Consider the following 72,089-nt stretch of genomic DNA (forward strand, 5'->3'; position numbering starts at 1 on the left):
CCCAGAATTAGTCGAGAGAATGGTGAGACTGCCTGGAGCATGGCATGGTAGATATAAGGATCATTACTGCACGGTGAGTAGAGGTAAGAAAGCCTCCTGTATGATGCCTCCAGACTAAGCTGCAATATTGGATGCTATCCAGCCTGAGTGTCCTAGACTATCAGTAAAGTGCTGTTTTTTGAACTGTTTACTTGTCTGCACTAAAAGGCCAGTTATTTCCATTGCTTGTTGCATAGTTTATAGAGCCCTAATAAACCTGCCTGGATGTTTTACTTAAACCAGTTCCCGCACCTTCCTGAAACACATCCGAATGAGTAGAAACCTACATGTCTAAATAAAAAAATGGTATAGTTGAATTAAAAAGTGTGCTGAGAAATTCCTATCTACATTTGTCTGTACGAAAGGAGTGGTTGTACACCAAATACACCAATTCTGTGTTCTCACCAACTTCAGTTTTCCCCGATAGCCGGGCACCCTATCTGCACCTGCTAAATTACCAGAGTTTTAAACTTCACAAATCACATGTGCAATGGCAGGGGATGAAAGCCTGTGAACATGCAATCTACATGTAAACATTATTTAAAATGTTAAAAAATACTAAAAAAGAAAAAAATTAACATAAACCATTTTTATTATGCCATAAAATAAACATAGAAAGAAATTGGTATGGCCATGTCAGCAATGAAGCAAGTTCTAAAACTATTATGCTATAAGACAGAAAGAAAAAGGAAAATTGCCAGAATTGCTGTTTTTGTTTAAAGAAATATTATGTGTCCATTTTGATAGATTTGGTTGCAAATCAACCAGAGCACAGTTAAAGATGAGAAAAAAATTGCTTTAGAAAATGTAAATGATTAATTGGGCCGTATTATTTAGGGTAAATGAGGGGTTTTATTGTGTCATTAACTAATAAAGACTCGTTCCTCACAAAACAAGGGTATAAAGGTATCTGCTTGGGAAAATGTAATGCTGATGCTTTTCAGAATTATTATTATATCTTGAGGAGTACCTTAAAAGTAGTTGTTTTTAACCTGGGGTCACTTCTTGGTGGTTACTGTTCTGGAAGCTTTAAAATACAACATTGTGCTAAAAAATAAATTCAAGAAAATTTGCACTCCAAAAGTTAAATGGCACTTTTGCCTTATGAATCATGCATGTACCCAAATATTAGTTTATAACTTTATGTTGCAATATTGGTGTATTTTATGGGAAAAAAATTATGTCAAAATATTCATTACACCTTTAGACTAATTCCTTGAAAGTTGTAGTATCCAAAATAGTTGTATTTTTGTGGATTTCTGCTGGACTTGTGCCTCAGAGGCTTTGAAAATGCAACATTCTACCTGAAGAGCTAAGTGACATTTCTTATAGCTTGCGACCATGTACGAGGTACTGACGGAATTGGGAGAATTCACATAACAAATTTTGAGAATCTTATGACCATAAATTATTTTAAGCTAAAATGCAATATTATTCGAAAACAAATTTACTGTTAAAAAAATGAAATGTGTCGTAAAGAAAAACATTTTAAAAATTAGTGGAATGAATAAAGTTAAAAAAATTAATCACATAAAAAGGGTCAAGACTGATTTGAAAACGTGGGCTGCATCAGTGGGGCCAAAGCCGTCTGTGGCATTAACCCAGTGGTGAATGACGTTTTCAAGCCTGCGGGTCACATTGTCATATTGAACTATGTCTAAGGGCCACTATGAAGCTTGAAGGGATATTACCTTTTGAGAGATTTATGGCCAATGTGTATGTTCTAAATGTCACAGAGATGTGGGTTCCGCTACCAGGACCCTCACATATATGGACAGTGGGGTGATTTTTTTCCACCGTTTAGTTTTCGAGAGTGAAGTCCCTGCACACATGTAACTCTCCATTGAAAACTATGGATATTGTAGTCGTTGGCTGCATTTTACAATTCCTTCTTCAAAATAGAAGAGAAAGTTGCATAAATAGGGACCCATTACTCTGTTTTACATTTGCTTTTCTGAAGTGCAAAACGGGTCAAGGAACCCTATTCTCTTGATGTATAGAGGACATGGGGTCCATAGTGCTCGATTCGTGCTTACTAATCCCTGCTTGTGAGCAGTGTGTTACTCTTCTCTCTTCAAAAGGAGATTTGTAGTTTTTTTGCATTATTTTTTTTTCATTGTATATACCTCCCTAATCGTTTGAATTGTTAATTGTGTGTCATCATTGAACTTTGACACTGAGTCATCTGACCTGTTGGTGCCCTTTTTTTGTAACCTAGCAAAACTATTTATACCTGTGATGCCTGTATGTTCTGTGTGGTATTTCCTGATGAAGGGGGCATGAGACCCCTGAAACGCGTTGAATAAAACCACTGTGAATCAACTTTACTCTCCTGAAATTCATCTTAGCGGCAGCGCAGAATTTTAACTACAAATCTCCTTTTGAAGACATTATTTTCTCTGGTCGGTGAAGACCTGTGGATCTGCAGCAGCCGCTATCTATATGCTCTAATCTCATCCTAACCAGGTGAGCATATTTTGGTATATATTCTCTGTGTAACGTGGATAAGACCCTATTGCGCTCTTTGTCTCCCCATTCTTTTACAATAGTTACTCTTCTCTCTGACATAGAAACTACTTTATACAAGATGTTGGGGGCCACAAAAATTGCATTGAAGGCTGCATGTTGTGCCTGCACAAAATAGTAATTTCTAAAATTTGAGGATTAAAACCTATCCGAAGGAAGGGTGATACCTTGTGGATTGGTGGGGCTCATATTTTTGGTTGAAGGTATCAATAGTTTTAGTAATTGAGCTACCATGTTCCTGCCACAGCCAGGTTCAAAGTAATAATTAGTGATAAGTGGGCGTGCTCGGATATTGTGTTATTTGATCATGCTCGGGTGTTAGCCAAGTATCTTGGGCGTGCTCGAGTAATATGTTCAAGTCCCCACAGTTGCATGTTTCACATGTTTTGGCAATGCCCGCATGTGTTGTGGATGTCTAACAGCTGCGAAACATGCAGCCACAGGGACTTGAACACATTACTCGAGCATGCCCAAGATACTCGGATATCACCCGCGCATGCTCAGATAACACAACATCTGAGCGTGCTCACTGATCACTAGTAACAATCATTTAGGTCTTATCAACTATTGAGGTGAACACTTACCTTGATGACTCTGGTGTAAGGATGACTTCTGCTGGGTAGAGACAATGAAAACTGAGATGAATCCTCTATATATAGCAAGAATATTAATGAAATTGCTTCCATAAATGGTCTTTTCTTATTTTATAACACCTTATTTTTTAGCCAAATGGTTAACATTATCAGAATAGCACTTGTTCAAACCCTTCCCAAATGGTCTCCTCCCTAGTATTGTATGACTTGACTTCTTGTTCTTGGTTTGAGTGTTAAGATTCTGAAGAGATGTATCATATGATAAGATTGTTTATTAGAAACCTAGATCTTTTTTAGGAGGAAACAAAATAAAGTTTTTGTTAGATGGTTAAACTGTGAGAATTGCGCTTCTGGAAATCACTCCAGCTCTTCTAGCAACGGTAGTAATAATATGTCTGGACATCATAACATCAACTCTTAAACTCACTGGAGATTGGTCTGAGTCTTAGGACTGAGATAGTGAAAAAAGAATAATGGGGCAAAAAAGAATAAAAAATACACTAAGAAATATGCCTGGCAAATCAAATCTTTGAAATAGTGAGGAGTCTAAACTTTGAAGTATTTCTGATTCTTTTACTGTTTTTAAATAGGGAAACAGAATACCGTATACACTCGAGTGTAAGCTGAGACCCCTAATTTTGCCACAAAAACTGGGAAAACTTAATGACTCGAGTATAAGCCTAGGGTGGGAAATGCAGCAGCTACTGGTAAATTTCAAAAATAAAAATAGATACAATAAAAGTAAAATTAATTGCGACATCAGTAGGTTAAGTGTTTTTGAATATCCATATTGAATCAGGAGCCCCATATAATGCTCCATAAAGTTTATGATGGGCCTCATAAGATGCTCCATACAATATACGCCCCTAAAATGCTGCACAAAGGTTGATTATGGCCCCATAAGATGCTCCATATTAAAATATACCCCATATAATGCTCCATAAAGTAAAGTTTATGATGGGCCCCATAAGATGCTTCATACAAAAATATGCCCCCTATAATGTTGCACAAAGGTGGATTATGGCCCCATAAGATGCTCCATAGAAACATTTGCCTCATACAATCCTGCATAAAGGTTGATTATGGCCCCATAAGATAATCCATAGACAATATGCCCCATATAATGCTGCATAAAGGTTGATTATGGCCCCATAAGATGCTCCATAGAAACATCTGCCCCATATAATGCTGCACAAAGGTTGATTATGGCCCCATAAGATCCTCTATGGAAACATTTGCCCCATATAATGCTGCACAAAGGTTGATTATGGCCCCTTAATATGCTCCATAGAAGATGTCCATATGCTGCTGCGATTAAAAAAAAAAAGGCATACCCAACTCTTGTCTTGAGCAGGCGGGGGACACCGTCACTTGTGATATTCACCTGTCCCCGTTCCACCGCTGCGCGCCACTCCATCTTCTGGGTCCCTGGCAGTTTCTCCGCGATGGTCTCTGATGCCGACAATTTGTTCCTGTGTTCAGCGGTCACTGGTACTGCTCATTAAACTATGGGAGTGGAGTCGCGTCCATATTCATTACTCTAATGAGCGGTACCATGTGACCGCTGAACACAGGAAGAGTTGCGGGCGCAGGAGAAGCAGGGACATGCAGAGATACACCGAGAGCAGGTGAGTATGATGGACAGCTGCCGCTCCCCCTCCCCTGCCACCCCCCTGGGAGAATGACTCGAGTATAAGCCGAGAGAGGCACTTTCAGCCTAAAAAAATGGGCTGAAAATCTTGGCTTATACTCGTGTATATACGGTATGCCTCTTTTCTGAATCACAATCATATATTTTTTAATTAAATACGGTGCTGCTCACCATTATTACCACCCTTCGTTTTTCATAGACTATACAATATTTTCAGAAATACTAAATGGAAATGTACCTAAGTTATATCCTCAGGATTTTTTAATTAGTTGTCCAAAGTAATAAAATAATAAAACATTGTTTTTTAACTTACATGTTGCAATTCCGAAGAAGAAACAGAATAACCAGCATGTGCAGAAATAAAGGCACCTCTATTTAATACTTGGTTGCCTATCCTTTGTCATTAAAGATAGCATCCTTTCTTGTAGCCATCTATAAACTTTTTGCATTTCTCAGCTGGTATTTTCTCCCACTCTTCCTTTGCAGTTTGTTCAAGCTCTTGAATGTTTGCAGAGTTATTTTTCCTTATGGCAGATTTCAGCTCACCCAAAAGATTTTCAATGGGATTGAGATCATGACTCATTGATGGCCATTTTAAAACAGTCCATTTTTTCTTTTCAACTATTGTTGTTTACTTTTGGATGTGTGCTTTGGGTCATTGTCTTGCTGGATGACCCATGATCTTTGACTCAAACCAAGTTTTCTTACACTGAATAGGACATTTCACTCTACAATCTCTTGATATTTTTCTGATTTCATGATTTCTGTGAGATGGCCAAGGCCTCTGGTACCAGATACAGCAAAGCAACCCCACAGCATTATAGATCCTCCACCATGCTTAAATGTTAGTAGGGTGTTTTTTTCCTTCTATGCTTCACTGCACTGTCTGTAAACAAACTGTTCTTTTATATTGCCAAAAAACTTTACTTTTGATTAATCTGTGCACAAGACACTTTAAAAGAAGGATTGTGGTTTGTCAAGGTACTCTTGGGCAAAAATTAGTTGTTCCTTCTTATGTCTTACCTTCAGCAATGGTTTCTTCCTTGGCCTTCGCCCTTAAAGCTCTACTTGGTTTAGTGTGTGGTGTATAATACTTGTTGAAACCATGACCCCAGACTGTTCCAGGTTGGCCTTCAGGTCTTTGGATGCTTAACATGGTATTTTTTCCTCTATGCGCACCAACTTTCAAAGTCATCTCTTGTCAATTTTCCTCTTACCCCACATCCAGGAAGGTTCTTGATGGTTACATGCTTGGCAAACTTTTTAATAACTGTGTGCACCAAGGTTTTTGGAGATGGCCTTATACCCTTTGGAAGTCTTCTGTTTGCTAATAATAGCAGTTCTGATGTCGTCAGACAGCTCCTTTGTCTTCACCATTGTGAAAAAGGGTCTATAATTCGGCTTTTTAAAACACTGAAGTCATCATTCCTTGGCTAATTCCTGTCACATGGGCACCGACAATTAATTACAGGTAATTCTCATTGGTGATTTCTCACAGGTGAGTCACAATGTGTTTCCATACTAATTTAGTGTAAAGAGGTCAATACCAGTGTCACAGCAGCTTTAGGTTTTTCTATTTTTCCCTCCCATTGTTTTTTGTTTTAAATTATTGTTTATAATTTGTTCTTTTATATTTAACACGAGTGCGCGATACAAAAAACTGTTTCGCTTGATTCATTTTTTTCAAGAGATACAGTTGTGCTGAGAAAATAAAGAACCTCATCCACAACTACCACAAAAGACTTCAAGCTGTCATTGATGTTAGAGGGGGCAATACACGGTATTAAGAAATGGAGCATGTGAACTTTTGATCAGGGTCATTTGGATGTTTTAGGTTGTCACTATGATTTAAAAAGAGAAAACAGAGTAGTCTGACAATAAATGGCTTCACCCAACCACTAACCATGAGTGGAGAAAAAAAGTTTTGGTTTTATCATTCATATTCTCTGAAAAAAAGGACAAGAAAGCAAAAATTCTGCCGGGGTATGTAAACTTTGAGCACAAATGTATTCCAAATCATGTACTTATACATCATGGGTGCCAATAGCGATGAGCAGGACTGTAAATACAAAGACATAATGATCGGGAATTTAGATTAAAGCTGCTTTTGAAGAAAGATTTCATGTTCTTATGCCATTCCACTCGAGAAAAAATAGTTTTCTTACATAGTTTTCAATTGGTTCATTTCTCCATTTTCACTTCCTCAAATGTTGACTAAGGCTGTCACAGCCTGATGAGCCCATAACGCTGTTATTATTTTCATCTCAAATTATCGTCTGCTTTTAAGTCATTTATATAGCCTGCTGAGAGAGAATACATAAAATCATGGGTTGAGGGCCATGGAAGGGTAAAGTTAAGTGAATCTTTGAAAAAGCTAGCTGCAAATCTAATTTTTTTATATTGCAAAACTAAATTTTCCCTTCTTGATCTAAATGTTTGACCCCGATAAAATAAAAAAAGCCTATGCTTTCACTAATAATTAAACATGAGGAGGAAGTCAGAGATCATCTGCAGCCTGGACTTCCTCTTCATGTTCAATTCATACGAAGGTGGGGCCAGTGATGCAAGTGCTGATTGGGAGTCGGGCTCACGTGTCATAAACGCACGAGATTCCTGGAGACTGCGAGTGCAGACACCACTGGAAAGGCACCGGCACAGAAGGAGAATATAAGCTTTTTTATTTTATCTAGGCCAAACATTTAGATCAAAAAGGAGTTGTCCTAGAAGTGGACAATCCCTTTAAGACAATACACTTGAAAGTATTGATTAACGTTTTACACTCCAAAGTTGTATATAAAGGAAATCTCACAAACCTCTGTTTGAATTTAATGTATTAGTGTTTTATTTCAGTTGTACTAAGTATATAAATCTGCAGATATAAAGTGGCTTGTAAAGGCATTCACCCAATTGGCATTTTAAATCTGTTCCAGCTCCTTCATGTTAGATGTTTTCTCTAGTGATCAGCAATTTTCAAGTTTGACTGCAGATTCTCAGTTGGATTAAGGTCTGGGCTTTGACTCTGCCACTCCAGAACATTTACACATTTCCCCTTACACCTCTTGAGTGTTGCTTTAGCAGTATACTTTGCCTCATTGTCTTACTGGAAGATGAACCTCCATCCTAGTCTTAAATCACTGACAGACTGAAACAGGTATTCCTCAAAAATATCTCTATATTTCGCACCATCCATCTTCCCCCTCGACTTGAACCATTTTCCCTGTCCTTGCGGCCAAAAAACCTCCCCACAGCATGATGCTACCATGTTTCACTGTGTGGATTGTCCTGTTGGGGTGATGAGCTGTGTTGGTTTGACACCAGACATAGCATTTACCTTAGTGGCAAAAAGTTCAATTTTGGTCTCATTTGACCACCGCACCTTCCTCCTTACATTTGGGTTATCTCCCACATGTCTTTTGGCAAACTTAAAATGAGCCTTACTCTTTTTGGGTGTAAGCAAAGGCTTTTTTCTGCCCACTCTTCCATAAAGGCCACCTCTATGGATTGTACAGCTTATTATTATTATTATTATTATTATTATTGTGGTAGTATTGATAGATACTTCAGTCTCTGCTTGGTAACTCTGCTGCTCCATCAGGGTTTACTTTGGTCTCTGTGTTGCCTCTCTGATTAATGCATTCCTTGCCAGGGTTGACAGTTTTGATGGACTGCCCTCTCTTGACAAGTTTCTTGTGGTACCATGCTCTTTCCATTGGATGATAATTGATTTGATAGTGTTGCGAGGGATTATCAGAGATTGGGATATTTTTTCATAACCCAATCCTGACTTCTACTTGTCAACAACTTCATCCCTGGCTTGCTTGTTCTTCATGGTGGTGTTTGGAGATCTCCTTGGTCTTCATGGTGTTGTGTGGAGATCTAGGTCTTCATGATGTTGTTTGGAGATCTCCTTGGTGTTCATGGTGGTGTTTGGAGATCTCCTTGGTCTTCATGGTGTTGTGTGGAGATCTCCTTGGTCTTCATGGTGTTGTGTGGAGATCTAGGTCTTCATGATGTTGTTTAGAGATCTCCTTGGTTTTCATGGTGGTGTTTGGAGATCTTCTTGGTCTCCATGGTGTTGTTTGGTTAGTGGTGCCCCTTTCTTAATGGTGTTACAGCCTCTGTGACCTTTCAGAGAAGGTAAAGTGTGTATCCTGAGAGACATGTGACACTTAGATTGCACACAGGGGGACGTCCAGTCACTAAGCATGGGACATATGAAGACAATTGCTTGCACCAGAAATTGTTAGGGGCTTCATCGTAAAAGGGGTGAATACATATGCACATGCTAATTTATTTAGTTATTTGATCCTATAAATTTAATTTATGCCTATATTTTTCTCAAAATTGGTAAAAAAGCCGAGGGGGTGAATACTTTGACAAGCCACTGTATGGTTCTGTCCTCAGAAATCTTTTGGTTGAGGATTCAAACAGGAAAAGGCTTGCTATTTTGTAGTATCCTGAAATACTACTTTGTCTTGTTGTTTCTAATCAACTTGTCTTATTTTTGAATAAAGATTGTTTAGAACCACGTGTAATGAGTCTGTGACTGGAATTGGTGATTGTAATAATTTTTTATTTTTGTGGTTAGCTTTAAAAATACAAGAAATCAATTTTTATTAAATGTTAATCATTTATTTATTACAACATGTATTGATCAAATACGTCTCAATGTCCTCAGTGACCCTGATCAATGTCTATTACTTGTATAGTCTGGGTATCTTTTGTACTATAGCCAGGGTTTCCCAATCTCCAGTACTCACAGCCCTCACCAAGTCGTATTTTCAGGATTTCCTTAATGTTGCACAGGTGGTAGAAGTATAATCAAGACATCAGGAATTTTCTAACCTGTACAATACTATGGAAATCCTGGGAACATGGCCTGTGGGGCTGTGAGAACTGGACTTTGGGAAACACTATACTGTACTATAATAAAATAGCATGTATTTTACTAGAGCCAATAAAAGTGTCTTTTTTTAGTCAACTAGACTTTCATGTATGACAAACATGTTACATTCTTCAATTTTTAATACATTTTGAAATGTATGAACATTTAACGAGCATTTTTAAAAACCAATTTGGTACCTGAAACTTCCCATCACAAAGCTACACCATATTCTGTCTTAATTTGAGCTAAATATTGTAAGCTTCTCTCAAACTGCGGAGAGCCTGATCTTGAGTAATTGTCTTCCACTCATCTGGGATTTCAGCTGGCTCGGCAGAATAGAGATCAGCAAATTTAGCATTGAACTCCCTGAGAACAAATTTCCAGTAGTCTGAAGCTCGAATACTTGTGTCAGGTTGAATTCTCCATTCTGGATAGATTCTTCGATATTCTTTGTAATAGCACCCGTCTCCTCCTGTGTCTGGATTTATGAACATGTCATTGGACAGGACATCGGTGGTGCAGATGGAGTTACAGAGAGCGTTGCAGTCTGACCAGGTATATTGAGCCAGTCCCTTTGGTCGATGAGCTGATGCAAAATGTTCCCTGTGATTAAAGCCTCCAGACTCGCAGGGAGCTCTGCAAAATGGACATTTCTTGCCACATCCGATCACAATCTTGAACAATTCTTCTTGAGGAGTGAATTTTAAATCAAAAAGTGATTCAATGTTCACCGATTTCATATCTGACATGAATTCTTCTTCCAACTCTTTGAGATACAATTCCACATCACTGGAAAACTGAGAGATGTTCACAGTATTTTGGAAAGACACTAGTTTTATATCATTTTGTGTTATCACCAAATAATTTCTCAAAATTTGACAAAATCTGTCAAAAAATGTTAATATATCAGGACTTTTTTTTACATATGGATCTCTTAAAGCAAATTGAATTTTTTTGCAAATTGAAGAGATGAGATCCTGAATCAGTATGTGCAATTTAGAAGAATCTTCATACCTCTTTACAACATATTCTGAAATCCAGTTTCTTATGTACATTTCATGTTCATTAATGTATCTGGCATAGTTGTGGAAGTTTTTCATTTCCAGTAGCTCCTTTAGAACATTAAACTGGAAATACTTTGGGTTCTTGAACTGGACTCCATCCGTGCTGCTCAAAATAGAGTCTACAACTATTCTCCCAAGGTTCTTGTAGATGTGCACTTTCATTGCACGCTTAAGAGTTTGCTGGCAGAAGCTTTTAGCTCTTGGTTTTGATTCATCCTTGGGTTGGAACTTGCTTTTAAATATTGAAAAATACCGCTTTTTCAAATTATTTAGAAAGTGGTTTGGATCATTTTTTGAGCAATAGTTTTCATTCATCTTCTGAAAGTGAGGGACGGCTCTTCCCAAAACATGTAACATTAGGTACACCTCAAACTGAATGTTGGGATGGAGCTTTTTCACCTCTTTCTCATTCAAGCTGTGATTTATCATGGTCATTAATTCTTGGCTGTAAATTTCATTATAATCATCATTTAAAGTTAATATACTCATGACATAATCTTGGCATTTGTTTGTGACTGACATGGCTACGTCCTTTAACTTTATTAAGCAATCTTTTGTGAAGATCTCTTTAAGTTTACTCCATACATTGTGATCAATGTAAGACTTTTCCACTTTAAATGATCCCTGTCCATATCCTGCTAGAGACCTTACGTTCTGCAGTATTTGGTTTGCTGCAGCACCTCTTTTTCTCATCTCTCTTTTGAGTTGTTCTAGCATTTCACTCTCTATGTTTCGTTTCTCCACTTGACGTACATGTAAACTGGACAATATATTTCCCCAAATAATTTCATATTCTTCCTTCAGCTGATCATCAGTCAGATTTTTCGGCTTTCTCTCAGTTGTTTTCAAATATCGGCAGATTCTGTCTTCGATGATCTCATGGATGCCACTTTGCATTTTTCGAACTTCACGTGTCCTGTTGTGTATTTGAACAGTTTCCCAAAATTTGGTTAAAATAAGAACACTGAGGTCCCGTTTAAGAAATTTGGAATAACCAATGAACTCTTCCTTGTGTCTTTCTACAAGGTTAACATTATTGTGGCCACTGCTAAATATATTTTCCAACTCCTGGGTGATTTGTGCTTGTTCCTTGTCTAACATTTCTTCTCCTGAAGTCTTAACAGATTTCTCTATTTCTTCTATCACAGTGTTATTTTGTAATTGATTCTTAATTAGATTTTCTTGCTCCACCAACCACAGCTGAACATGTTTTTTGAAGTTCCATTCTAGTTCTGAATATCTTGTTAACAGTTTATCATATGCTTCTGCTACTAGAATATTCCTGAAATTGAAAATGAAAGTTTCATATTTCACAGCCATCCATAAACTCCTAATCCATTCATGAAATGTGTTTAGCTTCTGAGGAGCAGGAGATCCCGGCTGTTGCAGAGATTCAAGCAGTTTTGTTTTCAAATCAAAAATGTTTTCACTGTATCCAGAACTAATTGATGCCATTGGCGGTGCACCGAGGAAAAGGTTAGGAATGTAGCAGGTGTTGGTTTCTGGACTGTAGTCAATAATATCTGTAAATTTCAGCAGTTTTGACCTTTTTTCCATTTCTGCTGCTTTAATTGTCATTTCATTCAAATCTTTTAGAAGTTTTGTTCTTGCAGTCATATTATTATAATCAGCAGAAACATCCGGCACATTCTGATGTATAAAGTGACATTTGGGTCTTTTTCCAACTTCATTCATTCTAAGAAATGCATGGACAACAACCTGTAAGGTGTCTTTCATATCTGATACATTTTCCATAGATATGTTAATGAGGGTGACATCACTCAACCCAACCACAAGTGTGGCCAACTCATTGTCATGCTCATAATTGTCAGCTAAAGATTCTTGTTCAGGGGTTTTTAACCCCTCAGTGTCAATCACCAAAATAAATTCACAGCCGTATACCTTAGGGAATTTATCCTTCACTTTAATGAGAGTCATGAAGGCTCCTCGTGTGCATCGTCCACTGGCCACAGGGAACTGTAGACCAAACATGGTGTTCAGGAGGGTGGACTTCCCTGAACTTTGCACCCCCAGCACAGTTATCACTCTCATCCTGCATTGACCTCCGGTTTTCTTATCCAGCTCAGTCAGGACATCAGTTATCCACTGTAACGGAATGTTGGAGGCATCTCCATCTATCAGTTCCAATGGGAACCCATCCAACAACAGTTCTGCTGCTATTCCTGGGAGATTATTGAATTGCTTTTTATTTGATGATACTTTTCCTTCTTTGACCACAGAACACTCAGCCTCATAAAACTGACTCATCTCTCGTAGAAAATGTTCCAACCCTAAAGAACTCTCAGAAATTTTCTGACCTATGTTTTTTAGTTCAGTTTCATTTGATGTTTGGTTGGTGATTTCCTTTTTGAAGTCCTCGCGTAAAATTGATAGATTCTTTCTAGCAATGCCATCAAGGAAGAGTTTCATCCATTTAAAAAAATAACGTCTTTCTACTACATTAGATTTTGTCAGCACCTCGATGAATGTGTGGACATCACTGGAGACTTTACTGTTATATTGTTTTTCTTGTATCTCTTTGCATTGCATCAACAATTTGTTCTTGTATTCCGTACTCTTCATTTTACCCTGGTCTTTCATTCGGCAGATTTCTTTTTCAGTTTTTGACAATTTCTTCCACAGCTCCCCCTGTAGTTTTAATCTTCTGCTTTTATAGTCTGCCACATTCTTTATTTCCTGAGTGATTGACTGAGCGTGTTTTTTAGCTTCTTGGCATTTTGTATTGAATTCATCTACTTGTATGCCAAGTTGATGAGCTGTGTGTGACATGTCAATCAGGCTCAAATGATGAGACTGTCTTTTTGTAAAGTCTTCAATGTACCTCTGCAGTTTCTTGATCAAATCTGCTGTGTTCCTTCCATTTAGAGTTTTACAATTCTGGAATGTATTGATCATGTCCTCGGTGTGTTTGGCAACTTGCCTCTCGGTGATTAGGTAAAAAGTGACATCTTTACTCTGATATTCTGACAGAAACTTGACATTTTTATCTGTAAGTTCTCTGCAAAAAATAAAAACAGCTGATGACACTTCTGTTAAAAAGGTGAATTGTTTTCTGCTGTAAGTAATGTCTCCATGTAAATTGCTAACAGCAAAAGGTTCTGGAAAAGAGTTTGATGCACCAGGAAAAAAGTAAAATATTTCAACTAAGCCACATGAGAGTGTTTTATGAACATTCCCACTTTCCATGTCTGGATTCACAAAATGGTCATGGTTTTGTCCCTGATTCAGAATGCTGTTAAGAAATTTAGATTTTGATACACTCCAATCCCCCAGCCTCACAAAAGAGAAAACTGGCGCACTAATGTTCACCAAATTGTCTTCTCTAAAACCTCTGTTTTCTGCTAATGCTTGTGGTCTCCATCGTTTTACAATGTCTCTCATGGCCCAAAGCAAGAAGGTAAATGTCTTCCCATCACCACAAGGGAGCAGCAGGGGAACAGCAAACTGACACATGGACATCTTTAACATTATCTCTTGTTGTAAAAAGCTGTCGGAACAATGCAAGATGGCACACACAACATCCAATGGGTGGATAGGGACTTGTGCTGTGTCATCATCAAGCAGAAAGTCACTATTATTTCTACACAACTTTTCAGGGTCTTCTGCTTCCTCTAAAGTTGTGCTTCTTGCTAATGGATTAAGGGCCATGATCTTTTGTAAAAAATACCATGGAATATCTTCAACAGTATTACATCTTATATCCTTCATGGTATTTAGCCCAATATCCAAAATGTCACTGCTAGTAAACTTAGATGTTGCATATTTTCTGATTCCTAGATGTTCCAGAGTTGCTGAAAGTGTAGATGAGCCTCCTGTAATAAAAGAATGTAAAGTTCTGTTAAACTTGTATGCTTGAAAGTAGAACATTGGCTATATGGGCTGCACAGGTGTATAGGCCTAATATACATCTTCCTGAGGAAATGTTGGGCTGGTACAATACGAGCACCTTCAGTTCAAGAAGTACTGGGGCCTGCTCCTTCCTGATCTCCAAACATTAGGGCCTTGATTATTACTTCTTGGATCTGAAGGTACATAGCTGTCTGGCCTGCACATTGTGATAGCAGGAAAGCGTTGTATATTTCATCTGTGCGATGTGCACAGACAGCTTCTTGTACCACACCTTGGTTTTTCTCATGGCACTGTACGGTTGGAGGACTTGATCAGAGAAATCAACTCCCACCACGTTCTTTTTTCCCCAGTACACAGTCTGGTTTGTGAACCTGTGTAGAGCTATGGTGCTGCCATCACCATGTATGGTCATCAAGAAAAGGATATCTGTTATGACCTGGTGGTCAGGACAATAATGGACCTGGTGGTTAAGAGCACACGGAATGACCTGATAGTTACTGATAATATAGGACGAGCTCTGAGACGTGGGACCTCTGCTGACCGCAATCCCTAATCCTATCACACACACTAGAAATAGCCGTGGATTGCTCCTAACGCTCCCTATGCAACTCGACACAGCCTAAGGAACTAGCTAGCCCTAAAGATAGAAAAATAAAGCCTACCTTGCCTCAGAGAAATTCCCCAAAGGAAAAGGCAGCCCCCCACATATAATGACTGTGAGTAAAGATGAAAATTACAAACACAGAGATGAAATAGATTTAGCAAAGTGAGATAGAGGATAGGAAAGGTAGCTTTGCGGTCAGCACAAAAAACTACAAAAAGACCATGCAGAGGGCGCAAAAAGACCCTCCGCACCGACTCTCGGTGCGGAGGCGCTCCCTCTGCGTCCCAGAGCTTCCAGCAAGCAAGACAACAATCAAAATAGCAAGCTGGACAGAAAAATAGCAAACCAGAGAAAAACAAGCAGGAACTTAGCTTCTGCTGGGAAGACAGGTCACAAGAACGATCCAGGAGTGAACTAGACCAATACTGGAACATTGACAGGTGGCATGGAGCAATGATCTAGGTGGAGTTAAATAGAGCAGCCAGCTAACGAATTAACCTCGTCACCTGTGGAAGGAACCTCAGAAACCGCAGCCCCACTCACCACCACCAGAGGAAGCCCATGGACAGAACCAGCCGAAGTACCATTCATGACCACAGGAGGGAGCTTGACAACAGATTTCACAACAGATATCCCTCTTGTCCTTGTTTTTTACCACCAGCATGCAGTCGCTACAATGGTCTCTGCTCTCACCCTTTGTGAGCAGCTACCCACTTAGTGTCTTAGGAAGGCCTCTCTGATTTTTGTGGACAGTACAGCAGGTTGCGGTAGCTTGCACAGAGAGGGACTTGAAGAGTGGGATGCTGGTTTAAAATGATGTACATAAAGGTGATAACTAGTGTTGAGCGATACCGTCCGATACTTGAAAGTATCGGTATCGGATAGTATCGGCCGATACCCGAAAAATATCGGATATCGCCGATACCGATATCCGATACCAATACAAGTCAATGGGACATCAAGTATCGGAAGGTATTCTCATGGTTCCCAGGGTCTGAAGGAGAGGAAACTCTCCTTCAAGCCCTGGGATCCATAGGGAGGTGTAAAATAAAGAATAAAAATAAAAAATATTGATATATTTACCTCTCCGGCGGCCCCTGAACTCAGCGCGGGTAACCGGCAGGCTTCGTTGTTCAAAATCAGCGCTTTTAGGACCTGAGAATCACGTCCCGGCTTCTGATTGGTCGCGGGCCGCCCATGTGACCGCCACGCGACCAATCACAAGCCGCGACGTCACCGCAAGCTATTGACGCGCTCATTTTTAAAAATGAGCGCGTTAATGGCTTTGAAAGACATAGCGGCTTGTGATTGGTCGCGGCCACGCGACCAATCACAAGCCGCGACGTCACCGCAAGCTATTGACGCGCTCATTTTTAAAAATGAGCGCGTTAATGGCTTTGAAAGACATAGCGGCTTGTGATTGGTCGCGTGGCCGCGACCAATCACAAGCCGCGACGTCACCGCAAGCTATTGACGCGCTCATTTTTAAAATGAGCGCGTCAATAGCTTGCGGTGACGTCGCGGCTTGTGATTGGTCGCGGCCACGCGACCAATCACAAGCCGCTATGTCTTTCAAAACCATTAACGCGCTCATTTTTAAAAATGAGCGCGTCAATAGCTTGCGGTGACGTCGCGGCTTGTGATTGGTCGCGTGGCGGTCACATGGGCGGCCCGCGACCAATCAGAAGCCGGGACGTAATTCTCAGGTCCTAAAAGCGCTGATTTTGAACAACGAAGCCTGCCGGTTACCCGCGCTGAGTCCAGGGGCCGCCGGAGAGGTAAATATATCAATATTTTTTATTTTAATTCTTTATTTTACAGATCCCTATGTATCCGATACTGATACCCGATACCACAAAAGTATCGGATCTCGGTATCGGAATTCCGATACCGCAAGTATCGGCCGATACCCGATACTTGCGGTATCGGAATGCTCAACACTAGTGATAACCTTGATCCAGCAGTGTGTGCACCATAGCCTACACAATTGTTCCACTCAATCCTATGACGGAAGAATTCATAGGGTTAAATCCCAGTGTTGTTCCCTTCATAAACTCAAAAATTGTGGGTGTACTCTGAAGTACTCTCACACAGTTTGTAGGGCTTAATTCCATACCTGGCCCTTTTACTGGGCAGACATTGCCAGAATTTGAGCCTCGCCTTGAAATGAATTAGGGACTCATCCACGCAAATGTCCCTTTCGGGCATGTGCACCTCAACAAACTTGTTACTAAGTGATTAATGACCGGCCAAACTTGGAAAAGGTTGTCAAAGTTGGGGTCGTCTCAGGGAGCACATTCTGCATTATCATTGTAATGCAAACATATGGATTGCCTCAAGTCATTTACGGGTCATGGTCATGCGGAACACTGGAGTATATACAAAACGTCAACACTCCAATCTTGCCGAAACTCTGGCTTCTTCACTCTCCCCATATGAAGAATCATGATCCAAAACGTCATCATTTCTACTGCATCTACAGAGGTTCAGTAAGAAAATCATGAAGGGTGGTTTTTTGCCAAAAATTGCAAGGCATACAAATTTGTTTGAGCCACCTTGTGATTTAAAAAAGCCTCAGTCACAGAAAAAGACTTTGAAAAAGTCAATTTCTGTGAGGTCAGTGGTGTCAAATAGGATTCCTGATTTCTCCACAAAATCAGGAACCTGTGGCTCATAATCTTTGGGAAGTGAGGTCCATACAGGGTCAGTAATAGTGTGCGCTGGTTCAGTTTCTGCTATCAGTTGTCTGCGTAAAGTATAAAAATATACTTTAGTAACCTGTGCCTACTACAGTCATTTTTACTCAATTTAGTTTGGGTTAGTGTCAGATAACATGGAAGAAAAGAATCACATCCGTGCGTCCTACAGCTGTCGAGCGCTGATCACTGATCATCAGTGATCGGCCTCCGGTTGTTGCTTTATTTTTTTGGCGTGATATAGGTGACTACTACAGTATTTTCTACTGAATATAGTCAGTGTTCATTTCAGATAGTTGCGGAACTCAGTAATTTAATTTTTACTGACATCCATTTAGTAAGTTTGTTGTTTCTTTTACCAAATTTTTATATTCTTTATTTTATTTTTATCTTTTTATCTTTCTAGACTATTTTTTTGTCTCCTATAAATAAAAAAAAGGTTACACTAAACACTTGTACACACACAAACTCCACATACATGAAAAAATGTTGTCCCGTTCATCCAAAACCCGGTCTTCAGTGGAGGAGGCATACGCTATTCCTTGCTTCTGACACTGATAATGAGGGAAAAGATCCCACCTTCTTACTTTTTTCCCACTCTTCCTCAAGTGATACCAAACCACCACACAGATGCCTCAGGACTGAAAATGAGCCAGCGCCCACCGTTAGTGACCCTCTGTGGACCTCATCTCCTGAATATTATGAGCCACAGATTCCTGATTTTGTTGCGCAATTAAGAATCCAGTTTGACACTACCAGCCTCACAAAAATGTACTTTTTCAGTCTTTTTCCATGAGGATTGTGTAAATTTCATGGTGACTGAGACAAATTTGTACACTTAGCATTTTTTCATCCCAAAATCCTACTTCATCATTTGAAAACTAGACCTCTGTAGACGCCGTAGAAATGATTATGTTTTGGGGCTTTGTTCTTCACATGGGAAGAGAGAAGAAGCCAGAAATTCTGCAATATTAGAGTGTGGATGTTTTGCATAACGCTCCTTTTCCACATGGCTATGCCCCAGACATTCTTTGAGGCCATCCACAAATTTTTGCATTACAGTGGTAATGCACAATGTCCTTCCCAAGATGACTCCAACTTTGACTTTTCAGAGTTCTGCCGGTCATTGACCAATTCAGCAAGAAGTTTGCTGAGGTGTACATTCCCCAAAGGGACATCTGCATGATTGAGTCCCTAAAATAGTTCAAGGGGAGGCTCAAATTCTGGCAATACCTGCCCAGTAAGAGGGCGAGGTATGGAATTACAAGCTATACCAACTGTGAGAGTACCTCAAAGAGCACTCAAATATTTAGGGTTTATGAAGGGGAGGACACGCAGATTCAGCCCCCTGAATGCCCCTTTTGTCCTCTGAGTGAGTTGGAAAATTGTGTGAGATTTGGTGCACCCACTGCTGGATTAAGATTATCACCTCTATGTAGATAACTTTTATACCAGCATGCCATTGTTCAAGTCCCTCTCTGCGAAAACTACCGCAGTGTGTGGTACTGTCTGCAAAATTCAGAGAAGACTCCTTGGCACACTAATTGGGCAGCTGCTCTGAAAGGATGAGAGCAGAGCACAATGTAGCGACAACATTCTGGTGGTCAAGTACAATGGCAGGCAAGAGGGAGGTCTTTTTCTTGAAAATCATACATGGTGATGGCAACATCCCAGCACTGTATGAGGTACCTCAACACAGGTCCACAAACCATGCTGTGTACTGGGGTGCAACAAGAACATGGGGGGAGTTGATCTATATGTTCAAGTCCTCCATCTGTACACTGCCATGAGAAAAGCAAAGGTGTGGTGCAAGAAGCTGGCCGTGCACATAGTATAGATGGCAATGTATATGGTAACTCTTTCACGATGTCCAGGCCAGACCAGGACCTTCCTTCAGTTTCAAGAAGTAGTGATCCAGACCGTAATATTTGGCAGTCGGGAAGGATTGTGCCCAGCGTCGGACTGGGGCACCGGGACACCGGAGAATCCTCCAGTGGGCCCCGCCCCCTGGCCCTGCCTGCCTCCTTCATTTGTCCCTGCAGTGCCCAGGCTGCCTCATTCACGCTCGCATAGTGTGTGATCATCTCATGTCCTGTGTGAGAAGTGCAGCCGCGCTGCAGCTCCTTCTCCACATCACATGACATCACCACACTAGTGGACCATTCATTACCGCGCGCCGCGCTCAGTGCTGGGCTGGCTGCAGACAGTGCAGTGACTAGTACTGTCTGCAGCCGCTGCAGTGCCGACTGTGCGCTACTGGCTGCCTGGCTGCTGTCATGCTATTGAGAGCAGGCAGCCCGTGCGCAGCGATTCGCCGCTCAGCAGACCCGGCCACGGCACTACCCCTCCTCACCCCACCAGCAGCACCAGTCAAGAGTCACTCAGTCTCAGTCACATACCATTGCATACATTTGATTTGCATGAGCATCATTCATGATCTTCTCAACTCCGCCTCCTCTTCTAGTTCTGTGGTCTGGTTGGACTACGGTATTTTAATGCTGGTCGACTGTCCTCCTGCCCAAGCAGCACAGAGCCTGCACAGGCGCACTGAGTCCTGCACGATCATTCATAGTCGGAGTCGGAGAGGCTGCAGTGCTGCGCTGCCTGTAGCTGATGGTTCACAGACAGTCCAGGAATTTCCTGTCTTAGTGAGTCACTACTATTGTAATAAATCAATGTACTAATGTATGTAAGACAGTATGTGAGTAAAATATGCCTGCAGGCTGCAGCAGTAGACAGCCACTGAGACAGTTATGGGAGGCCCCCCCCCGGCCCCTGCAATCTAAAGCGGTGACACAAGGTGTGGGTCTGGGGGGCCCCCATATAAAATTTCTAATTTCCTGTGGTCCCCCTTCCCCACTGTCTCCTAATTTGCTGTGGGGCCCGGTCACCTCTCCCACCATTTCACCTCTGGGGAAGGGGCACACAGGGGGCCCTCAAGAAATTAGGTGACACAGTGGGGAAGGGGTCCTCAGGAAATCAGGTGACGTGACACAGTGAGGAAGGCAATATACTACTTGGCTGGGCAATATACTACGTGGCTCTGTGCTGTATATACTACGTGGCTGGGCAATATACTATGTCGCTGTGCAATATACTATGTGGCTCTGTGCAATATACAACGTGGCTCTGCTGTATATACTACGTGGCTCTGTGCTGTATACTACATCACTGGGCAATATACTACGTGGCTCTGTGCTGTATATACTACGTGGCTGGGCAATATACTATGTGGCTCTGTGCTGTATACTACATCACTGGGCAATATACTACGTGGCTCTGTGCTGTATATACTACGTGGCTGGGCAATATACTATGTCGCTGTGCAATATACTATGTGGCTCTGCAATATACAACGTGGCTCTGTGCTGTATATACTACGTGGCTGGGCAATATACTATGTCGCTGTGCAATATACTATGTGGCTCTGTGCAATATACAACGTGGCTCTGCTGTATATACTACGTGGCTCTGTGCTGTATACTACGTGGCTGGGCAATATACTACGTCGCTGTGCAATATACTATGTGGCTCTGTGCTGTATATACTACGTGGCTCTGTGCTGTATACAACGTGGCTGGGCAATATACTACGTCACTGGGCAATATACTACGTCACTGGGCAATATACTACGTGACTGGGCAATATACTACGTGGCTCTGTGCTGTATATACTACGTGGCTCTGTGCTGTATACAACGTGGCTGGGCAATATACTACGTCACTGGGAAATATACTACGTAGCTGGGCAATATACTACGTAGCTGAGCAATATACTACGTGATTGGGCAATATACTACGTGACTGGGCAATATACTACGTGGCTGGGCAATATACTACGTGGCTGGGCAATATACTACGTGATTGGGCAATATACTACGTAGCTGGGCAATATACTACGTCGCTGTGCAATATACTACATCACTGGGCAATATACTACGTAGCTGGGCAACATAGTACGTCACTGGGCAATATACTACGTAACTGGGCAATATTCTACATGGCTCTGCTATATACTATGTGGCTGGGCAATATACTACGTGACTGAGCAATTTACCGTACTACGTGCCTCTGCTATATACTACATGGCTGGGCAATATACTACGTGACTGAGCAATTTACCGTACTACGTGCCTCTGCTATATACTACGTGGCTGGGCAATATACTACGTGACTGGGCAATATACTACGTGACTGGGCAATATACTATGTTGCTGGGCAATATACTACGTTGCTGGGCAATATACTACGTTGCTGGGCAATATACTACGTTGCTGGGCAATATACTACGTGGCTGGGCAATATACTACGTGGCTGGGCAATATACTACGTGGCTGGGCAATATACTACGTGGCTGGGCAATATACTATATGGCTGGGCAATATACTATATGGCTGGGCAATATACTACGTGGCTGGGCAATATGCTATATGGCTGGGCAATATACTACATGGCTGAGCAATATACTACGTGGCTGGGCAATATACTACGTGCCTGGGCAATATACTACGTGGCTGGGCAATATACTACGTGACTGGGCAATATACTACGTGACTGGGCAATATACTACGTGGCTGGGCAATATACTACGTGACTGGGCAATATACTACGTGCCTGGGCAATATACTACGTGCCTGGGCAATATACTACATGGCTGGGCAATATACTACGTGACTGGGCAATATACTACGTGCCTGGGCAATATACTACGTGGCTGGGCAATATACTACGTGCCTGGGCAATATACTACGTGCCTGGGCAATATACTACGTGGCTGGGCAATATACTACGTGCCTGGGCAATATACTACGTGGCTGGGCAATATACTATGAGACTGGGCAATATACTACGTGGACATGCATATTCTAGAATACCCGATGCGTTAGAATCGGGCCACCATCTAGTAAATATATATTCACCTCCCGCTTTGGCAGCGTTCCAGTGATGTTGGGGCTGGATCTCATTGTTATGAGCACTGATGGGCGGCTTTGGTCTTGGGCAATCCCTTTCAACTGAGCGATACATAATTGTGATTATACAGCGTTTTACATATTTGGAAAGGTTGTACTGTCAGAAGCTGTGTGTCTCAATGACTCCCCTTGTAATGTCACTCACCCGAAATATTACAGCATCTCCCCTGACCACAATGGGCTGTGATATCACAACAGCTCCATAACTGATGCCAACCTCATAAAACGACATATGTGATGAGTTATCTGCCGTGATGACCAGGTAGTGCCAGTCATAGATCCCTATGACATTTCTTGTATCTGTAACCATATAGGTATTTGGATATAGCTGTAGAATGGGCCCCTAGGGTCAATTCCTCCTGTGGGCCCCAGACACCCCAGTCCGACGCTGATTGTGCCCCAGTGCTTCTGGAACTGAAGGTGCCCGTGTTGTATCAGGCCAACATTTTCCCGGTGAGGTCCCATCCCTCAAACTACAAAGAGAGAAAAGTCACAAAAAAGTGCAAAGAGTGTTACAGGAGTGGGATGCAAAAGGACATCATTTATCAGTGTAACATCTGCCCTGACAAACCTGGTCTGTTTATTAAAGACTTTTTCAGAGTCTACCACTCATCCATGGACTAATAAATTTATGACTTACTCAACTCGCATATGCCAACCTGATGCACTCTACACTACTCACGTATGCCACCACATAAAAAATAAATATCCCAGGAATGCATTAGATTAAATTCCATCTAGGATCACTAGTGGAGGGTTTCCACTGTTTATGCGTTTCAGAGGCTCTCCAAATGCGACACGACACCTGCAGACCATTCCATCAAAGTCTGCATTCAAAAACGTCACTCCCTGTCCGAGCCATGCCATGTAATGTGCCCAAACAGTAGTTTTCCCCCATAATTGTGTTTTTTTTTTCACAACTCAACATTATAAATTTCTGTGGTTTTCCCCCACATATGGGGTATCTGCATATTCATGAGTAATTGCACAACAACTTTTGTGGTCCTTGTTCTCCGGTTACCCTTGTGAAAATGAAAAAAAAAATCAGGGCTAAAAGATCATTTTTGGGAGAAAAATGTGATTTTGTTTTTTTCCCAAAGCTCAACGTTATAAATTTCTGTGTAACACTTGGGGGTTCAATATGCTCACCAGTGTCACCACGCATCTAGATAAGTTCCTTGGGGTTTCTAGTTTAAAAAATGGGGTCATTTGTTGATGGTTTCCACTGTTTACGTACATCAGGGGCTCTACAAACGGGACATGGCATCAGCTATCGATTCCAGCATATTTTACGTTCAAAAAGTCAAATGGTGCTCCTTCCCCTCCAAGCCCTGCCGTGAGCCCAAACAGTAATTTTCCCCAAGCATATCAGCGTACTCATAAGAAATTGAAAAAACAATTTTGGGATCCATTTTATAATGTTACCCTTGTGAAAATAAAACAAATTTGGGTCTAAATAAACATTTTGTGAAAAAAAAGTTAATGTTCATTTTTTTCCTTTCACATTATATCGGTGTCTATGAAGCACCTGAAGGGTTAATAAACCAAAACGCCAGAACTGGCCCATCTAATGGACGTTCCAATTCTGTAATGGCTACAGGCTGTTATTTTTAGGCTGGGAAGGGGACAATATCAATGGACCTTCCCAGCCTGATAATATCAGTCCCCAGCTGTCTGCTTTATCTTGGCTGGTTATCAAAAAATAGGGAGGACCCCACGTCATGTTTTTATAAAATGATTTATTTAGTTCTCAGTAGCGACCTGGGTGTCAGAGATGCGTCTTCCCCATGATGTTTCCATCCATTTCAGCTATTTTCCTGCCCCCTCCCTAAAACTTCTGTAAGGGTTTGCCAGAAAAATGCTTGAATTTCCCCTTGACTTCCATTATACTTTTTACTCTAATAACAATCTCCCTGCTCGTGAGAATAGATGATTTTTATTAAGAAATTTAAAAGTTGCTTGTTTTTATAAGGACATCACAAGTTAATGCATTTAAGAGGGTGAGACAAGACCTTTTAATCATTTACTGCCCAATGATAGATATGTCTGTTACGTGCTTGTACTAACACACAAATGATTACTATCGCTCTCATGATGATTTTGCATTTATTGCATTATGTCCCACAATATTGCATCACAATCTATAATATAAAGCCAGGCTTTGGCCTTAAAGCATGGAATACATGCTGTTAGCAGCAGGTATATCATCTAAGTGGAAGACAGATCTGTCTTGTTGATGGCATCTCATGATGTGAGCTCGGGAATCGGGGTGGTAATGTAGTGAGATATTAGTGTCTGACCATCACTTTGCTCATACCTGGAATATTCACGGTTTTTTCTGGTGCTGGAGGAGATTTTTCTTTTCTATACATCTCCATGGAAGGTTTTCTATCAGCTGTAAGAGACAATAGGAAAATGACAAAAATAAAGTCGTTCATACTGACAAATGAGGAAAGAAACCTTTAGCTGAATTGGCTTCATATGAATTATAGGAACGCTCTGGGCAGAATGTAATGAACGCCAACTACAGGTATGGCAGTGCCGTATGCAATCAGATTACATCGCCCCAAATCCATGTTTCATGGATTTTAGCTCCTCTGAGCCACGAACTAAGTGTAGGAACTCAGTTTATTCTGCAATGATCGTTTAACCCCTTCACCTCGAAGCCTGAGATGACCGGGCCAATTTTTTCAATTCTGACCTCTGTCACTTTATGAGGTAATAACTCTACAGCTTAAATAGATCCTAGTTATTCTGAGACTGTGTTTTTTTCATGACATATTGTACTTTATGCTAGTGGTAAAATTTATAAGATATGAATTGTGCTTATCTGTGAAAAAAAAAAAACGGAAATTTGGTGAAAATTTTGAAAATGTAGCAATTTTCGAACTTTGAATTCTTACGCCCTTAAACTAGAGGGTCTTATCGCACAAAATAGTTAATAAATAACATTTCAGATATGTCTATTTTACATTGGTATAATTTTGGAAACATAATTTTTTTTTGTTTGGAAGTTATAAGGGTTAAAAGTTGATCAGCATTTTCTCATTTTTACAACAAAATTTACAAAGACATTTTTTTAGGGACCTCATCACACCCTCAAGGTGTGGAAAACCACATTCAAAGTGTTTATTAACCCTTCAGGTGGTCACAGGAAAGCTAAAGGTTTGATAAAGATCTGGTTTCAGATCGAAACGCGTCACTTTAAACCTCTCCCCCTTTTTGTCCACACTGCTGGAGGAGTTTTTTCATCCTTATCAATTTTACTATGGATTAATAAAAACTGAAGATTTTTCGGAGCTGAAACGCCTACCTTTCAGCCTTGCCAAATTTCATATAGGCGATAAAGTTTAGGATCGTCTCAGGGAGGACACTGCGCATTATCACTATAATGAAAAAATTTGTGTCTCCCTTGAAGTCGAGTCCTTGTCATACGGAATACTGGTGTGCTGTAGATTATATAGTGTGCTGTAGAGTATATCAGTATAAATCTGAACTTTGCCACCTTCAAAAATTTTCGGATGACTCTGTGGTTGTGGGATGCATTAGGGGAGATCAGGGGGATGAGGAATATAGAAGGGTGGTGTCGAATTTCGTGGATTGGTGCAATGGTAACTATCTACAACGAAATGTTAAGAAAACTAAGGAGTTGGTGGCCAACTATAGCAGGATAAAGATGGAATGCTTACCGATCACTATTGCTGGTCAGGAGGTAGAGCATTTGGAGAGTTACAAATATTTGGGGGTCCATTTGGATAGCAAACTGGACTGGAGATGCCACTCAGAGTTTGTCTACAAGAAGGGGATGAGCAGACTGTATTTCCTAAGGAAACTGAGGTCTTTTAATGTGTGTAGCAAAATGTTAGAAATGTTCTACCAGTCGGTGGTGGCAAGTGCCATCTTTTTTGCAATCACGTGCTGGGGTAGTAGTGTGCGGGCCTCTGATGCTAATAAGCTGAATAAGATTATTAAGAAGGCAAGTTCTGCTGTGGGCTGCAATCTGGACTCTTTTGGGGAGGTAGTGGAGAAAAGATCTCTGAGAAAGTGTATGGCAATTATGAACAATAATGCACATCCACTATATGAGCTATTCATGAGACAGAAGAGCACCTTCAGCAAAGAGGTGTAAGAAGTAAAAATATAGGAAATCGTTTGTGCCAACTGCCATGGGAATGTACAACAATAACATTAGGGTTAAACCACCAAGGTGAATGTCTACTTATTTCTCTACATTTCAGTTCACTTGTGTATGTCCTATTCTAATGTATAATGTTCTTCTGTCAACAAACTGTCATGTCAACTATGTAATTCCTTTATGATTTTTATGATTTAAGTCGTGCTGCTGTGATACCATAATTTCCCACGGGATCAATAAAGTGTATCGTATCGTATCGTATCCAGTATTGCCGAAGCTCTAGTTTTCGGATTATGCCCATATGTAGCACAAATCCCCAAAATTTCATCATCTCTGCTGCATTTACAGGGGTCCATCTGGAGTATGATGATGATGGATTTTGGGTGAAAAATTGATGAGCATACAAGTTTGTCTGGAACACTACAAGATTTATTATTTCCTCTCTGAAAAATAATTTTAAGAAGTCAATGTTGGTGAGGCCTGTAATGTCAAACTGGATTCCTGAGCTGCCATTCAAATCTGGAACAACGGGCTGATAATTTTTGGGGGTGCAATCCATATGGAATTGATTGCTGCAAGAGTTGCAGAGTCCTAGGGAGACTTGCTGGGGGTCCCTCCTTACTATATGAGGAGGATGAGGAATAGAGGAATGTGGGATCTCCCTCACTGGCTGAATCCGTGTCGGAGGCAAGGAAAGCGTATGCCTCCTCTGGTGAATAGCGTCTTCATGACAAATAGGCCATTTTTATTAAACTTTTCAAAAACCCTCGGGGTGTGTGTGTATGTGTGTAAGTGGTGCTTTGCAAATGCAATGTGTGGGGCTTGTGTATAGGGTACTATTTATTATAAAAGTAGAGAAAAAATAGAGAAGGAGGACCACAGAAAAAAAATGAAAAGAAAAATCAGATGTAAAAACAAAAATTTTGTATTAAAAAAATTACACTATTGCCCTCCCTATAAATTTACCACGTGCTAACTATTCTTTTTCTTTTGCAAAAAAACGAACAGAGGTCACCAACAATGTGACATACGCTACCCTCTGCAGTAGAAATTACGCTGCGATAACAATTTTTTTTAATGAAAAAGAAAGCCGCTACCTCCCTACCTATACAGAGACTCTGTACAATTTTTTCTCTAAAGCCAAATCTGACATCACCAAACACTGTGACGCCCGCTACTCTAACACCCTACCTCGCTCCCTATGAAACTACACTGTACTAACAACTATTATTTTTTTTACATCCGCTAAGCTATCTAGCTAACAAAGAAAAAGTCCCTTGACGCAGTCTCTGATCAGCAGCGATTCTGATCAGAGTGCTGTGGACACGGGAAGAGCAGGAGTGCTTAGTGCAGGACGCCGCACACACAAAAAAGTGCGCTAAAAATTCAATTGGTAGGAAATGAGAGGGGAGAAGAGGGCAGCCATCTTAATCTGGTTACCGAGTGATGCAGCGCGGTGACCGGAAATAGTGGCGCCGTATATACACTTCGCTTTGCATGTACACAGCTCCCATGTGATATCTGTGTGACACGTCCCGGAAAGAAATGGTCTGGGAAAAAAAGCAATGAAATTATCTCTATTCCCAGGTCTGGGTGCTGACTACAACTGTCATCATCCCTGCCTGGTCTCCCTGCGATCATTGAGACCAGGCAACCAGTTATAATCAGCACCAGTCAACTAGGAATAGCGTGCATTAAATAAATAATTACATTAAAAAAACAGCGTGGAATCTCCCTATTTTTTAAAACCAGCGCAGATAAAGCAGAAAGCAGCTGGATTCTATTATCGGGCTGAGATAGTCCATGGTTATTGGCCAATCCCGAGCCTAAAAAAATAAGTCCACAGCCACCCCAGAATTGGCACATCACATCAAATCTGCCAATTATGGTGTTTTACCCAGTTCATCTTCATGCCCTGATGCATTGGGAATTGGGGTAATATATGGGTTTGATGACCACTGTGATTTGTCAAAAATGGCAGCTGCCATCAAGACCTGGGATTAGTAATGGAGAGGTGCAGTCAGACCCCCCCATTACTGACACGTTAGTGAAAAAAAAACCCACACACAAAAACAAGTCCTTTAATTGCAAAAAGCACTCCCTGACAATTATCTTCTTCTCATTTATTAACAAAAATTAAAGTAATCCACAAGGGTCAGCCATAAATTCATAATTAGGAGGTTCCATGAAGATTCCTCACTCTGCTACATCCGGAGGTTGTGATGAGCTGTGAACTGCTTTAACTGCTCACAGCGTGAGAAAGCGGTGACGTCTGTAAGGTTAAAGCAGTTCGTAGCTGGCGAATCACACGATGGTTACCATGGGAACCGCCGGCTGTGACCTGTGGTGACCTTAATGACATCACCGCTCATCATTGCAGTCGGGTTCTTAAGCTGCTCTTCTTGTGTTTCGACTGCAGTGGTGATTGTGTTACTCATTTAACCACTCGTCACTGCATCCCGATGTAGCAGAGTTGGGGATTGTCGTGGGACCTACGTATTATGGTTTTTATGGCGGATCCCTGTGGATTACTTTTAATTTTGATAATATATGGGTAATAGAGGGTATCTGTTGGGGTGTGCTTTTTACAATTAAAGGACTTTTCAGTGTGTATGACGTTACACAGCTGACAGCAACCGCAAACCCCGAATGCCACTGCACCAGGGCAATTGGAAAGAGCCAAGGCTAAATGCCAGAATTGACCCAGCTAATGGATGCGCCATTTCTGGGGCGGCTGAGGGCTGGTGTTATTACTCTGAGAAGGGACCAATATCCATTGCCCCTTACCAGCCTTTTAATATCAGTCCGCAGCTGTCTACTTAGTCTTTGCTGGTTATTACAAATTGGGGGTGACCCCACGTCATTTAATTTCAGAGTCTCCCTTTTTAAAAAGCAGTAAAAGATAAAGAGATGGCTGTGAGCTGATATTAATAGTATGGGAAGTTCAATGGCTATTGGCCCTTTGCCAGTCTATTAATATCAGCCCACAGCTGTCTATTTAGCCATCGCTGGTTGTTAAAAATATGAGGGACCTAACATAATTTTTTTAGTGTTCCCGCTTTTTAATAACCTGTGAAGGCTAAGCAGACAGCTGTGAGCTGTTATTAATAGACTGGGAAGCTCCATGGATATTGGCCCCTTCCCTGAATAATCTATCCATATATCTAACATCTATCTATCTTTTTATTTCTATATTTGTACATCTAACACCTAAACATCTGTCATTTGTAGTCTTCATTTTATTCCAGTGCTTTTCACACTGGTGGTGCACATGAACGGCACACGGATGATACATACAGACACGTACATAACGTATGCCACACAGATGGTGTCACACTGATACAATGATGGCATCCGGACACAGACCACGGATCTCACAGTACTGTTTTTTCAAGTACTGGAATCACCAGGAAGTGTGAAGAGGGCCTAAAGGAAAGGGCTTGCCAGTGCTGCACTTCTTGCGTATTAGCCCAGCCTCTATTGCAGAAGTGGCCAATAAGCTAAGCAGTAAACTTTAAACTACAAAATAAAAAAAATCAATTTTCCAGAGCGGAGAGGATTTTACAAGCACTTTGTAATTTTATCAATTTAAGAAGATGAGACAACCTCCTTAATCATTAAATAACCAATGTTGGGAATATATCCATTATATTAATCTTGTTGCTACTGCCCAATACCCCACAATATAGTAGCAGGAGTTGGTATTCTCAGCCATGATCCTGCCTTAAATGTAACCCTTTACATGCCTAGCCACGGCAGGCGCTGTGTCTTGCTGACGGCACATCATCATGTGATCTCGGGATTGTAATATAAAGGGTCTCATTAATTGTGAATCATTTAGTCCATACCTGGAATATTCCGTGGTCTTGGCACTGGGGGAGGTTTTCCTTTTCCACACATCCACAATGGTGATTTGTAAGAGATAAAATGAACATTATAAATATAAGAAAACTTTGATATTTGCAGATGATGAACAATAGCCTCAAATTATTTGGCTTCATTTAATTAAGGGATCCCTCTGGGTGGAGCTTATCTGTCAGTCGGCCCGACATGGAGGGTAATGACACATGCATTCAGAGTACAACATAAAATTAGTAGACAACCACCGAAATTTACTTATATATTTGGTAAGTTATTTTTACTCCTATTTTTTTGGTTTAAAATAAAATTAGATTTGTGCTTTCCTCACAGTGGACTGTTTGCTTAAAAAGTAACTGTTGATTTAATTTTTTACTTAATAAATGAATCGTTCACCTGAAAATAAGCAACTTTGTAAGCCATGCACTCTGAAGTAATTGGCTTAGGCTAGGTTCACATTGCGTTAGCGGGTGTCCGCTAACGGAATCCATTACATAGCGGCACTAACGCAATGTAACGGATCCGTTAGCGCACCCATTGACCGCAATGTATGTAGCGCATCCCTAACGCATGCCATTATTGGCATGCGTTAGCGATGTGCCGTTATTTTGTGACAGACCTCGAATGCTGTCTGCAGCGATTTTGGGTCCGTTCCCGCTAGCGCAGATTGGGCATCTTTGCTAGCGCGATCGCATAACGTGATCCTTTTTGGCAATTGCGTTAACGCAGTTCGTTAGCGTATGCACTAAACGGACTGCACTAACGCAATGTGAACTTAGCCTTATGTGCTAGAAGGTCTGCCCTCTCCTGTGGCTCACTCTGCACAATCCAGTGGTAGACTGGCAGACTCAGGAGGTGGTAAAGTGGATGTGAGTATCGTCAAGGACACTGCATGGGTAACTGGCTAGCTAGGGTGGATACCCAGTTTTTGCCAAAATACCTGACTGATTTTAGGGATGTGTTCTCTGAGCAGGGGTGCCAATAACTTCCTCCCTATCAACCTTATGACTGCGCCATTTATCTTTTTCCTGGGGTTAAGCTGCCTAAGAGCAGACTGTATAATATCTCTGGTCTAGAGAGGCAAGCCATGAAGGACTATATCGCGGAAAATTTGGCAAAGGGTCATATCAGACCATCCTCATCCCCCATTGCTGTGGGGTTTTTCTTTGTAAAGAAAGTATACGGGATTACGCCTATGCCTAGATTTCTGTGAACTCAATCTGATCACGGTCCGGGATCCATTTACGCTCCCTCTCATCCCAGACCTCTTTAAACAGATTGTAGGAGCAAACTGGTTTTCAAAAGTGGACCTCAGAGGGGCATATAATCTCATTCGCATTAAAGAGGGGAATGAGTGGAAGACAGCTTTCAATACACCTGAGGATCATTATGAGAACCTGGAGATGCCATTTGGGTTGGCGAACGCACCCGCCGTCTTTCAACACTTTGTAAATGACATCTTTAGTCACCTGGAAGGCAGATTTGTGGTAATCTATCTTAATGACATGTTAATTTATTCACCTGACCTTGAGTAAAGTAAGGTACATGTCAGGCAGGTCTTACAAATACTCAGAGACAATAAATTATTTGTCAAACAGGAGAAATGTATGTTCTCAGTTGAGCAGATCCCTTTTCCATGATATGTGCTATCGTAAACCAGTTGTAGCATGGATCTGGCAAAAAGATTGGGATTATCCTGAGGATTTGAAAACGTTACAATGGTTTTTAGGTTTTGTCAAATACTACCGTAAGTTCATCAAAAACTTTTCGATGGTAGCCAAACCACTGACGGATATGACTAGAAAGGGGACAGACTTTTCCAAGTGGTACAATCTGGACAGGAAGGCATTTGACACCTTGAAGAGGTGTTTTGTATCTGTGCTGATCTTCATATAGCCTGATGTCACTCAACCTTTCATCGTCTAGGTTGACGCGTCTGAGTTGGGAGTGGGGGCTGTGCTGTTTCAGGGTGCATTTCCTGGTAAATGGCGTCCATGTGCATATTTTTCGAAAAAACTCATCTGCTAAGAAAAATGATGACATCAGTAACGGAACTCTTGGCAATAAAATGGGTTTTTGAAGAGTGGCGTCATTTCTTGGAGGGAGCAGTTCATCTGGTTATGGTGATCATGGATCATAAGAATCTTGTATATTTAGAATCTGCAAAATGTCTAACGCCTTAACAAGACAGGCATTGTTCTTCACCAGGTTTAACTTTTTTGTCACATATAGACCAGGGAACAAAATATTAAGGCAGATGACTTATCTTGTTGTTTTCCTTGGAGTGGAAATAATTGTGAACTGGTTCTTATTCTACAAAAAGGGGTGGTTATAGCGTCTATATGCTCCAATCTTGAAATGAAGTTGTTGTCACTCAGAGGTATGTCCCTGCTGCCTACCCGCAATTCGGTCTTGGCTGGACATCCTGGTAATAGAGCCACCACTGATCTTCTTACTCAGAGTTTTTGGTGGCCAGAGGGTCATCAGGGTGTCCGGGAGTATGTAGCCTCCTGCAGTGTCTGTGCATCTTCTAAGACCTCTCATACTCACCCGTCGGGGTCTCTCCAACCATGGAAGATTCCTTGTAAATCCTGGACTCACTTGTTGGTCAATTTTACCACGAATCTACCTGTGTCGGCTTGGAATACTGCAATTTTGGTGGTGGTGGATAGATTCAGTAAGATGTCTCATTTTATTGCAATACCAGCTTTACCGAACGCCAAGTCCTTGGCGCAAATTTTTTTTGTCAAAGAAATTATATAGTGACATGGGATCCCGACTGATCTTGTTTCTGACTGGTTTATTTCCAAGTTTTGGAGGGCGTTTTGCACCCGTTTGGGGATCCATCTGTCGCTCTCTTCTGCATTTCACCTGTAGTCTAATGGGTAAACTGAACAGGTTAACCAGAATCTTGAAACTTATCTTGGGTGTTTTCTGTCTCAGAATCAGGATTGGGTTACCTACTTACATCTAGCTGAATTTGGGCTAAATAATAGTAGTGATAAGTCTACTGGTAAGTCCCCATTATTCAGGGCATACGGGTTTCATCCTCAGTTCAGCTCATTTACTAAGAATCGATTACCTGAAAAAGAGCAGTTTTCATCTATTACATCTATATGGCAAAGGAATATTGATAATTTGAAGAAGATGGTATCCAAATATAAGAGTGTGGCTGATCGGAGAAGTTTGGTGGGTTCAGACCATTGCGTTGGTGACTTGGTGTTTCTGTCCTCTAGGAACATTAAGTTGAAGGTTTCATCTTAGAAACTGGGTCCCAGGTTTATCAGTCCTTACAAGATCGTAGCTGTCATCAATCCCGTAGCATTCCGACTTGCTCTGCCACCTACCTTTAGGATCCATAATGTGTTTCATCAATCTCTATTCAAAATATATATTGTGTCTTCTGTACCATCACCGCTACCGCCATCCCCTGTCATTGTGGATGGAAACTTAGAATTTCAGATAGCAAAAATCATGGATTCTCGCTTATTTCATTGGTCGCTTCAGCATCAGTATGGGTACCAGCATCTGACGTCCATGCGGCTAGACTGATCCAGTCTTTTCATGTGGCACACCTTGATAAACCTGGTCCTGAGGTTCTGGAAGTCCCTCGTAGAAGGGGGGTACTGTCACGGGGTGACAGAGGAGCCAGAAGACCACAGCGTCTGATTGCTCCTACTCCTGCCCTGAAAAGAAGCACTTCACTTTCTTTTTAAACGGTGTTAATTTATTTTGGTGGTACAGGGGTAGGGGTTAATCAGCCATGTTGGGAGCTCTGGGAGTCTGAGCTCTCAGCTGAGCTCAGTTAGCCACGCCTATCCCCTATATAATTTGGGTCCTGACTGAAACACATGTCAGAGTTATCTTATGCTGTATAGCTTGGAGGAGAGGTGTCTATATGAGAAGACATTTGGTGGGTTTATCAGTGACTGTTGCTTGGTTTAGTAAGTGTGATAATTCCCTTTCCTTCTACTTTGGTTTTTCCCCATCCTCCACTCCCCGGAGTGAATATGCCTGGTATTCTCATTGCCCTTGTTCATGTTGCCTTGTTCGTATGGTTGGTGTACTGCGGTGCACGGCAGCTCCCCTCTTCCCTGGGTGGGGGAAAGGAACAGACGGAGGCCGAACACATGAGATATGGCAAGGTACCTGGCCCCAGCATCTTCACCTCAAGAAGTAACACGGGGAATAGGAAGAGCTAGGGCACCCCCTAAAGTTAGGGACAGGGAAGCTCATACCTGGAATATTCCGTGGTCTTGGCACTGTGGGAGGTTTTCCTTTTCCACACATCCACAATGGAAATTTGCAAGAGACAAAATGAACATTATAAATATAAGAAAACTTTGATATTTGCAGATGATGAACAATAGTCTCAGCTTAATTGGCTTCTTTTAATTAAGTGAACCCTCTGGGTGGAGCTTATCCCTGTCACACGGCCCGACATGGATGGTAATGACACATGCATTCAGAGTACAAATAAACATTAGTGTTGTGCTTTTCTCACAGTGGACTGTTTGCTTAAAGAGTAAGGGTACCGTCACACCATACCATTTCGATCGCTACGACGGTACGATTCGTGACGTTCCAGCGATATCGTTACGATATCGCTGTGTCTGACACGCAGCAGCGATCAGGGATCCTGCTGAGAATCGTACGTCGTAGCAGATCGTATGGAACTTTCTTTCATCGCTGGATCTCCCGCTGTCATCGCTAGATCGGTGTGTGTGACACCGATCTAGCGATGCGATCCAGCGATGCGTTCGCTTGTAACCAGGGTAAAAATCGGGTAACTAAGCGCAGGGCCGCGCTTAGTAACCCGATGTTTACCCTGGTTACAAGCGTAAAACTAAAAAAAAACAGCACATACTTACATTCTGGTGTCCGTCAGGTCCCTTGCCGTCTGCTTCCCGCACTGTGACTGCCGGCCGTAAAGTGAAAGCAGAGCACAGCGGTGACGTGCTTTCACTTTCACTTTACGGCCGGCAGTCACAGTGCGGGAAGCAGACGGCAAGGGACGTGACGGACACCAGAATGTAAGTATGTGCTGTTTTTTTTTAGTTTTACGCTTGTAACCAGGGTAAACATCGGGTTACTAAGCGCGGTCCTGCGCTTAGTTACCCGATGTTTACCCTGGTTACCCAGGGACCTCGGCATCGTTGGTCGCTGGAGAGCTGTCTGTGTGACAGCTCCCCAGCGACCACACTACGATTTACCTACGATCATGGCCAGGTCATATCGCTGGTCGTGATCGTAGGTAAATCGTATAGTGTGACGGTACCCTAACTGTTGATTTAATTTTCACTTAATAAATGAATCGTTCACCTGAAAATAAGCAACTTAGTAATATATTTTATTAGAGAAATCCATTTCTTTCTCCTCCTGGACCGATCATTCATTCTCAAAATTCTCAATTCACAGGTAAAATGTGTCTTCAGTGAATACAGGTTTTCCCATTATGGTGTTCTTGAAGTTCAGTGTAGATGTGTAACTGTCATTGCAGGAGAACTTGCAGCAGAATGTGTCGGCCTCCAGAGCCTCATTATCCCTCTCCTTCCCTCTCCATAGAATCTTATAAGCACCAACTGCCATCTTCTATTTCAGTAATATGAATATTTGTCTTCAGTGAATATAGATTTTACCCATGAATTTACACTGAAGGATCAGTCCAGGAGGAGCAAGATGCAGATGTCTATGATAAGGGATAGTTGTATTATAAAGTTCCTTATTTTCATGTGTGCTGTTGATTTATGAAGCAAAAATTAAAGCAGTTATTCTTTAACTCTTAACTGACCAGCAAAGTAATATATCTAGGTGAATATATAATATCGCAGAATAATGCACTATGATCTGTAACACACAGCCAGGCTCCTGCCTGAAATCATGAAAGTTTAACCTTAGATGTCGCCGATTGTACAACTATGGAATAAGGAGCGATGGAGCACCCCCTGTCTCGTCAATGGCCCCTACTGATGTAAACTTGGGATTGTAATTAAATAAAAGATGTAATATGGTGATTGTCAATCCGTTAGGACACACCTGAAATATTGGGTGGTCTTTTTGGCACTGGTGGACGTTGTCCGTCTCTAGACATCCTTATTGAAGATTTGGTAGCTATCAAAAGAGACAAGATGAAAATGACAAACATGAAAATAACAATGTTTTCATACTGGGAAATGAAGGGCAAAATATTCAGATTAATTTGCTTCACATGGATTGAAATGGTCTCTAACCCCCGTGGCTGATGTGTTGGTCTCTTCAATGTTTTGCGACAGGATGGGAAGAGATGTTCTTGGTCATGGTCTTTGCTCACTTGACTGCCGGGCTTGTGATTCGCTTCAGTGATAGAGTGACTGTAATGATCCAAGACTCATCTCATGGCATCTGTTCCAGCCAAATGGCTGCAGGGTTTAATCATACATTGGGGAAAATAAGTATTTGATATTCTGCTGATTTTGCAAGTTTTCTCACCTGCAAAGAATGGAGAGGTCAGTAATTTTTATCGTAGCTACACTGTGCCTGTGAGAAACAGAATCTAAAAATAAAAAGCGCTCCTACTCTGCACTCATTACCTGTATAAAAGACACCTTTCCACACACTCAATCACACTCCAACCTCTCCATCATGGCCAAGACCAAAGAGTTGTCTAAGGACACTGGAGACAAAATTGTAGACGTGCACAAGGTTGGGATGGGCTTGCCTTCTCACCAAGAAAATGAATGAAACACAAGATGACTGTCAATCTTCCTTGGTCTGGGGTTCCATGCAATATCTCGCCTCGTGTGGTAGGGATGTTTCAAGGAAAGGTCTGGAATCAGCACAGAACTACACGAGAGGACCTGGTCAAAGACCAGAAGAGAGATTGGACCACAGGCTCAAACATTACCATTAGTAACACACTAGGCCATCATGTATTAATATACTGCAGGGCACGAAAGGTCCCCCTGCTCACGCCATCACATGTCCAGGCCTGTTTAAAGTTCATAAATGACCATCTAGATGATCTTTAGGAGGCATGTGAGTTGTGGTCAGATGGGACCAAAATAATAGAACTTTTAGGTATCAACTTCACTCTCTGTGTTTGGAGGAATAAGAAGGATGAGTACAACTCCAAGATCACCGTCCCAACTGTGAAGCATGGTGGGGGAAGCATCATACTTTGTGGGTGCCTTTCTGCAAAGGGGACAGGATGACTATGCCGTATTGAAGCGAGGATGGATGGGATCATGTATCACGAGAATTTGGCCAACAACCTCCTTCCCTCAGTAAGAGCATTGATGATGGGTCATGGCTGGGTCTTCTAGCATGACAATGACCCAAAACACACAGCCAGTGCAACTAAGGTGCGGCTCCGTAAGAAGCATTTCACTGTCCTGGAGTGGCCTAGCCAATCTCCAGACCTGAACCCAATAGAAAATCTTTGGAGGAAGCTGAAACTGTTACCCAGAGAAAGTCCAGAAAACATAAGGATCTGTATGGAGGAGGGGGCCAAAATCCCTGCTGCAGTGTGTGCAAACCTGCTCAAGAACTACAAGAAACGTCTGACCTCTGTGATTGCAAACAAAAGTTTCTTGACCAAATATTTAATTCTTTTTTCTATTCTATCAAATACTTATTTCATGCAATAAAATGCAAATTAATTATGTAATAATCCAACAATGTGATTTTCAGGATTTTATCTTTAGATTTTGTCTCTCACAGGTGAAGTGTACATAGGATAAAAATTACAGACCTCTCCGTTCTTTGTAGGAGGGAAAATCTGTAGAGTATCAAATACTTATTTTCCCCACTGTCGGTCTCAGCAGATGGATGACTATAGAGCAGGAACTCCTTGCAGTTGCTTATTATGTCCTTGCATAGATTCAATCCCCAGAGGAGCTCAGAGCTGCAGAGGAGCAGTGCTGACCACTGAGCTAAGAGCTGCCCTCCAGGAGAAACTTGAGGGCAAAGATGAAATTGTGCTTACGTTGATGATGCAGATGCTCCTCCACGCTGTTGTCTGAATTCTACAAGACAAAATTCTTATTTTATCAAAAGGACATTTTTTTCTGTAATGATCTGTATTTAAACTTGTTTTACTAATTTGTTGTGGCAGTAATTAAAAATAATGATCAGCTGTTACACGTACTCCCGAAGTGCACGCATCCTCTGCCGCTGCTCTGGTGCTTGTGCTGTAGCAGTACCGGCTGATTTTATTATTTTTACTATAGCCAATACAATGAAGTAAAAAAGAAGCTGAATGCATAAAACCCCTTTAAACTTTGCAATGTTTCTAGTATTTAACATCAATAATAGTTTATTCGGAGTCTGCTGTCCCAAGCACAGGACGTTTCAAGTCTGATACACTTCTAATGTGATATAACAGCAGATTCCCCCCAAAGTAACCCAATTAGGCTGGAAGCACACGAGCGTTTGACATTCGATGCGATACGCTATTGACCCTTGGCTCAAACTCTGCTGCGTGCTGGAGCCGCGTGTCCACGCTCTGTGCTCAGATCTCTCACATGAGACAACGGTAAAAGTAATTTCGCCATCTCCTCCATTGCCTGTCTCCGCGTTTATCGGACTGCACTGGGATGACTTCTGAGTGCAGTCTGATGTTTCACATGAATCCATAGACTTCTATGGGTGTGAGCGGAGTCTCGCTGCCAGTCAGCATGAGACAATAATCGCTGATCTGCACTGCCCCTTAGTATAACACTAATAAAACATCAGACAGCACTCAGCCGTGTTATACGCTTGCGTGATCCCGGCCTTATACAAGCTATAGCCCCATGGATTTATACAGGAATGCAGTCAGAATGTTGATAGACACAGGCGTTTCACAAAACTGTATACATCAGGCTGTGAAGAGTGAAAAAAAAATAAGTTTTTCACTAACATGACTTTTTAACATGAGTACGCCAAAAACTCATCATAAACCCCACCCATCGGCGGCCCGTCACATGATCGTGGGGCGCCGATGTGTTGGCATGACAACCAGGGGTCTGCAGGAGAGCCCTGTGGTTATCATTCCAGATCTGCTATGAGTGTCGCCCCGTGCCCGACATTCATAGCTGAAGCCCTATGTGTAGCAGAGGCGATCGGATGATCGCAGCTTCTAGTCTCCCAAGAAGACTATTGAAAACAGTGAAAATTAAATAAAAAAGTTTTAAAAAATATTAAAAATTTTGGATTCTTTTTACCACTTTTTTTTTGCAATTTCACCCCACTTAGATTGTGTTTCCCGTTTTCCCGTACACTATATGGTAAAATCAATGGTGTTGTTCAAAAGTACCAATTGTCCTGCAGAAAATAAGCCCTCACACGGCCTTATTGACGGAAAAATAAAGTTGTGGCTCTTTGAAGAAGCGGAGCAAAAAACAAAAAAGCAAAAATGGAAAATGGCAAGATAATGAAGGGGATAATGCTTCTATATGAATGTGGCCCATCTTCGGGTATGTGTCCACTGTCCGGATTACATCCAGAATAGCTGCGGATTGAACGCTGCGTACAGCCGCAGCGTTCAATCCGCAGCGTCCAGATGTTACAGCATAGTGGAGGGGATTTCATGAAATCGAGTCTCCACTATGCGTGGTAACACACATCCGGCTGCCCTGCGTTTCCGGACATGCGGCACGTCTTTTTAGATCGCAGCATGTCTGTTTACATTGCGACGACGCTCTGTCTCCGCCAGGTAAATAGCAGGGTCCTATGAATGGGGTGCAGAAATTCCGGATGTGTGCAATGACACATCCGGAATCACTGCGCGTATAGAAGGGGGTGGAGTGAGTTTTCCGCTCCAGAGAGTGGAAACATACCCTTAGGCCATGTGCACACGCTGCGGATTCCATTGCGGAATTTTCCGCAGCGGTTTTGATAAATCCGCAGTGCAATACCGCTGCGGTTTTTACTGCGGATTTATTGCGGTTTTTATTGTGGTTTCCGCTGCGGTTTTTCACCTGCAGTTTCCTAATGGAGCAGGTGAAAAACTGCTGCGGATTCCGCACAAAGTATTGACATGCTGCAGAAAATAAACCGCTGCGTTTCCGCATGTTTTTTTCTGCAGCATGTGCACTGCGGATTTCATTTCCCATAGCTTTACATGGTACTGTAAATGCATGGGAAACCGCTGTGGATCCGCAGCAAAATCCGCAGCGTGTGCACATACCCTTACTGCTGCACTCCCTTCATCAAGACTGGCACCTGTACTGACGCACAAAAGCCTGGTTCGATGAAGCCTGAGAGTATGTGCACACGTCTGGATTTTATGCAGAAATTTCCTGAACAAAACCGGAAATTTTCTGCAGAAAATCTGCGCGCGTTTTTCTCGCGTTTTACTAGTGGTTTTTGCGTGTTTTTTGCATGATTTTTGTGCGGATTTCTCGCATTTTTTACCAGAGCTTCCCAATGCAATAAATAGCAGGAAATCCGCGAAAATTCCACAAAATTAATGAACATGCTGCATATTTTTCCGCAATGCGTTTTTATCACGGAAAAATACGCAGCATGTGCTCAAAAATAGCGGAATGCATATAAAATGATGGGATGCTTAATGTATGCGTTTTTTAAGTGTTTTTGTCGCGGAAAACGGCCGAAAAAAACGCTTAAAAAACATGAAAAATCCGGAACGTGTGCACAAACCCTAAAACTTTTTCAACAAATTTTCTAAGAACTGTACATTGGACAAGGAAAAATCAACATCTGTCTACAACAGGTAGTAATGACTGATATAATGGCAGAACTCATCCCTACATAGTACGGCTGAAAAAATGCATATGTCAACCGCAGTTAGAAAAGCTGAAAACTTTTATGTGATGACTAGTAATGACAATTAGTTATAAATAATATTTTACATATACAAGGGATTGAGAGATTGTAAAGAATGAGTTACTCATTTGGTATAATTAGAAGGAGGCTTATAATCCAGCTCAGGTGAGACCCCGCTCAGGTGAAACCCAGGCCAGCTGGATGGGGTCTTGAATATGGATTCTGTTTCTCCTGGGGTCTTCACCTGATGTTTTACCTAGACCTAAAGAAGTCTTAATGATGTAGACAGCACCAGGACTTACGTAAAAGTGGGGGTCATGGCATAAAAATTCCGTATTACCCTCTAAAGCGTCCTGAACAAAAATGAAATGATGTAGAAATTCCCCAACAAACTTAGAATGAGGTCTAATATCTAGTAATGAATAACTTTAATGGTTTTACTCTGAACTAGTAAAATGTGGAGCAGACACATCACTAATAACCAAAAGTGCAAAATATAAAAGATCAAAAACACCATTGTTTTATATTATTCCTACAATCCTAATGACAATTCAACGCTCATTAGACAGACTTACCTGGAATGCAATGGTTCGTCCAAGTACTGAGGCTTATTGGGTCCAGCAACAAGTCATTGAATGTTCCTGCCTTGGGAACAAACCACAGGGTTTACCTTCTCCAATAATATGTGGCATTGTAAAGAAGAGACATCTGGATACAGCTTCAGGAGTGACAGAAGAACATTTGTGGACATGAATGATAACATTTTGTCTGTGTTGCACTACAGAGAGATACCATGAGGAATTTTGAACTCTATCCTCCCGATGTTCCTCAAGGAAGAAGCTGGAGAAAAATCCCTTCTCATTAGCTGTGATTGTAATGCAAATTAGATATCATAAAATGTCAGCTGCATGTGTCGCGGCCATGTGACAGTCACAACACATGCATGGAGAGCCCCACAAACAGGCCCTCCATGCATGTCACATGGCTACGACACATGCAGCTGCTACACCAAACAGCTGATCAGCCGGAGCAATCCAGGTATCCGGGTTCCCTCTGTAGCTTATTCGGTAAGTGCTATAGATTGCTGAATAAGGAGGGATCCATGATCTGAGATAGCCCTAACCACCGACTAGACCATAGCAACTTGGACCTATGCTGCCCTAAAAGCCATTGAGTACTTCACATTCCTGCTGAAGAACCTGCCAATCCATGCCCCTAGGGTGGGGATATGTGAGCAGTCATTCCCACCCATCTCTTTTGACTGCTCGTAAAACCTGGCTTGACCTGTGCTGATTTATAGCACAACTTCACAGGTTAGTCAATTTTCTGACTATAGCAGGAGGATTACTTTTCATAGCATTATTGTTGTACGGAGTACATTTTTCCTTTCTTCTCATTGTAAATAATGTTATTGTGATGCTCCTAGGTGGTACACATGGTTTGTGGACCCACTGTGCCACAGACCAGACTTACTCTGGATGGGTGTGTCTAAGCAGCTACCTTGGTGTTTGCTGGAGCCTCTAGTGGTGAGGCCAGACTTGTGCGGCAGATAGCTACCTGGTGCCACTGCAGGGCGATGTCCGGAAGTAGCTGCTGACCCCAAAGGGCAGAGATGTTACTACAGATTCTAACACAATGCAGGATGGCCTCTTGAGACAATTTCTGACAGGACGGCCACTTGGGACAAGTTCACACTTTGTGGGCAGGACGGCCACTGGGACAGTTTCCGCAGATGCGGTTTAAGAATTTGGACACTATGGTGGACAAACAGGAACACAGGATACGGGAAATGGAACACTAACAGACTAGGAAAGGAGGACCTGGCAACATACAGTTGCACCCAAACCACCTAACCGAACTATATGGGTTGCTCAGGCATCTCCCAATAGGGGAAGGTGCCTTATATACAAGGTGTCTCCCAGCAATTATATATATTGATGGTATTTTCCATACCAAAACCCACTTTAGGCCCACTGATAACAAATCATACATTGATGCCATAAGTTGCCAGAAGCCATCATGGCTTAAAAAATATACCAAAATTGCATTTCTTTATGTTTAAATCGAAATTGTAATAAAAAAAAAATCCAATTTTCCTTCATTACTAATAAAAGTAAAAATTCTTCACAGATGGAAACTGTTTAGCAATAACTGGGACAAATTAAAATATGATCCAGTTAGCTTGATTCCAGATAAGGCAGTTTATTTTTATTTTTTTAAAGAACACCTAAAATTAAATAAGGGATAGTAAGAATCTGTTGATCTGACAACCAAAAAGATTGTGAGATTGTTAAAGCTGTATTCATAAGGTGTGTTTTTTTGCTTTGGCCGTAAAATTTTGCCCAGAGAAGAAAAGAGCAAAAAAATACATTCTTTTTCAATGTAACACTAATAATGTGGATCACAGACTACGATCCCAGTAATCTTATGAAACCTCTAACAATTGTTTTCTGGAGTTCCCGTTTGGCCTCCAGTATGTGGGCAGACCTATGTACAAATTATAGGCCAGGCTTAGGGAACATGTTTACAGCATTACATGTACACATTTGTACACCTACTATAGTGCCGAATGTAAGAATATAAATATTGTTTGCAATAGTTAATATAGTTCAAAATTAAGAGAGATAGTCCAGAATAGAAATGCAAATAATGCAGAATGACAGATCACATCCTGATATCTTCATTGAGACGGATCATAACAAGAGTTAGTGCTGATTAAGGCTACTTTCACACTAGCGTCGTGCACTGCACGTCACAATGCGTTGTTTTGCAGAAAAAAACGCATCCTGCAAAGTTGTCTGCAGGATGCGTTTTTTTCTCCATAGGCGTGTATTAGCGATGCATTGCAACGCATTGCCACACATTGCAACCGTCGTGCGATGGTTGCGTCGTGTTGTGGCGGACCGTCGGCACCAAAAAACGTTGCTTGTAACATTTTTTGGTGCGTTGTGTCCGCCATTTCCGACTGCGCATGCGCGGCCGGAACTCCGCCCCTCCTCCCCGCAGCTCAGAATGGGGCAGCGGATGTGTTGTAAAAATGCATCCGCTGCCCCCGTTGTGCGGCGCTTCCACAGTATGCATCAGTACGTCGGCCCGACGCACTGCGACGGACCGAGTATGATGCTGGTGTGAAAGTAGCCTTAATGAGGGAGTGAAAAGGGGGAAGCAAGTCAGAAGCCTCAAGATCGAATCCCTTACAAAGGGGTTTAGTCCTCTTTATACATCTAAACAACAAAAAAGAACAGTTTAATCTCGGTTATCATCTTTCCTTTAATTCAGATTAGGGAGGAGGATAGAGGTTTAGGTGGGTCAGGAAACATCATGGAGATGGGGGGCTTTTTTCAGTGGAGCTTACTGCAAAGTTCTTCAAAGCTCATACTGAAAAAGCATGGGCAACTAACTGGTGCCCCTGTCTACATCAGCAGGGGCTTTACTACAAGAAAATCACTTCTCAAACTTTCACTAGCGGTCGGGTGCAGCACATCTATAACAGGTGAGGGTAAAGACCAGCAGATGTATCTACTACATGCCACCCTCCTCTATGACCAGGATCTTCTCACCTCTGTATCCATTTCCATATTGTCCGTTCTGTGTGTAGGATGATTCCTCCGGGGAGGAAGTATCTGTCCTAGGACAAATTTCAGAGAATCCTTTGGGCTTTGTAGACACTGGATAAGGCAGCTGAAAAATCAACGGGGGCCTCAAAACTTTACAGGAGGACAATGGAATCCTTACTAGAGGCAGGAAGGCGTTTAGTGCAGTATGTCACGTCATATGAGTGTGGTGAATTGGGTTGGGGAAGGCTGCTATATGGGGATTGAGTTCTGTTATTAAGTAAAAAAGAAAAAAAGTGCCATTTTTAAGATAGGAAAACTATACGATCATTTAGATTTTAATCTGTTGATGGATATGGTAGAATGGGCCAAAATCACACCTAAGTAATGCCTGCGACTAGTTTCTCCATACAGAACGTGTCTTGAAGCTTCATGAACAACAAAGGCTTTTGTATCAAGTATTAATTACCTTTCACTAACTTGTTCAATACTTTTTTCCCTGTGTCATTTTCATTATTACATATAATTTATGGACATCTGTGGTGATTTCTTTCTGGTGTGCATCGGACGGGATGTTACCGACATCTGGGGAGAATTTCACGTCAATAGCGGCTTTGCCAATAGATTTACTTAGAAACGTGATATTCAATAGTTATTTCACCCACTGTAAATGCGGATGGCACGCAGATGTAAAAAATGAACACACAGATGACAATATGGATGAAAATCGTCAGATTTGACAGGATTGGATGATTTTTATATGCTTGTCTGAATATGGCCTAAGAGAAAGATAAATGAATAATCATTTCACAGCGATGTTTTGCTACCTATAGTTATCAATATGAAGTTCAAACATCAGACCAAAGTGAAGCAAGAGAGGAGGTTGGATAAAATTTATCCGAGAATCCAGACTATATATATTAGCAGTGCACAGTGTAATGCTCTAGAAAGGCAAATCATTGGGAAACGAGCATATTGGGCTCTCTGAACAGGACACCAAACGCCCTCAGAATGAGCAAAATGATAATACTTTGGGGGTAATAGATTTTATGTTGACTCATTAATTAACGATTTTATCCCCTGCAGATCGTCCCAGTAACAAGATATTCTATGTGCACAGAACGATCGCATCTCATGACTAGATATTTTTATATATTCTGCATTTCTCAGATAAAATCTCCAAAACCTTCTGCCTCGCTTCCCATTAATGATGGTTCTGCGCACAGAGATTTGCGCTCTTCTGGCCTAAACAGGTTATTAACCATCGATCAGCACCATGTAGGTGATCAGCTGACACATGTAAATCCATTAGAAGGATGATTTGTTCTCTTCCCAGGGATTGCTCTGATATCGGCCACTGCTGACTTTTCACTGAGGGTTATACATTAACGTGGGGTATTTTTTATTGCCATTTCCTGTTTTCCTTATTGCTTTGTGCCTTTGATGACCTGATTTGTAGTGAAGGTCCATATCTGTATTCAGAAGGTAACACTAAAGATGAAGTGAAGAACGTCAGCGCAGATCTAGAGAAGCGAAGGTAAGAGGCTAAATCGCTCATTACAACAAAGACATGAAATATCCCCAGGAGAGTCCAGAAATGCTTGATGGCTGCCGGTCTCTCTTCTGTCTTGAGAATGCGACCACGGTACATCATTCGCTTCTTTTGGAGTCCCAAGGATATGGACAGGCTGTAATCTGTGTGTTTTATGATGGTGTCTGGCCTTCAGAGATGTTACAGTGAATGTTTAGCAAGGAGCCGCATCATCACTGTATAAACGCTGAGCCTACAGAAAGAATTGCCCACCAAGAACCTTACTATACTTAAAAGGTAACGTTTTATTCAAGGCAGAATAGAATAAACATATAACACTTAAAATAACTTTAAATGTATTTTAGTTTGATAAAGTTTGATCTATTAACAGTCGGGCCACGACTCCGAAATAATTTTTCATTATCCGTGTTTGTGTCTATTAGCCATTTTTCCTTCCTACTTCCTTTTTGTTTTTGCTTTTTTGCATATCATCTATATATATAATTGTCTACGGGTTTTTCTGTCTGTCTGTCTGTCTGTCCTGGAAATCCCGCGTCTCTGATTGGTCGAGGCGCCAGGCCTCGACCAATCAGCGACGGGCACAGCATGGCGACGATGATGTCATAAAAGTTGCCTCGACCAATCAGCGGCGGGCACAGTCTGCCGCGAATTCACCTCGACCAATCAGCGATGGGCACAGTATCGACGTAGATGTCATAATGGTTGCCATGGCGACGATGTCATAAAGGTTGCCTCGACCAATCAGCGACGGGCACAACATTGCGACGATGATGTCATAAAGGTTGCCTCGACCAATCAGCGACGGGCACAGTCTGCCGCGAATTCTGGAATCATCATTGTCCATATACTACGGGGACATGCATATTCTAGAATACCCGATGCGTTAGAATCGGGCCACAATCTAGTTTTTGTTATAAATAGAGATCTGGTCTCACTTATGTGTGAACTGATTTAGTAAAAAAAAAAAATCCCACCATTTCGTTACTTGGTACACATTATTAGCTGTAGTATCTCATGACATCCAGTGTAATCTTAGGTTGATGTGGTCATTAATTTTGGGTATTTCAAATATCTTAGTTTTTTCACTACAATTATTTTAAAATTTGTGTGTGTGTGTGTGTATGTGTGTATATATATATATATATATATATATATATATATATATATATATATATATATATATACACACACATGTAGTGAGGAAAATTAGCATTTGATACACTGTCGATTTTGCAAGTTTTCCCACCTGCAAAGAATGGAGAGGTCCCCTGCTCACACCAGCACATATACAGGCCCATTTGAAGTTCACCAATGACCATCTGGATGATCCAGAGGAGGGATGGGAGAAGTTCCTGTGGTCAGATGAGACCAAAATAGAACTTTTTGGTATTAACTCCACACGCCGTGTTTGGAGAAAGAAGAAGAATGAGTCCAAGTCCAAGAACACTGTCCCAACTGTGAAGCATGGTGGGAGAAACATCATACTTTGGGGCTGCTTTTCTGCAAAAGGAACAGGACGACTGCACCATCTGGAAGGGAGGATGGATGGGGTCATGTATCGCAAGATCTTGGCCAACATCCTCCTTCCCTCAGTAACAGCATTGAAGATGGGTCGTGGCCGGGTCTTCCAGCATGACAATGACCCAAAACACACAGCCAGTGCAACTAAGGAGCAGCACAGTAAGAAGTATTTTACAGTCCTGGAGTGGCCAAGCCAGTCTCCAGGCCTGAAGCAAATAGAAAATGTTTGGAGGGTGCTGAATCTCCATGCTACCCAGCGACAGCCCCAAAACCTGAAAGAACTGGAGAAGATCTGTATGGAGGAGGGGGCCAAAATCCCTGCTGTAGTGTGTGCAAACCTGGTCAAGAACTACAGGAAACATCTGACTTCTGTAACGGCAAACAAAAGTTTCTGCGCCAAATATTAAGTTCTGTTTTCTATTGTATCAAATACTTATTTCATGCAATAAAATGCAAATTATGTAACAATGTGATTTTTTTAATTTTTTTTTTTAAGATTCTGTCTTTCACAGTTGAAGTGTACCTACGATAAAAATTACAGACCTCTCCATTCTTTGTAAGTGGGAAAACTTGGAAAATTGGTAGAGTATCAAATACTTATTTTTCCCACTTCCTCCAAACACGACGAGTGGAGTTGATACCAGAAAGTTATATTTTGGTCTCATCTGACCACATGACCTTCTCCTGTGCCTCCTCTGGATCATCCAGATGGTCACTGATGATCTTCAAACAGGCCTGGACATGCTGGTGTGAGCAGGGGGACCATGTGTGCCCTGCAGGATTGTAATCCATGATAGCGCAGTGTGTTACTAACGGTAATGTTTGACACTGTGGTGCCAGCTCTCTTCAGGTCATTGGCCAGGTCCTCCTGTGTAGTTCTGGGCCGATTCCTGACCTTTCTCAGAATCATCCTTACCCCACGAGGCGAGATCTTGCATGGAGTCTTAGACCGAGGAAGATTGACAGTCATACTGTGTTTCTTCCATTTTCCATAACTTTAATTTTCCGTCAATATGGCCATGTGAGGACTTCATTCTTGCCTGCCAAGTTGTACTTTTGAAGAACTCCATTGGTTTTAACATATCGTGTACGGTAAATAAAATGCAAAAAAGTGCAATTCCACAGTTGTTGTGTTTTTTTTTACCATGTTCACTAAATGCTAAAACTGACCAGCCATTATTTTTTGAACAGTGTTTCACGTTAGACATTGCTCCTTTTAGATAAGATGGGCCCATTTTCAGAGTCCACGCACCTTCAGGAGGAAAGGTGAAAAATATTCCTTCCTGACCCTCCCTTACACAACCACTTATGTTTTTATTGGGAAGAGGGGAGTATGTCGCTGCTGTGGACACTTCTGTCTCCTCTGGACCCCTCTCTCACCTTCAGATACTTGTATCCCTCTCCAGTAGGTAGTGAGGAGGCATTAAATAAATACAGAAAATTAAATAAATTCTGTAAAAAGCAAATCAAGGCAGCAAAGATTGAGACAGAGGGACTCATTGCCAGAGAGAGTAAAAATAATCCTAAAATATTCTTTAACTACATAAATAGTAAGAAACTAAAAAATGATAGTGTTGGCCCCCTTAAAAATAGTCTGGGTGAGATGGTGGATGAGGAAAAAGCCAATATGCTAAATGACTTTTTTTCATCAGTATTTACACAAGAAAATCCCATGGCAGACAAAATGTCTAGTGATAAAAATTCCCAATTAAATGTCACCTGCTTAACCCAGCAGGAAGTGCGGCGGCGTCTAAAAATCACTAAAATTGACAAATCTCCGAGCCCGGATGGGATACACCCCCGAGTACTGCAGGAATTAAGTACAGTCATTGATAGACCATTATTTTTAATCTTTAAAGACTCCATAATAACAGGGTCTGTACCACAGGACTGGCGTATAGCAAATGTGGTGCCAATATTCAAAAAGGGAACAAAAACTGAACTGGGAAATTATAGGCCAGTAATCCTGGAGGGCATTCTAAGGGACGCAATACTGGAGTATCTGAAGAGGAATAACCTCATGACCCAGTATCAGCACGGGTTTACTAGGGACCGTTCATGTCAGAATAATTTGATCAGTTTCTATGAAGAGGTAAGTTCCGGATTGGACCAAGGGAACCCAGTGGATGTAGTCTATATGGACTTTTCAAAAGCTTTTGATACGGTGCCACACAAAAGGTTGATATATAAAATGAGAATAATGGGGATAGGGGAAAATATGTGCAAGTGGGTTGAGAGCTGGCTCAGGGATAGGAAACAAAGGGTGGTTATTAATGGAGCACACTCGGACTGGGTAGCGGTTAGCAGTGGGGTACCACAGGGGTCAGTATTGGGCCCTCTTCTTTTTAACATATTTATTAATGACCTTGTAGGGGGCATTCAGAGGAGAATTTCAATATTTTCAGATGACACTAAACTCTGCAGGGTAATCAATACAGAGGAGGACAATTTTATATTACAGGATGATTTATGTAAACTAGAAGCTTGGGCTGATAAATGGCAAATGAGCTTTAATGGGGATAAATGTAAGGTCATGCACTTGGGTAGAAGTAATAAGATGTATAATTATGTGCTTAATTCTAAAACTCTGGGCAAAACCGTCAATGAAAAAGACCTGGGTGTATGGGTGGATGACAAACTCATATTCAGTGGCCAGTGTCAGGCAGCTGCTACAAAGGCAAATAAAATAATGGGATGCAGTAAAAGAGGCATAGATGCTCATGAGGAGAACATAATTTTACCTCTATACAAGTCACTAGTTCGACCACACTTAGAATACTGTGCACAGTTCTGGTCTCCGGTGTATAAGAAAGACAGAGCTGAACTGGAGCGGGTGCAGAGAAGAGCGACCAAGGTTATTAGAGGACTGGGGGGTCTGCAATACCAAGATAGGTTATTACACTGGGGGCTATTTAGTTTGGACAAACGAAGACTAAGGGGTGATCTTATTTTAATGTATAAATATATGAGGGGACAGTACAAAGACCTTTCTGATGATCTTTTTAATCATAGACCTGAAACAGGGACAAGGGGGCATCCTCTGCATTTGGAGGAAAAAAGGTTTAAGCATAATAAGAGACGCGGATTCTTTACTGTAAGAGCAGTGAGACTATGGAACTCTCTGCCGTATGATGTTGTAATGAGTGATTCATTACTTAAATTTAAGAGGGGACTGGATACCTTTCTGGAAAAGTATAATGTTACAGGGTATATACACTAGATTCCTTGATAGGGCGTTGATCCAGGGAACTAGTCTGATTGCCGTATGTGGAGTCGGGAAGGAATTTTTTTCCCCAGTGTGGAGGTTACTCTTTGCCACATGGTTTTTTTTTGCCTTCCTCTGGATCAACATGTTAGGGCATGTTAGGTTAGGCTATGGGTTGAACTAGATGGACTTATAGTCTTCCTTCAACCTTAATTACTATGTAACTATGTAACTATATAAAGAGGATGTTGTAGTATACGCCATCCCTTATTGGACACATGGTGTTGTAGTATACACCATCCTTTATTATAAAGAGGATGTTGTAGTATACGCCATCCCTTATTGGACACATGGTGTTGTAGTATACGCCATCCTTTATAATAAAGAGGATATTGTAGTATACCCCATCCTTTAAATGTCAGTTTTGTATGCAACAATCAATACTAGGACACTTTTGTAGAAAGGACTGCAATCAATCAGATTGAGGTGGTACTGGACCACTCCACTCCATTCAGCTGCCTCTTCCTGGTAGGTGAGAACTTTAAGGTGTTACTTTATGTAAAAAAGGAAAAAACAAAATCCAGCTCACCATACCGACATTCCCAAGAGCTCGGAGCACGGAACCGCTGTGTCAGGGCGTGGACGAACAGGAAAGAGAAGGAGATCCAGCTCAACGAAATAGTGAAAAATCCATAATTTATTTCACTTAAAATATAGTGAAAGGACAAAACATCAGCATACAAAAAAAAAATTAAAACCTTAAGGGTGCTTAGTCACCGGAAACGCGTTGACCTTGGTTTTAATTTTTTTTTTGTATGCTGATGTTTTGTCCTTTCACTATATTTTAAGTGAAATAAATTATGGATTTTTCACTATTTCGTTGAGCTGGATCTCCTTCTCTTTCCTGTTACTTTATGTAGACCGCAATAACCCTTTAAGGAAATAAAAGTAAAATTTAAAAAACAAATATTATAAGCTTGAGCTTAATGAATGACAGACTGGCATAATCTCAGTGACCTGTGTGGAGTTCTGCTCTTAGTACAATAGATCTAGTTTTTTTATGAGTGTCGGTCAGAAGATGATGTGGTGAAATGTAATCTGTAGATAAGCCGAAGTCTACTCTGACCTCACACCCCAATCTGTACAATCTGCTTCTAGGTTCTAGGGCTTCAAAATGGACAGTCGGGAGAAAACGAACCAAAATCAATCTGCAGGTGCGAGGTAACTCATGTAATTAATGCTTTGTCACATTCTGTATATTTCATTCTATGCAGTCAAAGTAAAAGACACAACAGAAAGGAAAGAAAAAAATAATTCACATGGTCATAAAACTCAGATCAGAGCTTAACTTGATGCCTAAATCTTACAGTCCGATAAAGGGGAAAAATGAGTGAGAACAATATTTCTCAGCTCATACGGTTAGGTCCAGAAATATTTGACCACTGACAGAATCTCCGTGATTTCAGCTCTGCAGGTCGCTATATTGCTATTTTGGATGTAAAATAAAACACCTGAGATGTGACTCAAGTGGAGACTTTTAGGTTTACTTAAAAGTGATGAACAAAATTATCCTGTAAAACATTTAGGAATTGTAACAATTTTTCTACAAACCCTCATCATTTCAGGGGCTCAAAAGTAATTGGAAAAATGTAATTAATCATAAATAAAATGTTCATTTTTAATACTTTGCAGAGAATCCTTCGCAACAATGACAGCCTGAAGTCTGGAGGCCATGGGTGTCACCATTGATCGGTTCCCTCCTTTGTGAGGCTTTGCCGCCTTTACTGCAGTTGACTTCAGATCTTTCTTGTTTGCGGCTCTTTCTACCTTAAGTTTTGACTTCAGCCTGTGAAATGCTCCTTGATGGGGTGAGAACTGATGATGACGCGGTCATAGCAGAATATTCAACTTCTTTGCTTCTGCAATATGTTTTGGGTCATTGTCCATCTGTCCTGTGAAGCGCTATCCTATCAACCTTGCTGCATTTGGTAGAAATGTAAGAAGTATTGTCCCAAACACACAGAATTCATCCGGCTGCTTCTATCTTCAGTCACATCATCAATAACCACCTATGACTCGGTGCCATTGGCAGTCATGCATGCCCGCACCATCACGTGGCCTCCACCATGTGTTACTGAGGATGTGCAGTTCTTTAGGTCATGAACCATTCCAAGCCTTCTCCATACTTTCTTCTTCCCATCATTCTGGCACAGGTTGACCTTCGTTTTGCTTTCCCAAAACTGGGTGTCTTTTAGATGTTTTTTTGTCAAGTATAATCTGGCCTCTGTATTTGCTCTCATGACGTCTTCTTGTTATGGTAGACATTGATAATGAGACACTGATTTCCTGGAGAGTGGTTTTCACATGGGAGGATGTTGTGAAGGGGATTTTCTTCACCATTGTTTGGATTCTGCGATCATCCAACAATGTTGTCTTCTGTGGATGTCCAGGCCTTTTTGAGTTCCCGAGTTCACCTGGGTTCTGTTTATTTATTCATTTTCAGAATGTAACAAACTGTTGATTTGGCTGCTTTTAACATTTCTGCTACTTCTCTGATGGATTTCTTCTTTTTTATTCAGCCTAATGATGGTCTGTTTTTTTCCTTTGAAAGCTTCTTTGACTTCATGTTGTGGGCTCACAGCAACGGCTTCCAAATGCACATGCCACACCTGGAATAAGCTCCAGACCTTTTACCTGCTTAATTGATGATGGAATAACAAGGCAAAAGCTCATGCAGCCCATTAAAGAACTTTTTACATAATTGTCCGATTTTTCTTTTGGTCCCTTGAAAAGCTACATATAAAAGAGCTGTAATTCCTAAACCCGTACTAAAATTAGGATGTGACTACCATCAAATTAAAGCTGAGAGTCGGCACTTTAAGCCCAGATTGATTATAGAACTATATCTTGAATATTATTTGTAAACAGCTAAAATGTCAAAACTTGTGTCACTGACCAAATATTTCTGGACCTAACTATATATGCCTGGCATTGACATGAGGCTTCAGAATGATTTCTTGCACCAGATTTCCAGAATGAAAGTGAGGTATATGTATTGTTCTAAAATAAGTGCAAAATGATTTCTTATTTAGACCTAACAATGCTTTCATTCATAAATGGTTAAAATAAAAGATTTGCTAAATAAAATCATAATGAGTAGATATCGGAGGCAGACAATCATTCCAACTTGGTATAATTATTACATTTATGTATAAGGCCTTTTTTCTCTGATTATGATTACATTTGATTAATCTGCAATCAGTCGTGCAGTCTAAGTTACTATCCTAAATCCAATAATCACATTAGTCGTCATTAATCTTTTTGAGTCTTTTTTATCATTTGCCCTAAACTTTAGCAGACATGATTTTGCTTAATTTACATTTACAGACCATGGCAAGGAAAAGGAATATACCGAAGAGTTTCTGCCCCTCGGGCAAAAAAAGGAACCGAGGATCTTCCGAGAGGTAATAAATGTGTTATCTCTATGTTCACTAGACTCTATTCACATGTTGAATTTGTCAAAATTGGATGCAAAATGCAAACCAACTGTTATCATCTGTTTTCCATAGACTTAAATGTTTAAGAAATCAAAACTGATCTGGTTGCTTTATCCTTTTTTTGGACAGAAAAATAGTTGTATAGACTTTTTTTTTTCAATCCATCTAAAAACAGAAAGCAGCTGGAAGGGAGGCAAAAGGGAGACATTTTATGACACTTCCACTCCCAGTCAGTAGAATGGATCCTGTACTGGATCATTATATTTCCATTTTTATGAGCCCAAAATGAATCCATCACAGAGAGATGTAGGGAATATGTGAACAGAGCCTTACAGCAGAATAAACCTCACATATTGTGCCCTCCACTACGGATACTGGGAGCCTGTGCTAGCATTTCTTCTGTGATGTTGCTATCAGTGTGTCAAGAGTGGGAGAAGAGGGTTGCATTGACAATCCAACACAATGGGCAGCACACATTTTATAAGTGGTCATAAACTTGTAAATAACTCATGAAAAAATAAAGTTACATTAAAACCAAGCACACCATTGTTTATCTTGTGGAATTCTCAATAAGTCTGATGTCACATGACCCTCTTCCCATTGAAAAAAATAAAGTTGGATTCAAAATGTCTAACTTCAAAATGGCCGCCATGGTCACCACCCATCTTGAAGAGTTTTCCCCCTCCCATATACTAATGTGCCACAAACAGGAAGTTGATATCACCAACCATTCCCATTTAATTTAGGTGTATCCATGAAAATGGCCCACCCTGTAGTACCAGTTTTTGGAAGGACTCGACAAGAAGTGATGAATCTGTAACATCTGGACATTTCTAACATTGTAGGGATTGTGGGAAATGTCACAAAATCACTTTACCTAAATTGTAAAAAAAAAACAAAAACAACAAACTAGTGAAGGAAGAGTGAAAAGACTAAATTAGAAAAATGTTCATTATTACCCCAGATTCTCCACCTCCGAGCATAGATTGAGGGAATAAATTACCAAATGGGAATTTTATTTGTCCTCTGTGTGATTTTACTGTTTTTTAGTATGAAATATTAATCCAACATGGCTATAAATGAAACGAGGCTCTAAATACAATAATCTGATAGGTCATTTTTAGCTTTCAATAACTAAGAAAATATTTAAAATCAATAAAAGGGTTATAAATCCGGCCTAAGTACAAAATAAACATCTGAGTGACAAAGAAAGTTAAAATAAGCCAAAAGATTATTTAAGCAAATGAATGGCTAAAACTAGTTCAAAGCGTATAGGTCCACTAAATAATGATAATGGGCAACAAGAGAAAGCAGAGATACCACTGAAGTAAGTAAGTAAGTAAGACAGGCAATTAACAGTAAAAAGAAAGCATTTGCACTACTAAAGCAGGATGGCACCATTGAAGCTCTAAAAAACTATAGGGAGAAAAATACTTTATCTAAAAAACTAATTAAAGCTGCCAAAAAGGAAACAGAGAAGCACATTGCTAAGGAGAGTAAAACTAATCCCAAACTGTTCTTCAACTATATCAATAGTAAAAGAATAAAAACTGAAAATGTAGGCCCCTTAAAAAATAGTGAGGAAAGAATGGTTGTAGATGACGAGGAAAAAGCTAACATATTAAACACCTTCTTCTCCACGGTATTCACGGTGGAAAGTGAAATGCTAGGTGAAATCCCAAGAAACAATGAAAACCCTATATTAAGGGTCACCAATCTAACCCAAGAAGAGGTGCGAAACCGGCTAAATAAGATTAAAATAGATAAATCTCCGGGTCCGGATGGCATACACCCACGAGTACTAAGAGAACTAAGTAATGTAATAGATAAACCATTATTTCTTATTTTTAGGGACTCTATAGCGACAGGGTCTGTTCCGCAGGACTGGCGCATAGCAAATGTGGTGCCAATATTCAAAAAGGGCTCCAAAAGTGAACCTGGAAATTATAGGCCAGTAAGTCTAACCTCTATTGTTGGTAAAATATTTGAAGGGTTTCTGAGGGATGTTATTCTGGATTATCTCAATGAGAATAACTGTTTAACTCCATATCAGCATGGGTTTATGAGAAATCGCTCCTGTCAAACCAATCTAATCAGTTTTTATGAAGAGGTAAGCTATAGGCTGGACCACGGTGAGTCATTGGACGTGGTATATCTAGATTTTTCCAAAGCGTTTGATACCGTGCCGCACAAGAGGTTGGTACACAAAATGAGAATGCTTGGTCTGGGGGAAAATGTGTGTAAATGGGTTAGTAACTGGCTTCGTGATAGAAAACAGAGGGTGGTTATAAATGGTATAGTCTCTAACTGGGTCGCTGTGACCAGTGGGGTACCGCAGGGGTCAGTATTGGGACCTGTTCTCTTCAACATATTCATTAATGATCTGGTAGAAGGTTTACACAGTAAAATATCGATATTTGCAGATGATACAAAACTATGTAAAGCAGTTAATACAAGAGAAGATAGTATTCTGCTACAGATGGATCTGGATAAGTTGGAAACTTGGGCTGAAAGGTGGCAGATGAGGTTTAACAATGATAAATGTAAGGTTATACACATGGGAAGAAGGAATCAATATCACCATTACACACTGAACGGGAAACCACTGGGTAAATCTGACAGGGAGAAGGACTTGGGGATCCTAGTTAATGATAAACTTACCTGGAGCAGCCAGTGCCAGGCAGCAGCTGCCAAGGCAAACAGGATCATGGGGTGCATTAAAAGAGGTCTGGATACACATGATGGGAGCATTATACTGCCTCTGTACAAATCCCTAGTTAGACCGCACATGGAGTACTGTGTCCAGTTTTGGGCACCGGTGCTCAGGAAGGATATAATGGAACTAGAGAGAGTACAAAGGAGGGCAACAAAATTAATAAAGGGGATGGGAGAACTACAATACCCAGATAGATTAGCGAAATTAGGATTATTTAGTCTAGAAAAAAGACGACTGAGGGGCGATCTAATAACCATGTATAAGTATATAAGGGGACAATACAAATATCTCGCTGAGGATCTGTTTATACCAAGGAAGGTGACGGGCACAAGGGGGCATTCTTTGCGTCTGGAGGAGAGAAGGTTTTTCCACCAACATAGAAGAGGATTCTTTACTGTTAGGGCAGTGAGAATCTGGAATTGCTTGCCTGAGGAGGTGGTGATGGCGAAATCAGTCGAGGGGTTCAATAGAGGCCTGGATGTCTTCCTGGAGCAGAACAATATTGTATCATACAATTAGGTTCTGTAGAAGGACGTAGATCTGGGGATTTATTATGATGGAATATAGGCTGAACTGGATGGACAAATGTCTTTTTTCGGCCTTACTAACTATGTTACTATGTTACTGGGGTTCTCTAGCTTGGGGAATACAAACGAAGAAAGATGAGGCAGAGCAGGTTGTGGAAGAACTGAGGAATAGAGATGAACCGAATCAAGAAAAATTGGATTTTTCCTGTTTGTGCAGATTTTCGATTCCCAGAGAAGTTATTTTCCAAAAATGTAATGTCTCTTATTATGCTTTGGGGTCTTTTAAGACGCCAGAGCATAATAAATGTAAGATGTAAAAAAAAACCCTAATACTCATCTCACCACTCAACTTTTCGGCCCATCCAGTCTTCATCATCATCGGTCTGTCCATGCTGCATCTTCAGATCGCTGCCGCTCGTGTTAAATTACCCCAGGCCTCTCACAGTGCTATGGCACTTCTGGGTTTGATTATGCTTGGGAGGGTTCTACACAAAATTCTTCTGGCCTAGTCAAACTTGGAAGCCCTGGCCTAGACTGAGAACCCTGGGGATCTCAGCACAATCATAGGCGATCTGAAGATGTGGCAAGGACAGGGTGGGTGGGTGAGTAGAGGAGAGGCCAGATAGGTGAGCAGTGAAGTGAATTAAGTGTTTTGTTTTAAACATTTTAATTACATTTTTCTGAATCCTCGGTAAAAGGAATTACAAAAAATGTGCATTTTTCACTTGAGTTTATTCGCTAATCTCCTCTGGGGATGCCTGTGCTAGTGCTGAGGAGATGACAAATGATATCCTAATGCTGAAATGCTGAGATGATCTAGACCAGAGGTCCCCAACTCCAGTCCTCAAGGCCCACCAACAGGTCATGTTTTCAGGATTTCCTTTGCATTGCACAGGTGATGCAATTATTACCTGGGCAAGACTAAGGAAATCCTGAAAACATGACCTGCTGGTGGGCCTTGAGGACTGGAGTTGGGGACCTCTGATCTAGACTTTGCCAATGCTGATATGCTCATGTGAGGAAGGACAGTTCTGAGGAGCATCATCGGTCAGGGGAGGGTCAGGAGGCCACCAAACATATTCAACGGTTGTCTGCTGTGGTCAAAATCGGGTGCTTTGTCCAATTAGGATACAGCCTTAAGTTATTAGTAAAATAATTTAAAACATTTGAAGAAATAGCTAAGAATATAATAAGACTTTTATTTTTCAGCTTCGAAAAACCAGGAAAATGATCAAGATCTTCAACTTCAAAGCAAAAAAACCTTCCACTTGGATCAAAAAGAGGAGTCTTGTAAAAACGGTGGTAATAAATCAGATCAAGGAAAATCCTATCTCTCCATAACTCGCAATAGAGCAGCATCTCCAGAATTTGACACGTCTCACCCCCAACATAGAGAAGACTCCCCAACATCTTTTGCAGATAATCCTCAGAATTTATCACCCACAACAGACCCAGAAAATATAGAAGTATATAAATCCTTAAAAGCAACCACATTCAAGAAGAAAGGATCACCTGGAGGAGAATATAAAGCCAGAGATTCAGGTGGGGAATGGTGGTCAGAAGAAAGGACAGAACCTTGTTATTCTCATTCAAAGCAGGTAGACACTTCCTCAAAAACAAAACCATGTAACAAAGATGACTTCCCATTACATAATCAAGAGGAGACCTTAGAACATGATCGTCAATGTGCAGGAAATAATTTAAAGTATGTCGGTAAAAGAACACCCTCAACACTCTCAGAACAAGAATCCTCTTTCCCTGATCTCTTTCAAGACACAGAACTGTCCTCAATTCCTCAAGGTTTGGAGTCTCAATATGGAAATGAAAGTGCTAAGATCCACCGCTTACACGATGAAGTACATTCCTTGACTTCTAACCAATTGAAAGGGAATGTAGGTACCAGTTACTGACACTAACAGTAGTTATGAGTGAATTACACAACTTCTACAGCTTGTTCATTTGGATTCGTATTTGGATTCCAGAGAATTTTTCCTAAAAGTTCACTAAGGGATCTTTCAGATGTCAATGTTTCCGGTAGCAGCACGGGCCGCAAAATGTTCCGCACATGTGCACACTGACGACACACGGATGACATCCCTTTGTCTTTAGTGTGATACGTACTGGTGCCTGGGAATCAGCAGTACTGTTCGTGCTATTCCCTGGTGCCGGGTGCTGAAGTGAAGACAGCTCACATCATGGTACCCTGCTCGCACTGCAACCAGCGCTAGCAAGAGACAATTTTGAGAGTTGAATTTAACTGTTAACGGTAAGAGCAAGCAGCGGCAGATGGGAGTATTCACCAGCTGCGCTATAAATAAATTTTAAGAAATGACATGGGGCTCCCGTTTTTTTGATAACCAGAAAAGGCGCATCTGTTAGATGTGCCAATTCTGGCACTTTGCCCGACTCTTCCCACATGCCCTGTGGTGGTGGCAAGTGGGGTTCATATTTGTGGAGTTGGTATAATCTTTGAATTGTCCGGTGACATCAAGCCCATGGCTTAGTAATGGAGAATCCTCTACAAGAGAGAGGTTAAATATTTTAGTTAGGTGGGTAGTGACAACCAGGGAGAGAGACTGAAGGAGATGTGAGAGAATAGGGTTAAGGGTGTAGGACAAGAAGAAGCAAAGAGCTTGGTAGCATCCTCTTCTGTGACAGGCTGAAAGATGAAAAGTGAAGTTGATGTATGTGAGGGAAGGGGATCCAAGCTCTTTGGAGACTGGGGAAAAATGTCCTGATGAAGCTGATTGATTTTTTTTTATTGGACATAAGTGGCCAGATTGTAAGCTCTGAGTTTGGAGATGGGGGCCTGTACTTTAGGCTCAGAGGTGAATGGTAAGGTTTGACGAGTCATTTTGGATTGTTTGATAATGATGTGATGAAGACAATGAAATTGTTTGTTTGGCCAGATGGATAGCAGAGTTATAAGTTTTAAGAATGAACTTATAGTGGATGAAAAATTGTGCTAAAACTGATATGCACATCACTGGCACTTGGCACGTGGAGCACAACTGGAGAATACGTGTTTGCAGCGTGTGCCAGGGTTGTTATTGTCCATGTCGAGTCTTTCTGCGTGTGGGAAATGCTGCTTCATCTATGCCATTTTCCAATGTCTTATTATAATGTGACAATGCTAGGACAGGAGAAGGAGGAGATGGGAGCCGAAAATGACTGTATGTTCAAAAATTGCTGGATATTGATGGCATGTACATTTCTATATATGTGATAAATGGAGGTGTCCTGAATAGAGTTGAGCGAATTTTTTCAGATTTGGTTGACGAATCTGAATTTGCCATATTCTTGCCATATTGTTACCCAATTTGTGCCGAATGTATGTTTGCTGATCGGTTCTAAACATATTCGGAAATTTCTACTCTCATTGACTCTAATGACGTTCGGCCGTGTTTGACAAATATTGCAAAAACAATATTTGCTGCCGATCATATTCAGAACGGAATCCGAACAAATTTGCTCAACTCTAGTCCTGAACAGGGCGATTGTTCTCGACAGGGAAAGAAAGAAGGTTGTGAACAAAAAGAAAGAGCAAGTGATTCTGTGATTTGTCTGAACGATTCGTGTGCTGTATGGTGGTAGTGGATGGCTTGGATTTTTTCAGAAAAGTGAGTAGAGCCTAATCCCTTAACTTGGGAGGGAGGAGGTGAGAGGGACTGATGTGGAGAGAGAGCACAAAGTGTAAAAGGTCGGTGAGTGCCTGAGCTGTTTCGATAAACTGATGACTAACTTCTAGTCTACTGATATATTTTTTTATGGTTTTGTAGTTTGATCAGACTCATCATGGTGGTACAAGACAAGGTAAGGGATATGAAATATAGATAGAGTCCATGTATTTATCTTTTAAATTTTTATGTTATTTTTATGTTGTTGTTTTTTTAGGAAAACAAGGATTTACGATTGATTGTGGCCTACCAGTGATCAAAAAGGTATTACAAATGGTGCTGAACCTCCAGGACTTTGCTGGGTTTGAGTTGCTGAGATGCAGAGAGGTGGATGATGATTCTCCCTCTGTAATGATTATTATTAGGGATGTGGGACTTTATACTGTTCATTGACTGGTAGAATTAGACTATTTCACACGTTGCTTGTTTTGCTGCTTTTTTAATGCAAATTAAAAGCTGCTTTTTATAGAACCAGCAAAAGCTATGAGATTTGAGAAACCTGCACATGCTTCAGTTTTTCTTGACTGAATTGGAAAACTGCGCCTTATTAAAAACTGCAGCATGTCACTTCTTAGAGTATTGTGCACACGTTGCGGATTCGTGTGCAGATTTTTCCGCGCAGATTCCGAAAACTCCGCAGGTAGAACGCAGGGCGGATTTACCTTGTTTTTTGTGCGGATTTCACCTGCGTTTTTACACCTGCGGATTCCAATTATGGAACAGGTGTAAAACGCTGCGGAATTCGCACAAAGACTTGACATGCTGCTGAAAATAAACCGCAGCATTTCTGTGAGGAATTTTCCGCAGCATGTGCACTGCGGATTTGGTTTTCCATAGGTTTACATGGTACTGTACAACGCATGGAAAACTGCTGCGAATCCGCAGCCAAATCCGCAACGTGTGCACAGACCCTTACAGCATTTTTGCAGCATTTCTTTTACCCATAGAAAGCAATGAGTAAGCGCAAAAATGCAACAAAAAACTTGGACATCAGTTTTTGCAGTGTTTTTAGTGAAAAAAATTAGATACCGCAGGATGTGAAACCCATCTTGTTTTTGTGATTTTCTGAAGTTTATACCATGTCTTTGTGTCCTCACATTACCATGGATGCTAGGATTAGTACAGCTTAATGAAATTAGTGAGATGTGTGAAAGTGAACATTGTCCGACCAATGTGTGAAACTGAATAATATATGGCCAACTCAAGGGCCGATTAATGTGGGAAAGTAAACCATGTCCGACCGACAAAATGCTTTGCTAATGTCTTGGGTAAGCTATGCCTGACCGATCCAACTGTCCCTGCTCTTTTTACATTTGCAATTGTTTATTTTTTTCATGAACTCGTGAACTTTTTTGTTCAGAAAAGTCACTATTTTTTCAGACATAAAAATCTTTTTCCACTACATAATTTGATCAAATTGCCCCTTTTTTCCAAAAATGATTTATGGTTTCACACATGTCTTCGATTGGTGGCCGAACACTTTGCATTGTTTCTGCTTCTATGGTGGAACCAAAGCTGAAATTTGGGATACTGAAAAAGGTACTAAAAAATGCAGCAAAAAGACAGCAAAACCTGAGTTTTGTCTGCAGCTTTTTACCGCTAAGAGATCAGGTTTTGGCTGCAGAAAAAAAGGAGCAAAAAAGCAATATGTGAACATAGCCTTAGGGTATGTGTACACGTCAGGATTTCTTGCAGAAATTTTCCTGACAAAAACCGGACATTTCTGCCAGAAATCCGCATGCGTTTTTACCGCGATTTTACCACATTTTTTCCACACGGTTTTGACGCGTTTTTGATGCGTTTTTGGTGCGTTTTTTTAAGCATTTTTTCCCAAATGCATAGAATAGCAGGAAAAATGCAGAAAATCCGCAAAATTAATGAACATGCTGCTTTTTTTACCCCGATGCGTTTTTTTTTTTGCTGAAAAAAGCGCATCATGTGCACAAAACATGCAGAATCCATTCTAAATTATAGGATGCATAATGTATGTGTTTTTAATGAGTTTTTATAGTGTTTTTACCGCGAAAAAATGCGAAAAAACCTGAACGTGTGCACATAGCCTAATAGTTTGTTCCTCACTGATTTTTTTTAATATCTGCCAGGAAATAACACCAAATAGAAGAAAAAACCTTAACTAAAACATTCCGGACTCCTACAGATTAATAGGATTTCTAGCTCAGCTGCATTATTCCTTGGCATCACTTGGCCACAGCCATAGTCAGTGACTCGGACTCACTTCATTGTCGGTCCCAGGTCCCTGCACTGCAGCTTTGCTTATTTGGCTTCCTTAAAGTGGTTGTCCAGTCTTCTGATAAGTCTGCAGTTGTGCCTATGTGACTACTGCAGAGTGTGGAATCCTAACCGTGTGTGATGCGCACTCTGCCAGGATTCTCCATTATTTCCAGTAAGAGCGTTAGCTTCGTGACTGCAAGTACTTCTGGCCGCATTTGGCTAGATGTGCTCGGCCGCCAACAATACAAGTGAATTGAGTGAGTTTGAGCACATATAGAGGCCATGTTATTGCATATATGCAAATTGCACGCATACGGTCATGTGACCGCCTGTTCTCACCGGCAATGCTGGGGAATCCTGACAGTGTGCATCACACCCTGCTGGAGTTCCCGCAGACTTCGCTGATATCGACGGGTTTCGGTTGACAGTCCAATCTGCATGGTGGCACCGACCGATGATCGGAGATGTCAATCGCACATGTCCAATTTCCGATTATAATGTCAGACGAAGCTTTACATTATATCAAAGACAAAATAAAAACTCGAATCCAAAAGCAATGAAATCCAGTACATTGACCGAGACCTGGTTGTCCCCTTCATAACATACATACAGCGTTGATGAGCAGTGAGACGTTCTTCAGGTCTGGTGTAAGCACAGGAACCGAACTTGTGATGACCATGTCTCCATTTGTGTAGGAGCTGAAGATGCACTTACGTATGAGTGATGTCAACACTAGAAATCAAACCTTCCAAAGCAATGAGAACGCCATAAGTGAGTACATACCTCCATGATTATCTTATCTGGTTTTTGCATTGTGGCTTTTTTGTCAGTTATAAATTATGCAGAAGTGAATGTAGGTTTTACAGCACCCTGAGCAAAAATTCCATTTCATGCTCCCTCCTATACACAGCGTAAGTGGTTTGAGTAGACTTCACGTGACCGCTCAGATGCAATTTGCACATTTACAGTAACTCGCTAACGAGCTGCTTTTCATAATTTACTCAATGTTCAGTGAAATACCACAGCCTCCATTTCACTGAGAGAAGTAGGAAAAGAAGCACGTTAGCATGTGCCCGTAGGTATGAAAATCACATACGAATGATGATGTGCTGACTCCCAGAACCGAATCCTGCGTATATTACACACTGTTCGGATAGGACATGCTACAGTACTTAATGTTCTAATTATTTCTTTATATATATAAAATTATATATAATTCTAATGTTACAGTTAATGCTACTAACATAAATACAGATGTAGTAACCCTTAACTTGTCAAATGGCACAATACTTTAACATAGACATGTATCACGCTATCTGACAAGTTATGATTTGTTAATCACGTATAGCATTCCCTATATATTAAACCCATATATATCATAGAGTGAAGGTACCATTAGATAAACAATAATTCACTATATTGGCGACCACAAGTGAATAATGATCCCCCCCAAAAAAAAAAAAAAAAAAATTTTTTTGGGTACTAAAATAAATAATTTTATTATTGTAGTTATAAAATAAATATTTAAAAGATTTTTTTTACATATGAATAGTAGGAAAAAGGTGCTGGATTCAATTACAAACAGGGATCATAATGCCATGGGGAGATCTAGTTGTACATAACGGTCAAACAACAAAAAGTTTAAAATACAATGACATGATCCATTAAATGCCCAAGGATTTCCAATCAAAAGGCTTCAGAAACATGTGTGCCTATACTAAAGGAAAATATCCCATCCTTAATACAGCATCGAATGTCTCCCTATGTGTTAAGCCTGTGATAATGTCATATATCCTAGTATCTATCATTATAGACAACTAAATGACACTACATTTTCTGATGAAGTATATTACCTGTATGACCGTATGTAATCCCCTGGCGTCTCACGCCCCGACATGCGTTTCCCTGTGCTTCTTCGGGAGGCGTGATTGTTATGATTTGTTACATGATTATGATTGTTATGATTTGTTACATGTGTACGGAATCAGAACAAAAAATATTACAGGAATGTATCACCAGAAACACCGACAATACAGAAATATACTACCAGATCCACCAGCAGTACAAAAATACATAATTAGAACCACCATCAGTACAGAATTACATTACCATAACCGTTATCAGTACAGGAATACATGACCAGAACCACCAATAAATACCAGAGTACATCACCGGAGCTATCATTAATATAGGAATACATCATCAGAACATCCATCAGTACATGAGTACATCACTAGAACCATCATCATAATATAAATATATCACCAGACCTCCATTACTACATGAATAAATCAACAGAACTGCCATTAGTATAGGCATCACCAGAACCACCAATTTGTATGTGAATACATCACTAGAACCACCATCAGCGCATGAAAACTCCACCAGAACCACCATCAGTAAATTAATACAACCACAGAACAACCATTAGTACAGGAATTCATCACCAGAACCACCATCAGTACAGGAATGCATAACCAGAACCATTACTAGAAGCACCATCAGTATATGAATACAACTCCAGGACCACCAAAAGTACATGAGTACAGTTCCAAGCTTAGTGCAGTGATCAAATGTGATGTCAGGTAAGCACCATATGCTATTGTATTGCATGAACCTATGATTCCCAGTATGTCCTTAATGAGCTACTGACAGTTGTTGTTATCAGTCATCATCAGACTGCAGACCATACAGGAACCACAGGACTAATGAGACGTAGTCAGTATTACAAATAAACATTTACATGCAGGTACCTTATAAGTGACCTCTTCTCTGATTTGGAGTTGTTCGTCTTTGCACACTTCCCTCTTCTCTGGTCTTCTGCAGCACATCTCGATTCAGTGCCTTTAAAAATAAATCATTATAATGACTGAATAAATATATTTGCTGTACACTAATAATAATTGTCTTGCACTCTGCTCCCTATGCCTAGCCTTCACACTGTCCTCTTCTTTCCATACCGGACCTTATCTTCACACTCTCTTCTCAGACTGTGTTCCCCCTATATGACCCACTTTCCATACTGTACCCTCTTCTCAAACTCCCCTCTCTGCTTAATATGTACTCCATACTGTGCCCTCACACTATCTCCTATGCTGCCTCTATCCCTATCCATACTGTGCCCTCACACTGTCCCACTACACTGCTCCCTCTCTATACTGCCCCAGCACACTATCCTCCCACTATTCCCCTCAATACTGTCCCTTCACACTTTTCACCCCTATACTGTTCCCTCACACATTTTCCCCACTTTCCCCCTATGCTGCTCCTCTCACTACACAGTCTCTATGTTGTACGTCCTAACACATTTCTCCCTCCATAATGTCCTTTGACACATTTCTCACCCATACTGTCCCCTAACACATTACCCTGCTCACCTGTACAGTCTTCGCACACATTTATATCCCCAATACTGTCTCCTTGCACATTACTACCCAATCCCATACTGTTGCCTGACAAATCCCCCCCATATTGATAACATGTCCTCACACAATTGCCACATGCTCTCTCCTCACACATTTACCACATTCCACTTATCATACTGCCTCCTCATACATTTCCTCATACTTCCCCCTCATGTATTCTCTTTGCCCATACTGCCTCCTTACACATTTTATTCTCCCTATACTGTCTCCTCACACATTTAGTCCCTCCCTATACTGTCTCCTCACCCTCCCCATCTTTCCTCTCCCTATACTTGCTACTCACACATCCCCCTCCCAATATTGCTTCCTTACAATTCTCTACCCTCCCCATACTGCCTCCTCATATAATTCCCTCCCCATACTGCCTTCTCACACATCCCCCTTTTCCAATACTGCCAACTTACACATTTCCCTATTACATATTTATATGTCGATATGATCACTGCCAACTCCACAATAATAAAAGGAAATAGCTGCCACCATCAATTGTTTATACAGGACGATTGGACACCCGTTGAGCTAGCATATTGTTTCAAGGGTGCGGTTTACAAGGCAAGAGGAACAGAACTATTACATTTTATATATTTAAGCCGAAGAGTAGGCAGTGTTTATGAAAAAAAAATCTACAAAGAAGTTACAAAATGGGGACAAAACAGTATGGTGTATACAATAATATAGAATAAAAGGGATAACAAAATAAAAGTACTAAGCCTGTGTCATGGAAAAGGCTCAGAGTTTATCAAAGGAAAGCACTCCTTAGAGCCAATCCTTAGGGCAACGGACAGAATCACAGAGTACTGTGTGTTCCAGAACTGAGAAATTACAAAAACGCAAACTCTGATTTTTATTAAATCAAGGATATCATATTGGGGGCTGGTCGTGGGATATGCTTGGTCTTTAGAAGACTATAAGATCCCCAACTTTCAAGATATCTTTACCCCTGCAGGTCCCAGGTGGGAGATACTGTTGTCATGTTTCGTATCACGATATTACCTTTCTATAGAGCTGAAACATTGCATGGATAGCATCATCCTGGTGATGTGAGTGAATGTGTTATGTTCATCCCTTTGTTATGACATCGAATATATATGTCCCATAAATATTGGATCAATGCAAACCCCAAAATTCATCACTGACTACAGGTTCCAGAGCGTCTGAGATATTTCCTTTGCACAGAGGAAGCCCCTGTTCTGCTCCACCTCTGATTTGGTGTGTGGTTCTCAACAGACCCCTGTTGTAATTGCCTGTTCACGGCTGGAGGTCCTATTTCAGTGGAGGATGAATTATCAGCTCTTTCTGTACCTAGTTATAATTAATCCCATATGTTCAATGTGAGGATGATATGTCCCCTCTTAAGAGATGTTTTTATGGATTTTACAACAATCCTCTATATACTACACCACACAGGACAGATCTTCAATATACAACACCACACAGAACAGATCCTGTATATACAAGACTACAACTTAGCAATTATAGATCCCTTTTATTAAACAAGACATAATAATGAACAGGCCCATATATTTTAATGTAGACAATGAAACATGTCATGAAATATTTTTAGTAGCGTCTATTACATTAAGCATTTTCTGATTTTTGTCTTAGGAGAAACAAGTTCAGTTTATGAAGTTCTAAATCGACTGGATAGAAAGAAGAGTTTAATAAAAAGACCTCGCAAGTTCACCATTCATGATGTGCTGGTCATAAGACCTGTTTGCATTGAGAAACAAGCCTTTGATGAAGATATTATCTGGCATTTTCTGCAAAAGTTAATGGCCCTGAATGCCTCAGCAAGGAATACAAACGTTCAGGAAAGCACAGAAGTCGGATCTAGAAGTATTATTGATGTTGCAGACATTAGTGTTTCAGCGTCTATACATCCTCTAGATATAGTTTGCATTCTCCTACATTCTTCGGACATTTTTTTACAACAGGAAATTTTGTCAAAAATGTACTTGTGTCAGTACGCCGTCCCACTGCTGCTCCCGGCCGGTAATGGCCACAACTGCACTTTCATGCTGTGGGTGATGAGAGAGATCATTATAAAATGGATTTCTTGCAGTAAAGACCTCAGAGAAGATAATTTAGTGAACATAAAAATGCCAACAATTTCCTTCGTAAGACTTGGAGAATCTGGCTTTTCGAAGTCCACAATTCTTAATAACTTGCTTTCTTCGTCGATGTCTCGCTTTGAAATGTTTTTCAGCTGTGAAATGGATGGTGGAGACCAACCTAAAACTGTATCTAATGGTCTGGTCGAAATCTCCTGGTACTTTCCCGGTAAACAGCAGAATTTATACTCTGAACCTTTTGCAGTTACAAATTTACACGGAGACATCAGGGACCATTACAAGCAGTTCAGATTTATAGCAGAAATATCGTCCGTGGTGTTCCTGTTTATTAAAGATGTGACCGATGCAGATTTTAACTTCTTATCTTCCTGCAAAAACACACACTTTTTTGTAATTGTGGAAGAAAGTACTAAGGTAAAATCAACAGAATTACTTAGAAATCTGGAAATGTTATCTAAAACCATAAACCTGAAGATGTGCAAAATCAGCACTAATAGAAATAGAGAACTGGTGAAAATGGTGCGGTCACGTGTGTCAGACATTGTTAAAACCACTGACAAAAAAATGTGCTTGGTCGACATGGCTCCCACTGCTAAATACTTAGACATTGAGGTGGACGAAAACAATGGACCTTGTCAAAAGGCGAAAGAATATGCCCAGTCAATAATTCAACATATAGAAAGTACACTTGAATATAAGAGCGGTACAATGAAACTGCAGGGCGCTCTATGGAAGGAAATATCTAAAATAGACAAGGAGTTATGTAGACAGAAATACCAAGGGGACACAGATGACACAGATCACAAGAACCGACTAGTCAGTAGGCGCTTGGAAAACCACAGAGCTCAGTATCAGCAGGCGGTTCCTCAGGACATTCACTCATTTATTAAAGCAATGAAGGAGTTGGACATGACAGAAAACCGCTATTTTCTAAAGTGGATGAAAACTTTCCTTGATTCTCTTGCTAGAAAAAATCTATCCGCTCTACGTACAAAATTCAAACAGAAGCAGAAGGAGTCATCAGCGTTTGACAAAGGGATATTGTATTTGTCTCAAGAGATCTCTGATAGTTCGCTGGGTGTTGAACACTTTTTACGTGAGTTAGCACAATATTATGAGGCTGAATGTTCTTTGGTAAAGGTGGATGAAGTGAAAGAGAATCAGAGAAAGTTTACAGATCTCCCAGGTATTGCCGCCGATCTCCTGTTGGATGGTTTCCCATTGGAGCTGATTGATGGAGATGCCTCCAACATTCCCTTACAGTGGATAACTGATGTCCTGACTGAGCTGGATAACAAGACTGGAGGACAATGCAGGATGAGGGTGATCACTGTGCTGGGGGTGCAGAGTACGGGGAAGTCCACCCTCCTGAACACCATGTTTGGTCTACAGTTCCCTGTGGCCAGTGGTCGATGCACACGAGGAGCCTTCATGAATCTTTTGAAAGTGGAGAAGAACTTCCAGAAAGAACTAGGATGTGAATTTATTCTGGTGATTGACACTGAAGGGTTGAAAGCTCCTGAATTGTCTAAACTCGATGACAGTTATGAACATGACAATGAGTTGGCCACACTTGTGGTTGGGTTGAGTGATGTCACCATAGTTAATATCTCCATGGAAAATACATCAGACATGAACGACACATTGACCATTGTTCTGCATGCATTTCTTAGAATGAATGGAGTCGGTAAGAAGCCCAACTGCCAATTTGTACATCAGAATGTAAGTGATGTGAGTACAGATGACAATACCATGATAGGTCGAGCACAATTTTTGAATGAACTCCAAGAAATGATCAAAGTAGCTGCAAAAATGGAAAAGAAGGATACAAACATACAGTTTTCAGATATCCTTGACTATGACCCCCAGAAACACAGCTGGTACATCCCAGGTTTGTGGCACGGTGTTCCTCCGATGGCTTCAATTAATGTTGGATACAGTGAAACTATTTATGAATTAAAAAAATTCATGTTCAAATTCATGACAGAAAAACATCATGCAGGTATCCATAGCATTAGATCTTTTACCAAATGGACAAATACCTTGTGGCAAGCTATAAAGTACGAATCTTTTATCTTTAGTTTCAGAAACATCCTGGCAGCCGAGGCCTACGAGCAGCTGTGTAACAAGTACTCAGAACTAGAATGGGAATTTCGGAGGCAGGCCTACAAACTGATCTCCAAATTTGAAAATTCAATCAAGAATCAATCAATCGAAAGTAATACTCAGGGACAGTTAGAGCAAACATTAAATGAATCAATGGATCAAGTCTTGGAGCAAGGGGAGAAAAATATGAACACTCAACTATCAACGTTTTTTAAAACTGGAAGCAACAATCCTCATCTTATAGAAAGATACAAAGAAGAATTTTTTAATTCTGTGAAATGTCTCAGGAGAGAGCTGCAAAATCTCATCTCAAGCAAATTTACAGAAACTATTTCAGTTGAAAAGGGAAAACATAATCTTGAAATGATA

General features: G+C 41.0%; 2 protein-coding genes across 4 annotated transcripts in view; one reads left to right on the forward strand and one right to left on the reverse strand.

The window, feature by feature from the left end:
* Nucleotides 1-9,361: 9,361 nt before the first annotated feature.
* LOC138645629 (up-regulator of cell proliferation-like) lies at nt 9,362-42,406 on the reverse strand. Its single transcript, XM_069735075.1, has 7 exons — nt 42,212-42,406; nt 38,854-38,893; nt 36,927-37,001; nt 35,129-35,167; nt 30,881-30,919; nt 25,215-25,292; nt 9,362-14,591 (listed from the first exon to the last, which is right to left on the reverse strand). The coding sequence occupies exons 3-7, from the start codon at nt 36,979-36,981 to the stop codon at nt 9,940-9,942; spliced, it is 4,863 nt and encodes a 1,620-aa protein (XP_069591176.1). The 5' UTR covers nt 36,982-37,001; nt 38,854-38,893; nt 42,212-42,406; the 3' UTR covers nt 9,362-9,939.
* A 4,241-nt stretch (nt 42,407-46,647) lies between these two features.
* Nucleotides 46,648-72,089, forward strand: part of LOC138645624 (up-regulator of cell proliferation-like) — a 29,510-nt gene continuing 4,068 nt past the window's right edge. The window contains exons 1-8 of one of the 3 annotated variants that reach the window (XM_069735069.1): nt 46,648-46,727; nt 52,627-52,682; nt 54,856-54,932; nt 59,418-60,100; nt 61,988-62,021; nt 62,103-62,149; nt 64,813-64,888; nt 69,148-72,089. The exon at nt 69,148-72,089 is cut by the window's right edge and continues 4,061 nt beyond it. In XM_069735069.1, the coding sequence (XP_069591170.1) occupies nt 64,822-64,888; nt 69,148-72,089 (3,009 nt within the window). In that variant the 5' untranslated portion in view covers nt 46,648-46,727; nt 52,627-52,682; nt 54,856-54,932; ... (2 more) ...; nt 62,103-62,149; nt 64,813-64,821. Of the gene's footprint in view, nt 46,728-47,000; nt 47,019-52,626; nt 52,690-54,855; nt 54,933-59,417; nt 60,101-61,987; nt 62,022-62,102; nt 62,150-64,812; nt 64,889-69,147 lie in introns of those variants that run through there. The other 2 variants (XM_069735067.1, XM_069735068.1) reach the window with 2 other exon arrangements.

This window comes from Ranitomeya imitator, chromosome 7 (genome assembly GCF_032444005.1).
Source record: "Ranitomeya imitator isolate aRanImi1 chromosome 7, aRanImi1.pri, whole genome shotgun sequence".
NCBI lineage: Eukaryota > Metazoa > Chordata > Amphibia > Anura > Dendrobatidae > Ranitomeya > Ranitomeya imitator.

Excerpts from the sequence above, each read along its gene's own strand:
- LOC138645629 (XM_069735075.1), bottom strand. The coding sequence starts at position 36,981 with ATGTCTAGAGACGGACAACGTCCACCAGTGCCAAAAAGACCACCCAAT. Across the intron at positions 30,920-35,128 it reads AAGACCACGGAATATTCCAG|GAAAACCTCCCCCAGTGCCA; the intron begins GTATGAGCTTCC and ends TGTGTGGAAAAG. Across the intron at positions 14,592-25,214 it reads AAAAACCGTGAATATTCCAG|GAGGCTCATCTACACTTTCA; the intron begins GTATGAGCAAAG and ends CTTTTATTACAG.